Source organism: Lytechinus variegatus, chromosome 7 (assembly GCF_018143015.1).
Source record: "Lytechinus variegatus isolate NC3 chromosome 7, Lvar_3.0, whole genome shotgun sequence".
Classification (NCBI taxonomy): Eukaryota; Metazoa; Echinodermata; class Echinoidea; order Temnopleuroida; family Toxopneustidae; genus Lytechinus; species Lytechinus variegatus.
The window spans coordinates 15,435,968-15,488,852 of NC_054746.1; the positions used below are offsets into that span (position 1 = coordinate 15,435,968).

The window sequence follows — 52,885 nt, forward strand, 5'->3', positions numbered from 1 at the left end:
TTGATGGACTATAAAATACCCTCATAATGTCTTGTTTTTGCTCTTTCCACTTGTGATACCAACTCTTTCTCCATAATGCATTCTCTAAAAATCTGTATTACATGCCCTCCTATCTAAAGAATATATAATCTACTGATAGATGTGATAGAAAAAGGCAGTTAGTGTGAAATATATACAAAAGTAATGGGAAAGTTGTTCACATAAGACATCACACATCTTTCATGTCTTTGTCGCATTGCCAATGGGAGGATCTACATTACAATAATGATCTCAACTTCAAATGCTCATAAATTTCATTTATTTATTTTTTCTAAAACTTTCTTTGATCTGTTTCTGTATTGTTTTTGCACAAGCTATCTTGTTCCAAACATTTCATTGTCATTTAGGTACTGGAAGGAATGGTCCCTGTGCCAAGCCTACATCATGAGAAAAAAAAAAGATTCAGGTTTTATGCAGAGAGAAATTATGAGTGATGATGTCTGACATAGCAGTCTCTATCCTAGCACCAAGTACCAAGTACCATCTGGTAGCCATTCTTCTTCAGTGTAATTACCTCGTCCCATATTCCCTTAATCAACAAAAGATTATCTTTGATTCCGTTCACAACTACTTCTTGTCAAACGTGGAAGTGAGATGCCTAGTACAAAAAGATTGATTTCAATGAAAATAGGGGACTGTACAGAACATGCATTTGGAATGATCTTCATTTTTGGGGACCATGAAATTAATAAAAAGAAGTAAAATACAGGATAAAATTCTGCATACTTAATACAAGTATGGGGTTACATAAATGATCCTTTACCGACTAATAATACACTGTTTGATAGATTCCTCTGAATTCCACGGATATTGCCGTTCATAACTGCGCAACCATGCTGTTAAACTAGAGAGAGGCAATATTTGAGTTATATAACACACATTAGTTTTTTCTTATCCCTGAATGCTTACTAGTATCAAATGCAACCCACCAAGTTTAGGATGGGATTATAATCTGTAAATATATATTTCAGAAACAGGTATCTGCTCAAATTAAGAGAAATCTAACTGATTTATTGAACGTGTTTGGCAAATTCTGATGTAAGCAACTTCGGCCGTTATTCAACCTATGAAAGATTGGCTTTGGCAGTTTTGCCAAATCTGTTTAAAGCTTGTGATATACAAGAGAACTGTTGCCAGGCTAGCCACATGAGCGTCTATGGACAGCGTGTGCACTGCATAATTCAATGTAATTATTATCATTTGATGATGAATATTACAAATTATATTTGTAAGACTTTAAATCTTGATCCATTTGAACTTTTGAACCCATAGTCAAAGTACACAAAAATGATGCATTTAAAACAAAAGATCAAGTTTGTACCGTCGCCGAGTTAAAAGCCCTTCTCACAAAAATAGGATATCAGCTACAAACATAAACTTATATAATAAGATTACAATCTATAAATAAACCTGAGAAATAATTTGAGACAAAAGCAAAATCAAACAAATTCATGACTTTATCCCTTGTCTACAGAAAAATATTTCCATGATAATGCAGCTTTGCTCAGAAATTTGATGAAATGACTTCTCAATATAATGCTGCATGGGACATGAGTCAAATAAATCGTATTAACTGGCTTTGCATGTATCAATGATATTATTAAAAACCAACTTTTGAGTATCTTAAATTGAAGATGATGAATGGCCTGAAGCAGGACTAATAAGAAACAATTACCCTGGATGGGTAATTTTGAGTAGCTTAAATTGAAATTTGAGTAGCTTGAATTGATTATGGTGAATGGCTTGAAGCAGGACAAGTCTGAAACAGTTTCCCCGGGTGGAGGTTTCGTAATTTCTACTACTTTACGAGCAGCAGAACTTCCAGGTTACAGGAATAACATATACCACACAAGACTATACAAATTGGTGTATAAGACTAAGAGGTGTTATCTATATTGCTGGACCTTTTGATAGTTTAATAAGACCAGCTTCCATAAGGGTTTGAATGTTAGCTGCGATCTCAGGATTCTGTAAATGTCTGCAAAGTAAAGGGGAAAATACAATGAAATCATAGAAAAATCAAACAATTTATAATTAGGATAGAATATCATCTGGAAAGAAGAGAATTCCCTATAAAAATGAAAAACAACAACAAAAACTTTGGTTGAATATAAACAGGAAAGTCAGTGAAAACTTTGAGGGCAGCTATTACAGAAAAAGCTGTATTTTAGAAATACATGTAATGGCCATGGTCGCAACCTCATATTGTCTGAAAATGGTCGCCTAATTCCTGAGAGGATCTCTTTCTAGGCCAAAGAAGGTTGCTACATATGTCATAACTCTGAAACAAACTTCTTCTGAGCTGACTTAAAAATATTTACATTTTGAGAAAGAAGACATGGATGAACATATGAATGCAGAATACCAAAGTGGTGACATCAGTCTTTTGTAATAGCTTAATGGGGCCATTAATTAACAGTGCATCCAAAAATGAAGGAAAAAACATTTGAAATAAGGCCTTTTATACATAAAAAATGTGTTTTACATGGAAGAAAAATAGGTATAAAAAAGGTCACCTTACTTTTGTCTGAGAAGTGTACCCCTGCCACAACAATAGTTCAAAATTATAAATCTTTAAGTCGACGCCATGCCCCCCCCCCACAAAAAAAAAAAAAAGTGGAACGCCTCTGGCAGTCTCGCCTGCATTACACGATTCAATAAAGTAGCAGTGCAGACTTTGAATACACCTATTAAATAATTATTCACAAAAGAAAACACTTGTATGATAATAAAATACTATGTCCATTGACCCAACATGACCTTTGACCATGATCATGTGACCTTAGACATGATCAAAACAATCATTCATACCTGATTACCCTTATGTCTATGTTTCATGAACTACATGTGTAGATCCATAAACTTTCCAAGTTATGATGCCAATTCAACAATACCCCCAACATGGCCAGAGTTCATTGACCCTAAATGACCTTTGATTTTGGTCATGTGACCAGAAACAAGCACAAGATATTCAGGGATACATGGTTACTGTTATGTCTCAAGTTTCGTGAACTAGATCTATAAACTTTAAAGTTATGATGACAATTCTACAAATACCCCCTACATTATCAAAGTTTATTGACCCTAAGTGACCTTTGACCTTGGTCATGTGAACTGAATCTCAGGCAAGATATTCAGTAATACTTGATTTATGTCTAAGTTTCATGAACTAGGTCCACATACTTTTAAAGTTATGATCACATTTCAAAAACTTAACCTTGGTTAAGATTTCAATGTTGAAGACGACGCCGCCGTCGGAAAAAAGCGGCGCCTATAGTCTCACTCTGCTATGCAGGCGAGACAATTAATGAAATCTAAATAAACAAAATAAAACTTACTCTGTGACAGCCCCTGGGTTACTTTGCATCTGATCAAGAATCATTCTCATGGCAGGATCTTCCATGATCTTCTGAACCCTTGGATTATTCATAGCTCTCATCTTGATCTCCTCCTCACTCATTCCTTCTGTTGGCATGGAGTAGGTTGAGCACTTATACACCCCATCTCGGGCTTCCTGTCATAGCAACATCGGAAATGCAGGCAGGAAAAGATTTGCAATCAAGAAGTGAGGTTTAACAGAATTTTACAAAAGAAAAATCAATTTTTTTTGTATCAATTATGTGCCAAATAAGAGAAAAGGAAATAGGCAAAGTAATCTGTCATTTTTTCTCAAAGGTATTTACCGTTTATAACACACACACACACACATGCTCCTTCAAATTGATTTTAACACGACTCACTCGCTAGTTTTCATTGTTTTGCAATTGTCCTACACAAGCTATGATCAGTTATGTGGATAGACCTTTTAAGTGGCTGGCTAAGTAAGAACGGCAAAGAGTACTTAACGAACGAAGCATAAAGAGTTTCAGTTTCTTATGGACAACCATACAAAGTAAAATATATAGAAATATAGGAGGAAGAGGTGTGTAACTAGCAGGAATATATTCCTCGAATCGCGGTGTGCATAGCAACTGCTCTGCTAAAGCCAGGGTATGCTACATTATTTGTAGAGTGCTTAGAGACTTTTGATAAAGTGTTACAACACAAGCAAGTATAATTTTTTATTATCATTAAACAAAACAGGAACTTTAAAACAGACATCTGTCTTACCTTATTATTGCTATCAAGTTCCAGTGCCTGTTGAAATGCTGAGCTAGCTTTGGTATAATCATGCAAACCCATTAGAATTGTTCCTTTCCTGAGGTAACCTTTGACTGTGAAAATACAACAAAAAAAATATACTCGTAAAAAATAAAACTCATATTTTTTTTTCATTTGAATTTTTTGTAAAAAGTGAGTCGTAGCTAAAAAAAAAAAAGAAGGCTGGACCACAAGAAATTATATTGTGAACATAAACAATTACAATATTTGTATATGGAACTCGGTATCAAATGATTACTTTAAATTCTATTTCGAGAAAATCAAACACTTTAGAAGATAGATGGCACAGAAAAATATAACAATAGTTAAAAAAACAGAAATACAAAGTTCTGCTCTACATGTAGATTGCATTTCAAATTATTCAGAGCATTGAATAATTATCCAACAATCGAAATTGTGCAAACATTTAAAATTATGTTGGATTAATGCCAAGATTCAACAGAAACTTGCATGTCTGTACACTCAAAAGAGGATAAAGGGAAAACACTGTAGTTGCACAGGCAAATTTCAGTAATCTTGTCTCTGTGGGGTACTGTTCAGTGCCACATATATTCTGTTATCAGTGTCAGAAGCACTGAAACAGATAAATAGAGGCACTGATTGATTTATCTCTGTTTGTTACACAGCTTTCATCTTGTGTAAAAACACAATCATAGACATGTCTTTGAACAGAGATAACAACCATTCATCACCCAATCACTCTCACTCATACACGTAATCATTCAGAAACCCATCTTGCAATTGATAGCTTATTCAATTGAAGTAACAATTATTTGCTATAGTTACAAACGTATTCTTCATTTGCACATTTAAAAAACTTCAATTTCTGATCGATTGCAAAATATTCCTTGCTACATTGTTGATTGGTCAACAGAGCTCATCAATAGTACCCAACATTAGCAAATTCAACTATGAAGTTGACTAATCACATGTTAGATTTTGGCCTTTCATTTGATTAGGATCCATATTACCATAATGTAAACCTGAATATAGATCACATTCAACCCCTCATGCAGCATTGCCAGTCATTTGCAATCAATCGCAAGTCAATTTTGGGGTAAACAATCATTCATAAGTTTGGCAATCAATTGCAAATTTGTACTTGATTGCTGTCAGCCCTTCTTGCTATATCAAAGCAACAAAATTCAATCTCTAGTTGCGATATATATCAACTATAATTGTGCATCAGCAATGTGCAATAAATCACATATATTTCCTTGCAGCATCCTCCTTAGCAAAGAAAACAGGAACACTTACTGAATGTAGGATCCAATCTGATACATTCTTCGCAATCGTCCAGACCTAGTCTGAACTCTGCTAGCTTCGTGTAGCATGCAGCTCTGTTGCTGTAGAGTTTACTATTACTTGGATTCCTTTTGATAGCCTCGGTGTAATGTTTCCTGGCTGTCGGGTAATCACCTGCAAAGACAAAAAAAAATGTAGAATTCATTCTAATAGTGCCATTGCCTCAAACAGAAGAATTCCATCTTGATGCCAGATGTCTTTCTTAAGCAAATTAAGTTTTTCAGCACCTAAAATTCAACACTCTCTGCCTGTTAAAGTAGAGGCACCATTTGAGAAAACTACCACAGAATACACAGTATATATTATAATTCTAAGGCAGACCAAGTAGCAGAGGTAGAACTGAAAAAAAAGATCAAAGGTATTTCATTGTATTACATTGCACTGATTACGTCAAATATCTGCTATAACAGCGCTTCTCAAACAGTGGTCCGGGAAGCTCTCTCAGGTTGGCCGCGAGAAGCTCCAGAGGGATAAAAAAATAGGGGAAAAACTTAAGCATATTTAAAAGACCTATCCAAACATGATAAGTGTGATCCATCTACGTGAGTCAAACAAAACTAAAGCACACTTTGGTATGATAATCATACATGTTGCAAAGCTTGCACATGCACACTATGATAGTTTCGATCTAACTTTGATGTGAACCTCATGTGCATGCATATTGTTTATGTAGTTAATTGTCGCCCATTTAACGGATATTTGGGATGCAGATTAGTTCTCAAACTGTTACGAATGGGCTTCAGAGTTGTGCCATGAAATTTCACGAATCATTTTTTTTTTCATCAAAATGGACGTCACAAAAAAATGTGAGAGTCAAGGTGGTCCTCGAGGAAAACAAGGTTGAGAAGCACTGTGCTATAACTTCCAATAAATAAAGTTCAATAGGTATCTAGGCCCTGTCTTACAAAACATTGTGATAGATCAATTGATCTAAATTTGCATATTTAACACAACTTAAGATCAATATCAATTTTGATTTGATTTGTATTGATCGCAACTGTAAGACAGGGCCCCGTAGTGCAATGAGAGTGGACAAAGTTAGTTGTAATTCGAAGCTTTCATTTCAGGGAAAAAAATCACTGCATTTTACGCACTGAGAAATTACCTTTTTAAGTTCACCCTGACAAAAACTTTGTTGTAAAAATAGCAGAAAAAAAAATATTGGTGAAGGCGAGGAAAATCCATTAAAGATTACGAAAGTTACTAGAATTTCCAGTTTTTTTATTTGCAATGTCATAAACAAGCAGCTGTCCCATATTTTATGTAATGTAAAATGCATAAATTTAAATTTTTAATGGTTGGTGATGACTTATTTTTCATTTCCTTTTTAGGAGTGGGTGTGAAATCATTTGTGTATTGATATACTGAACGTACAATAAAAACCATTTTCAATTTTCTGAGGAAACAATATTTCATTGATTTTTACCATACGATATGTAGGAAAGCTGCTCGCTTATGATGTCACAGATCAAATAATTGAAATTTTAATAACTTTTATATTCTTTGAAGGATTTTCCACAAACCTTTGCTATTATTCTTATTATTTTTGTGCTATTTTTACAATAAACTTTTTTTCAGGGTGAACTTCCCCTTTAAATGCCACTTAGATATATGGCCACAAACCTTTTTTAAATGCAGCATTCCCTAAAGCCTTCTCTTCCTCTGATTTCTCGGGATTGATATAGGCCAATCTCTCTGCTTCCTTTAACTTCTTCTCAACCTACAAGACAAATATGATAATCATCTTGGGAACTAAAGAAGGATAACATTATTATTTCCTGAAACAGGGCCCTTACTTCTAGTCATTAAAACAGAGATAGATAGATGGAAATATTGCACTTACCACTAGTGCCTTTTATTCATTTAATATGTGAATTATACATATATATATATATATATATATATCCACTAGGTATAGTACAGGTTTAGGTTTCCAAGTTCATGAAATTGCCCATTGCGAAATAAAAATAAGGCCAAGACAGTACCGTTCGTACAAATAAGGAAAAGCAAGGTGAGTCAAGAATGACAACAGCAGGCAAAATGATTTGACTTCCATGAATTGTTGCTCTAAATCCATAAAGGGGCCATTTGCTTCTATTCTCAGATAGCAGTTACCCCCCCCCCCCACACACACACACACACACATACGCTGAAGCAATCACACTCCAACAGCACATATAGCCAATTTCAAATTACATCCATTCTAGTCTTAATTCCTCAAATTGCCATTAGCCATATACTTTTCAAGGAAGATCATTCATTTCAATGGACAACTAACCCCAAAATATATTCTGACAAAGAAAGTAAGTTCCTTGAACTAAAAATAACATACCCTGACTGAATGTGATTCTAAGCTAACAAAACTAAAATCAAGAACAAGCCTTATACAAAAAAAAATGATGAAAGAACTGTCACTTTGGTAGTTTACCTCTTGTCTCTTCTTCAGTGTATCTGGGATTCTATTCTCTGCGAGAGACTTGTCGTAATAAAGCATTGCATTTTTTAGATCATCTTCTTTGGTATATGACGATGCAATTCTTGAAAAAGCTCTGAAATGCAATGAACGGTTGAATAAATGAGTGTTATTAGGTTATTAAGAAAGTCTTAGATTTATTGCATATCTATATACAAGTAGTCATCTTAAATCATTAAAAAACTAAAAACTAAACAAATTAATATTAACAGCATCATTATCAATACCAAACTTGCAAAATGGTTGAAAGATTCTTACTTGGCAATCATTTTAAAGTCAGCTCGATTCTCCCTGCCAACTTCTACTGCTTTCAAGCAATCCTCCCTGCATAACGCATAATCTCCTTTCTCAAAATGTGCAGCTGTCGTCAAAAGAAAAATAAGGTCAATTACAACATTGTCCGCTCATCTCAATCAAGATACAAATCACCTGAAACTTGCTTGCTGGTGAAAATATGTGTGTATTAATTACAGCATAGTTGCATAGCAAACAGTCATTTCGAAATGAAATTACATTAATGCAAAATTGTAAGTAGCTCTTGAGTATATACCACTTATTCTTAAATACTTTGTATATAGCTCCTGAAATAATGTTGGGGTTACATTTTTCACTTCTTATAAGAAAGTTTGTATCATTTGCTCTAAAAACTAAATCTAGGATGTATTCTTGGAACATTTGTCAAAGTCGAAAATACTAATATTAAAAACTGAAGATTGCATAAAGCCTTATCAATTTCAAACTAACACTAGGAAAAACAGTGTCATAATTAGCAACTTAAGGGTCTCATTTTACTTACCAGCTCTGTTTGTGATAAACGAGATGTTAGTTCCATCTTTTTCAAAGGCTTGGGTATAGAGTTCAATGGCTTTATCTAAATTCTTCTTCTTGTATTCAGCATTCCCTTGCTCCTTCAGTTTCAAAGCCTGGTGATGGGAGTATCAAATACTTGTCAAGTTAAATAAAAAAAAATGTTTAATCTGAAGTCCAATTTTGGGAAGGGTTAAGCACACACGGTGCAGACATATTTGGGCCCACCTTCTACATGTATGAAGTGAAGGGAGGCAGAGCAAGAGCAAAAGTCAGGACGTAAGGAGGTGGAAGTAGATACCAATGCAACACTTAAGTTATCAAATGCACATAAATGCTTGATTTTCTGGCACAATCAGCTCCTCCTACAATTGTTCAACATATGCAGAGATGCCAACTTTTGGAATTCAGAATTAGGGAGGATTTGCAACCGCCACCAAATTATGTGCGCATAGCGCACATCTCAAGCGCGGAGCGCACTACCCTTGCGGCCAAGGTCAAGGGCCTGGCCTGGAAGCTCTGGGTTTCTAGTATGCTCTCTGGTGAAATCTGACCCTTATTTTGGGGCATTTCACATGTTTTCAAATAAACATTGTTCCCACTTTTTTAACATAAAAAATATCAAATATGCATTTTTACATGTAAAAAAAATTGAGGGGACAAAAGAAGTACCTGTTCAACAATAATAATAAGGAGGAATTATCACTATCGGCTAAAGTATAGGCAGGTTATGTTCCACTATAAATCCAGTAAAGAAAAGCTCAGCGCTGGTCCCTTGCTTGGTGAAATAAAGACAACAGGGTACTAGTGGAGCTCGAAGATCTTGTCTTCGCAATGTCCGTAGGCCTAGGCCTATGCCGTTTGCTCCCGAACGTTAAGTGCTTCCGAATTATCATCACGACCTCCGTGCTCAACTGAAATGTCCACGCTGCAAATTGCGCAAAATGCATGGTAAATTCCTCTTTCCGACTTCCGAACACACAGGTACTGGAGACTGTATTCAGTCTTATACTTCTGAGACCATTTCTTGGTCTTCTTTTGTCGATTTTCCGCCATTTCGTGTCAATATCAACCCATCAATACGCCAAAATCACACAACAATATTCCGCCGCACGACTCAACAGATCCAGTGGCCGCGAGCGCACACGCCTCGCGAAGCTAGCCGGGCCTACCGGCCTGGTGCACAGTGGATTCCCGTTGGGCATATCACATGCACCAGCTTTTCGCTGCTCCTTATTTGTCTACCTTTCACACAGAATTTAGTAGCAGCGAACGTAATGGAGTTACTACATGCTAAAGTTAGCAGACGATACATGTCCTTCCAATCCAATTTGATCAATGCAAAAAAATCGTAATTTCGGGAGGATAAGGATGGTAATCGTAAGGGCGGGAGTTGGGATGAATTTTCGGGAGCCTCCCGATGAAATCGGGAGGGTTGGCATCTCTGCATATGCCTTGGCCCAAAGCTAAATTAATTTCCTAAGGTGTATATATTCACGCTTGAATGCTATGCGCCTTCCAGTCTGTCTAAAGATTCGGAAAAGGGTCAAGAGAATTTCGATAGAGCAGAAGATTACATCTAAAGCCCTTAGAATACTCAATTGAAGTCAGTTCTGCCTTGGTGTTGACCGAGACTGGCTATATATGGCAGTGAGCCCAAACTTCGCGCGTGTCCATACTTCCGAGGACGGTCATAATCTCAAAAACTAGCCAATATCCTTAAAATCTGACACCATTGGTATAAGTTTCTTCAGGATGAGTTCAGTATTCATGAAAATATTGACAAAAGATCGGCAAATTTGTCACCGTTAGCACCCGTTCTGAAGAAATGTGATATCCTCAACAAGCATCACAATATCATTTTGCAAGCAGATATCGTAAAAAATGTGAGCACAATGTGGTACTGACTAATTCTATAGCATTTCGTTGTCAATCTTAAATAAGTATCTCAGAAATTCTCACCTTTAGAGCTTTGAGTTTTTGTTTAGATCTCTTCAAAAACTTTGTTCCGCGAAGTTAGGTCACACTTTTTCAAAACAGTTTTCCAGCACAGCGCGCATTCGTTGATCGGATTAGAATTTTGAGATCGCGATACCAGCGAAACCCCTTGACCTACTTCACATTTTTGTCAATGATTTTATAGTTTACAAATTTGCTGTCAATGTGGTAACTATTTCTTAAATTGGTTTTGCATAAATTGTGAATATTTTGTGAAAAAATTTAAGCCTGAAGAATATTTTTGAAAAGTCCGCGAAGTTTGGACACCCCATCATACTGTTAAGCATTTGTCAAAATAGAAAACCATTGATGCTTTTAACAGTCGTTTGAACTCAGCCCTGGTAAGAACATAAGGAAAAGTGGACACTACATCATCAGCCCAACTATTTCCATAGTGCATACAGTATAACTGTTCAAACAGAATATTGCTTAATTTTAAAATTCAATAATTGTTATATTTCATCACATTTCGGTGAAATTTTCAGTGTTCTGCTCAGTGAAAATTATTCTACTCAATTGGATATTTTCTTGGGCCCAAAATATCTTTTAATGGCATATTAATCAGCTCAGTGTTGGCGTTCAACCAAAGTGCAAAGATGAGGATCATCCAAGAAAACTAGGATATCCTCGCGTCGTAAACAAAAATCATGTCTTGAATTTGAAAATATTGAGATTGTTATGTGGACAGTTTACGGACGTGTGGTGTGCGTCGCGTAACATTGGGGAAGAATAATAGGAAACAAGATGGTGGCGTAAACATCGGGCAAGTCTCTTCCGTCTTTTCATATTTTTCTGATATTTTTGATGAATTCTTGTTTAAAAATAAAATCGATAGCGTAGAATTGAAATGGAGGGAACGGTCATGTCAGTCTAGATCTCTAGACGAAGCCTCCTGACTAGCCTCGCTTTTGTATGGAAATTAGCATTTATAAATGTGATATTTCAATGATTTGTTTAGTTGTGTATACTGTGTTGTATACTGCACTCTGCAGACCTATTCCCACACACAGCTCATGCAAGCGCAATTCAGCAATGTGAACAAGCTCAGTTTCAGAATGTGGAAATCTGCACTGCAATTCAATCTGCGACTGCACTGCGAAGAGCGCCAGCGAATGAACGCAGGTTCTTCTTCTTCTTCCAGTAGTGTGCATAAACCTCCACGGAGTATCGTCGCACAACAGTTGGTTGTCTATCGGCTAATTAAACGTGTTGCTCGTAGCAAAGCTCGATGAAAATAAGTCCAAAAACGAACGCATATACACTATATACAAATTGTTCTCATATTTTGAGTTAGTTTAACGACATCTCTGACTCGTGTCTTGAAGATGTCGATCGATGGTGAGATGACCACATTTTCAGGTAGACCATTCCACAAACGGATGGTGTTTGGGAAGAACGTATCCTTCAGTAGTGATGTGCGTGATCGTGGGATTAGAAATCTCTTGCTGCATGCTGTGGCCTCTGGTTGGAGTGTTGAGCGGTACCAACTGGTCGTCGGGGATGTCAATCAGATGGTTGGTGATTCGGTACATCATAGTAAGCTTCGACACTGCTCTACGATGTTGCAGGGTCTTCCACTGAAGCGCATCAATCATGGTTGTGACGCTACATCGTCTTGAGTAATTGTTCATCACATAGCGAGCTGCACTCCGTTGCACAGATTCTGCCTTGGAAATGGCTTTGCTGGTGTGGGGATCCCACACACAACTTGCGTACCGGTACTCCACGATAGGCCGAACAAGTGTGTTGTAACAGGCAGCTTTGGTTTCTCTTTATTTCACGATAATGAAATTAAATCTTATATTCAATTATTAACCATAACATCGTAAATAAATCATATACGTCTTTACTGATTCTATAAGGGTTGAAATGCCAAAATATTGCACATATATTACCTCGTCTGCCATGTTTCCCGTGTACGTTTGTTCCCAAGCTGCTCCGAAGCTTCTGGATCATTTCTCCAAACAAATTTTCACTAACCTAAGGATATATAGCTTTTCTTCAAGCTAATATGTTAAAATTAACAACATTAAAGTCACATTACTTCTTTTAAAAAAGTGGAAATTTTCTAATAAAGAAAATCAGATACATTTTTCATGCGAATAATTATTTTAATTTCAGATATGTGTTGTGTGAGTGATGGCAAGTCTTGAGCGAAAGAAAAATACCTAGCATAGGACTATTGAGCCTTGGAAAAGCCTAGAGAGCTATCGGTAAGTCTACCTATCTCTTTAGAAACTGTAAAGCAAGAAACACATGCTGCAAACTTTGGCACAGCTCGGATAAGCGATCGCGAGCGAGGGGTATGGGACACGTGTACCCCCCCCCCCCCCAAAAAAAAAAGAGAAAAAAGGCTGGCAAGGCAAAAGCCCGTGGGGGTGCAATTTGAAATCAGTGTTCGTTGGTAAACACTGATTTCATGAGAAAGTCTGTAAAACAAGCAGTGTTTCCGCTTTGAAGGAAATTACCCGAATTTTGATTGGTGAGTAATGTAGGCCCGCCTAATACCTCAATAATTATAATTTCCTCTATCTAATAAGTAAGCAATATTCTATTTAAACCACTTATATTCCCCTTTTGATGACACTCGCGATATGCGCTCTCATTAATTTGTTTAAAAAATATTAAACCATGAATCCTACTAATAATTACAAAAGTGCTTAAAATCTCAAGTTTTCAGGAATTAATATCAAAAAATTTAGAGCTGTCATTGGCTTATAAGATTAATGCAAAAATAAAATGTTTATGAATTGCTACTTAATCAAACTGTTTTTTCCTTCAGAATATCTTGCGCTTGAAAAAGAGTAATGAGAAGAAAGTAATCATTTTAATATGATGACAAAATGTCCCTCGAATGTCCAGGTCCTAGCTAGATCAAAATAAAAATAATAAAAATATCAGCATACGCTTCGCGCTCTTATCATTTATTAAGAGCGATTCATAATATCCACTTCACCATTTTTCTACATAGTGCTTACATTAGTGCTTATGAATATCAAATATTTTCAGCCCGCACTTCGCGATCACATGATTGATTTCCATGATAAAAAATAAATTTATAGAATGCCCAGACAGTACTAGATATAAATCTTAAACACACACAAACTCATATTTATTGAGATACAAAGCTTGTTCTTTATTTAAAACCTGCTTAAATTATCCAGTTTCAAAATAAAAATTTCTGCTCGCGCTTCACGCTTACATTGTTGTTGATTTTGGATTCCAAACTACCCATTCTTTTCATGATTTAGTTTAGGCCTACAAAACATGAATAGAGTGACCCGTTTTTTAGGTCTAAATCTCGGTGTTTTTCCGCTCAGGCTTCGCGCTCGCATTGTTTGATTTTGTATCGCATTTTGCCTAACTACAAACAGTCCACAACAAGTCCAGGGGCGGATCCAGGATTTTGAAATAGGGGGGGCGCCAGCGGCGAGGGAGCGAAGCGACCGAGCGGGGGGAGGGTGTGGGAGGGGGGATACCCCCCTCCCACGGCAAGGACTTTTTCAAAAAATCATGTCCAAAAGTTGTATTTTGAGAGCACCTTTAGAAGAAAAATGCACACTTAAATCACTGTAACTTCATGACTAAAAGACACTGACTCATTTAGGTGCTGGTTTCCAGTCACACACCGTATAAGCGGTCATTCAAAACATACATTTGGCAAAGGCTCTTCACTTGCTTGCACGAAAGTATTTTTATTCTCCCCCCCCCCAACCCCCACCCCCCCCCCCCCGTCACAAAATCTCCGCTCCTTACGCTGACATATAGCTGCCTATACACAGCAAACGCGGAGTGGGGTCGACTGGTGATTGAGAATATACAATTTTGCTCCTTGATAATTCGTTGGAATGATTGCTTCGGCGAAACTTAGTTGGGGGCAGGGGCGGATCCAGCCTTCGCCAATAGGGGGGCCCGGAATTTTTTTTTCAGCCATATTTTCCCCGATCGGCCACTCGAATATGATATTTGCCGGGATTTATGGTATCTTTAAAGGGGTAGTCATATTAGTCACTTCTTAGCTTTATTCTTATGAATAAACATAAATCATTATTAGCATTATTTATATAATGCGAGCGCGAAGCGCGAGCTATTTTTTTGGGGGGAATCTTATTTACTTTTTTCTAAAAGTTTTGAACATTCTGGGCAATCCTGAAAAAAGATGTGTATGCAAGTGAATAATTATTACGAACGTGAAGCGCGAGCAAAAATGAACTGATGGAAAAGGTACTGTTAAGGACTTGCTTGCAGTTAGCCATGAAGACGTTACATATTTTTAAAAATCAAATAATGCGAGCGCGAAGCGCGAGCTGAAATTTTTTGACATTTTTACCTAAGGAATGGAAATTCTAAGCACTTTTTGTAACTTAACAGAATAGGTATATAACTAAACGATTAGTGCGAGCGCGAAGCGTGAGCAAAAAATTTCGTGATTTAGACCTACTGAACGAGACACTCTATTCAAGTTTTGTAAATCATGAAAAGGATGAGGAAGTGGGGATCTTCCTTACATTAATAATGCGAGCGCAGAGCGCGAGCGGAAAATTTTTATATACGTTTTGAGCTGATCGAAAACGTATTTGTTATGGACTGCTTGAACTTAGCCATGAAGACGTTACATATTTCAACATTCAAATATTGCGAGCGCCAAGCGCGAGCTGAAATTTTTGACATTTCTACCTGAATAATGGAAATTTCAAGCACTTTTTGTAATCGTGGAAAGGATGAGACAAAAACTGAACATTATTGATGCGAGCGCGAAGCGCGAGCGGAAAAATTCTGGACACTCTATTCATGTTTTGTAAATCATGAAAAGGTTAAGATATTGGAAATTTTCATACATTAATAATGCGAGCACAAAGCGCGAGCAGACAATTTTTTATATTGTTATCTGAAACTGGATAATTATTTAAATGGAGAACAAGGTGCGTATCTGAATAAACGTGTGTTTGAGATATCGACCTAGAATTTGGGTATTCTAAATACCTTTTTTTTACCATGAAAATCAATAAAGCGAGCGCAAAGCGCGAGCTAAAAATATATAATATTCAGATCTGAAAAGGGGTCACTTTAAGCTCTGTATTGCAAGCACTTTGTGGAAATATTGTGAGGTGAAGAAGGATCACAGTTAAAACAGAGCTGATATTTTCAATTATTGTTACTTTGAGTTTTGACATAGGACCGGGATGTTCTATAAGGACATTATGTCATCATAAAAAAATGATGACTATCTGCCTATTTCTCTTCCTAAGCATGAGAGCGCAAAATCTATTAATATTATGGCCTGAAAATTGGACATTTAAGCACTTTTGTAATTATGCATAAGATGCACGAGTTTAAAATCTATCAATGCGAGCGCAAATCGCGAGCAGAAATTTATGATTAATTGTCATCAAATGGTGATTTTAAGTAGTTTGTTTTAGAATTAATATTGAGATATACATAACTCACTAATCAAAATGCAAGCGTGCAGCGCTAGCTGATACGTTTTGACAATCTGACTTAAATAGGGATATTTTGAGAACTTCATGGAATACAGGAAAATAATAGGTACCTGACAAATCAAATTTTGCGAGCGCGCAGCGCAAGCAGAAATTGTTAATATTCAGACCATAAAACAGAATTTTTACACTTTTAAAAAATCAATTTGTGAATAAAACAAAATAATGAAAGTTCAATTTCCCAGCTGAAATATGTTTTGTATATTGACTTCAGAATTTGATATTTTAAGGTCCATATTGAGCAATATATCACCTAAAAGGCAATGCGAGCGCAAAGCGCGAGCGAAAATTTTATATCCCGACATGAAAGATTAAAAAAAAACAATTTCCAAGTCTTAATTCCCCTGATCTTATTTTATTCACTCATCTTCCTCCTCTTATGCTTGCCTTCCTTCTTTTCTCCTCTCTTTTCCTTTTTTCATTTTTCCTTCCTTTTCCCCTTTTTTTTCTTTTTTTTACTCCGCCAATAGGGGGGGCCCGGGCCCCTCGGGCCCCCCCCCCTGGATCCGCCTATGGTTGGGGCGCCCTGGATAATATGCCTCTGAATCTACCAGAAAGTGTAAAAGTTAGTTTACATTAAATACAAATATGTCTGACCTATACATTTCAGTGAAAACGTACATGACCAAGGCAGAATGATAATGCTGCGCACGTGGCGCCCGATACAGGGCTTCATCTTTGAGTGAAGAATAATCTCGGGGATAGACATCATTCGCATCGTTGACACTTTCTCTCGCGATCTGTTACTTACAATTTACATGTATTTGCCATAAAGACGGACAAACGCATGTTACAAAAAACACAAAATTTCGGGAAAAAATGATATCCAATCCAACAACTTCACACTGGTCACTGCACTGCAACTCCCGATTACAAGTGGTGCAACTTTCCAACCAATCGACTTGCGCGCCCTGGAATTCCGGAATTTACATATTGCAATACAGTATGACAGAGGTGCATTTGTGCGAACACAAAGACCATGAGCGTAAGTTAAAATATAGTTTTGACTAGATCTAGCCCTTGAAATTGACTACATTGTACCAATCCAGTAAATATAACCATCCAAAAAAAATAAAAATCCGGCGAAAATAGGGGGGGGGGCGCGCGCCCGGGGCGCCCCCCTCTGGATCCGCCACTGAAGTCCCTTTTCGATAAGTGATGTTACGCACATGCCATGGGCGGAAATCCCAAGGGGACGTGTCCCCTCTACTCAAAATAGTAGGGGGGACACATTATTATACCCTACTATTTTTGGTCTTTTGTGACGTTGAAAATCGAAATAAAACATGTGTCTTGGACGAGCTGACCTTTCTTTTGGGTTGATAACCTCAGTTTTTTTTTTTTTTTTTTTTTTTGCTTGTCGATTTTCCCAGCCCCTTGTCCTCAAGTTTACCTTCTGTAGATTTCTTTGGGTATTTTTTCCCAAAGTTAATTTTTAGGGGTCATTTTCTGGCGACAACTTGTTTATGGATCAAAATGTGTAAATGATGAAGCCCGCGAAAAACTTGTTGTCACGCATGTGTACAGCAATATTTTGACCGGCCCCCGGGGGCAAAAGGGGCAAAAACTAAAAAAAAAAAGGACCAGTAAAGGGAGGGGTGGGGGAAGAAACATCAGAAAAGGAGAAGAAAAATAAACATTAAACTTCCCTATACTTCTTTTTTCACAAGTTGATTAAATCGGCTAAACATAGGCCTACGTATATTACAGTCAGGATACAGGCTTATACATGTATTTTTTTTTAATTATGTGTTTTATTGGTATTCAAAATCACATATAATCACAATATTTACAGGTAATTGAAAATTATTTAAAACAGTTCAAAAGTAGGAAAATCACAAAACAGAGTGTAACAGGTCAAAATGAACTGTTTATTGAAAATTCATATAATTTCATTACTCTTAATCATTTGTTTGTAAGTAATAGAAAGTAGAAATGTTTAACAATCTTCATGCTTTTTAAGAAGTATGATTCACTCTCTTTCTGGGTAAGAGTAATGATGCTAAATGGTCTTTGGGTCAAAACATCACATTCCAGAGCTTGAGCTTGTATGAAGTAGATCATTATGGTCAAGGCTTAGCATCTGTGAATGGAGAGTGATAACTGAATAAAAGGGAGAGAGGATTTTACTCCAATTCACTCCTGCACTGCACCCCATTCATGGGGCAGGCAGAGAGGCTTCTTCATTTTTGGGTCAGAATTATAGGTATTTGACATTACATTCGTGTAGCGGGTGAGGCTATCACAAGAGGAAATATGGTCCTCTAGGCCAGATTGCCAGGGTGAGTGGTTATCATTTATAAACCACTGTATTTCAATGCTAATTTGTTGGTATATTTTAATTGTTGTTTGGTAAATTTCACTTAATGGATGTATTTCATCTATTTGTTGGAAGAGTGATATCCGTAACGATGGAGGAACTGAATTTGTGATTAGATGAGTTGAATTCAGGCAATATTGAATAAGTTTTAATGAATGGATATAGACAACATGTTTATCATTTATTATTACGAGTCTACTTGACGTCATATTGATGAATGTTTTATCTTAGAGTCACAAGCAAATGTGTGTATATTTCTATTTTGTGCGTTTTTCAAACATATATCATCATTCTAGTTAATTGTTTTATTCTCATTGGTTTTGCAGGTTTTTTATTTCTTTATCTTTTGTTCCTGTACTTGGAAATTTTGTATATAACGACTCATCGATATTAAACGAACCGAAACACAAGGAATGGTGTCGTGTGTCATCTTTCTACATCAGTTTCCGCGTGTTACAAAGTGGCGTTGTCAGCAGGATCGATGTTCGTCGTTGGATACAACCAAGTTCAAACCCTGACAATCTGAGGAGCTCATCCGTGGACATCTTGTATGTGTAAATATGAACGTAGCTTTAAGTTTAGGATGTATTGTGTGTGTGCATAGTGAGAATGCTGTAGCCAAAATGTAGTTTGTTTGAAAATAATGTGGGGCTACATTGTATTTGATAGGGATTAATACTAGTGGGAAGGTATTTTAAGAGATACCCTGTAAGAGTTTTCGGACCAAATGGCTTTGGTCAAGGGAATGCTGAGTAGTGTTCAAGGTTCATTTTGTGTTGTAATGGTAATGCTGTGTTTTGGAACAGTCCATGCCCCCTTTCTTATTTAATTTTGGCTGGTTGGATGGGAACCACACATTGGGGTGTAGGAGGCCAGAGACACCAGTATTTTCTATGTTGATATGAGGGAGTACAGTATGTGCAGAGTAAGCTCTGTGTTTGGCATACATAATTAACTAATGAATAGTCATGGTTGAGGTGTTTCTTTGTCTGATACTTGAAGTTTGTTAACGCTTTAAGTTTAGTTTTGGGTCTTGATTAATATTTAGTTTAATTAAGCTATGGCGTGAATTAATGTTAATTGTTTGATCCAGACTGTGTATTTGATAGTTTTAGGGGCTACTTTGGAAAAAGTAGGGGAGCCCACGTGTTGATGAAAGTGTTTTACTTTTATGTGTCTGTGTGTTACAATGGTTATCATATTGTAATATGCTGATCTTTCTGATTTGTAACTGGGATTTGGCTAGGAGTACTGCTAGGTTTAGTCAGGATAAAGTATCAATGTTAATTTCGAGAACCTCAATCTGAGACCGGGATTGCATTAGAGGGATATACTGGAGTGACTATTGGGGCAGTAAGGTTTTTCTCTTTACCTTTGTTTTTCTGTTAACCTTCGAGGCCGGAAAGGACGCAATGGTAGTTGAGAGAATAAGTCAAAAGTTATGAGGTTTTTCAGTATGTTATATTGGTGAACCATTATTCCATTGGAAATTGCTAGGATTTGGGGAAACATCTAGTAATTGTTATTTGTTTATTGTCTTGTAATTCTTTAAAAGTTTGAATCAGCTTGAAGTATAAGTAGGTATATTTTGGGAGGTTTAAGGATGACATTGTAGTGATTGATTTACTGGCTATAATTATAATGGTCTGTTATTCGTTGAGATACATGGATTGTGAAGGTTTATGTCGATAACTAAACAATTGGTTGGTATAAACTCTGGAGCTGTTAAGATCAGTATAGGAAGCACTTGGAATGTTAATGCTAGGAACCTCAACATGAGACTAGTATTACATAATAAGGAGTGTACTTGAAAACTGAAACAGTTGAGTTTTTGCACTAGATATGTTTTCTGTGTTTATTCTCGTCACGAGACCAGGAAGTTCGTATTATAGCCCAGTCATTTTAGCCCAAATTTTGACCAAACTTGGAACAAATTGCAACAGAATTTTTTCTATCACAATGCATTTCTGTGAGGTCTCTAGTACAACATACTAAAAGTCCCAAACTTTCCGAATAGGGGAAAGGGATCTAATTTGCATAAATCCAAGATGGCTGCCAAAATTAATTGATATGCCTTATCCTTAATATTTTTGTACAGATAATGGAAAAATCTTGAAATGAATACGCAATTCACTATGATTAAGATATCATAAATCGATTGCAATCGCTTCCGGGACTGCCCGATTCATATTTTTCGAAAAATGTGAGAAATTATGTCAAAATTGCCATGTTTTCGGTCAAAAAATTGCATGTGCGTTGATATCTTTCTGTTTTATCATCAGCATCAACAACTAATACAAAATATCAGCATTCGACAAGAAAGGGGATATATCAACGAGAAAATTGATATGCTTCATAACAGTTACCGTGTTTACACAGGGACACGGCTCGCGGGTTCGACACGCGAGCCGTGTCGAACACGGCAATTTTATGCTGTGTAAACGCGATCACTGTGATCCGCGAGCCGTGTCGAACACGGCTTTTTTGATCCGCCAAAATCGTAGGTTTCAACCCGCGAGCCGAGTCAGACTCGGCAATTTTTTCGTGTGTAAACAGAAAGCCGTGTCGAACCCTCTTGACCTAGGTCACTGCGCGCGCTTTCACTTTTGGCATTGTTGTTGTTCGCACGGACAAGATTCGATTCCGGCGGTGAATTTCCCGCCTTTAATTTGCGACGTCATAATTCTTCTTCCGTTCGAGATCCGCGAGCCGTGTTGAACTCGCCTTTTTATATGTACGTATAAACGCGATCACAGCATGCCCTCTTCGCAGCGTTCGACCCTGCTTGAGGATTCAACACTCGAGCCGAGTCATGTGTAAACACGGTATTTATTAATGTTTTAACTTGCTTAGATTAAGCGCAAATACATCCGAATGTATTATGCGATATTGCGACCGTGTTTACACAGGGACACGGCTCGGGGGTTCGACACGCGAGCCGTGTCGAACACGGCAATTTTATGCTGTGTAAACGCGATCACTGTGATCCGCGAGCCGTGTCGAACACGGCTTTTTTGATCCGCCAAAATCGTAGGTTTCAACCCGCGAGCCGAGTCAGACTCGGCAATTTTTCCGTGTGTAAACAGAAAGCCGTGTCGAACCCTCTTGACCTAGGTCACTGCGCGCGCTTTCACTTTTGGAAATGTTGTTGTTCGCACGGACAAGATTCGATTCCGGCGGTGAATTTCCCGCCTTTAATTTGCGACGTCATAATTCTTCTTCCGTTCGAGATCCGCGAGCCGTGTTGAACTCGCCTTTTTATATGTACGTATAAACGCGATCACAGCATGCCCTCTTCGCAGCGTTCGACCCTCCTTGAGGATTCAACACTCGAGCCGAGTCATGTGTAAACACGGTAAAAGTGACACCAAAAACCAACCTCCGTGTCCCAGTCAATCTTTTATATCGACTACAACGCGATCGCTGGCATGCCTTTGAAGATAGTACAATATATTAAATCGTCTAGCCTCTCCTTTGTTGGTGTGACTAACACGCGTAAATACAATGACGTATAGCGATACAAAGGTGTATATTACTTAAATTGATGTGTGGACATAGGGCTTTTTCTGCATATTAAAGTAAATTTTATGTTAATGAAATCTCTTAGAAAAGGTTAGAGGATGCATTGCTCTGTATCCTGCATGCAATTACGTTCAAGAACACAACAGCATAGCCCCGCAATAGCTTGTCAAAGTTACCACCCTTATCCGTAGCTCAACTATTAAAAATATCGTGCTTTTTGGAGCCCCCAATGTGACAAAGCGGTGTTTTGCTACAAAGAAAAACACTTTTATTTCTTGAAATCACTTGGAGGCAAAAGAGCAGGCTTTTCTCTATCAGTTACATATAAAGAAGTGATGGCACAGCAAGTCCTACCCTTTCAGGGGTCTTCCGAAGTCACGAAACCCCTTTTTGTATTTTGCTCATTTCTTGGAAAATTCGCACAATTTTTAGCCCCATTGAGGCAAAAGGCGTTTCCCCTTTGCAGTAAACCGATTTAATTGTTGTGTAAGCACTTGGGGATGACAAAATAGATTTTCTTTTATCAGATAAGTCTGGCACAGCAATTAAATCTATCCCCTACCTTTTGCTAAAGTCAATCACTCCTTTTCCATATTTTGCCAATTTATGGAAAAATCTATAAACCCGGAGCCCTCATTGAGGCAAAAAGATGTTTCTGCTACAGTGTAAGCCACTTTTATTGTTTTAAAACCACTTGGAAACAAAAAAGTAGCCTTTCTTCTATGTGCTACGTATAAGGAAGTGCTGGCACATCAAAGCCTACATCCTTTAAGGGGCTGCTGAAATCACCCCACCTCTTTTGCGTATTTTGCCCATTTCTTGTAAAACTTTGGAGCCCCATTGAGGTAAAAGGCGTTTCCCCCTTTGCCGTAGACCACTTTTATTCTTTGGAACCACCTGGAGATAACAAAATTTGATTTTCCTCCATCAGCTACATACAAAGAAGTGCTGGCACAGCAAACCCAACCTCTTAGGGGTTTGCCAAACACACCCATCCATTTTCCATATTTTGCCTATTTATGGAAAAATCTATCAATTCGGAGCCCTCATTGATGCAAAAAAATTTGTATATACATGTATATGTATATATAGCAAACCACTTTCATTGTTTCGTAACCACTTGGAGATAAAATCCTTTATCAGCTACATATAGAGAAGTGCTGGCTCAGCAAAGCCTACCCCCTTCAGAGGTTCCCTAAGTCTCCCCACCATTTTTGCCTATTTTCCCCTCCTTATTTTATTTATAATTTATGGGGAAAATCTGCCAATTTGGAGCCCCTATTGGTGCAAAACGTTGTTTCTGCTCTATAGCAAATTTCTTTAATTGTTTTGTAACCACTTGGAGATAAAAAAGTAGATTTTCCTCTATCAACTACAATAAAGAAGTGTTGGCTCAGCAAAGCCTACCCCCCTTAGAGGTTCCGAAGTCTTTCCACCCTTTTGTGCTTATTTTTCCTCTTTCTTAAAAACAAAATTGCAGTGTTTGACCCCCCCCCCCCTATTCAGGCAAAAGGCATTTCTGCTATATGGTCACTTTTATTATTTGAAACTTAAAGATGAGTAGGTTTAGTTTATCAGCGCATCGACCCTTCCATCTTCAGGGACTCCAAATTGACAGATTTCCCCATAAACTGGCAAAATACGGCGCATCGACCCCTTCCCTCTTCAGGGGCTCAAAATTGACAGATTTTCCCATAAATTGGCAAAATACGGAAAAAGTGTGACTTCGGTATATAGTTTAATAGTAGTATGATAGGATGTGGCAGGTCTAATAGCTACATCTTATTTTTCTCTTGAACAAGCAAGCAGTAAATGTCATTATTTTGGTGTACAATGTCACGTGACTAGCATATGATAGTTTCCGTGCCTAGACCCTTTCATGTTAAACAATTGATAGAGTCCAAACAGAATCGAATTTATGCATTTAATGTTAATGGTAACAATGTTCTTGTAGTATAGATTTTTGCTTACTGATATTTATGATATAGCGATAGTTTGAGGAAGTCGATGTTTATAGTATATCGAGGCCGGAATTGATATGATTTGTAATCGGGTCTGAGTACATACTATACACTAGCGTCGTCTGCTACGTAAACTTAATGAGCGAATATGGCCAAAATTAACCATTATGTTTATGCAAATTAGAACACTTTCCCCTATTCGGATTTTCTGGGACTTTTAGTATGGTCTTCTATGGATATCAAAGAAATGTTCTGCATTGGAATAAATTCTGTTGCAATTTGTTCCAAGTGAAAAGTTAAAATGACTGGACTATTAGTGGTGTGGGTTCGCCAATACCGTGTTATTGCCAAGATTTTCATATTCTGTATTTGGTGATTATTGGCTTTATATCTTTAATGTCATGATTAAGTGTACAAGTCTCAATTTAAGATACAAAAACAAATAGAATGGAAGAGAATAGAACTACCTGTATCTAAAATAAAAATCACATATCAAATCGCCACTTCTTAAAGTGTACAGTGAGTTTGTTTCTTTTCTTGGCTAGGTGATGCTCAATTTCCTTTTGTTTCTTCACAAAACTTTTAAATAAATCCACATTTGGTAAGGTGTTCTTGAATTTATAAATATAATATTTAGCCAATAATAAAAGGTAAGTATAACAAATCTATCCGTTGATACACCAAACAATTTTTGAAAATTAGTGAGATTGAAATCTGAAATATGTTTTTTTATCGTAGTCAATAGAAGATTCCAAATTTGGGTAACCTTATCACAGTCACAGAACAGATGAATTATTGATTCCTCTTCATTATCACAAAATGTACAGTTTGGTAAATCTTTCCTTTGATTTTATACAGAAATGCATTTAGAGCTATAGTAGGCTTATACGTGTATAATTTGTATTATTGGCTATGTGTTCACGACACCTTGTATTCATAAGATTTTTTTTTTTTCGATTGATTGTTTGGTTGATGTGTTGATTGGTGGGTTGGTAGCTTTCTTTCTTGCTTTTTTTCTTTTGTATTCGTTCATTTATTTACTAATTGCATACCAGAATGAATCCAGCATAATACTTCACCATCTATTTCTCTTTATTCTGGTCATGCTCTACCTTAGTCCAAAAGCTTTGGGCTCTGTTATGTTGGTTGTTCAGCTGAACTCCGTTGGCTTCACTCACCAAATACAGAGACCGAAGTTCATCGATCTGTAAGCTCGGATAAAACGGGGAAGTGAATTTGTGCAACAGCCGAGGTAAGTCAGGTAACTTGATTTTTCTCCGTTTTTTGCAATTAATGCCAAGAGGGAATATTGATTTGCATTTTGGTCGCGTTAATTTTTATTCATTAAACTTAAAAAGACAAAAATTGAAGAGCCCCGACGGGGGGCCCTTGCCCCCCTTCCATTACAAGTCCATAATGGTGGCTGCACGATAGCGAGCCGTCTGTATACGTAGCTGTTAGCAGCTCTGTTTACACTGTTTGTAAAAGGAGAAATTAAAAAAAATGTTTAAAAACTCCTCGTTCGTAGGATGAGTGGCTCTACCTCTGCTTCAGCCCGGTGATTCAGAGATGCCAGCTCCTCCTAAATTCATGTCGAAATGTTTCTTGGTACTGGTGTTTTCGGTAGTTTTTTTTTTTTTTTAGTAATCTTTTATTCTCTTCTCTCATAAAACAAAATTGAACATAGTAAAATATAACATTCATTACAAAGTTTGATTTGAACTTACAAATATTATGGTTACATTTGACAATTCTTAACAAAAATGAATTTAAATAATGTCGTAAATAAATTCTAAATCAATTCAATTTGTTGTAAGTGTCTGATGTACATTCTTTTCTCTTACATTTTTATATATACATAATACATATGTTAATTGAAGAAAAACCAAGTGCAGCCTAAAATCGAATTATTCACCATTTATCACAAAGAAAACTCTGTAAAGAAACCTGTAAGTTTATCAAAATATAGGATTTATGAGAAAAGATTGACTATCTTCGGACCTTCCCGCACACTCACATACCGTAGTTCAAGTATGGTATCGATAGCCGCAACGGAATTTTTTTTCCGTTGCGGCTACGATACCATACTTGAACTTTGAAGAAGACCGGTGTCACACAGTGTTGCAACGAGTCTGTTTAATTGCTACAAATATACCTTATTTGCATTGACCAAATGCATATTCCGTCATTTTTTCATATTCCACTGAAAATTCTGTAACTAAAGAGATACAAAGAAGGTAAAAAATTTCTTTATTATGTTTAGATTTTTACTGTGTAAAGTGTGGCGAGTGGTGTGCGAAATTGACATGATTGACTGTGTCTGTCTGTGCACTAGTATCACTTAGACCAAAAGCTTCAGTCTCTGTATTTTGGTTGTTCCGCTGAACTGCGTTGGCTCCACTCACCATACATAGACTGAAGTGGTTGGGGGTCCGTGGCTACAGACAACGTATAGTGAACTAACGTTTTATAGATCGCGATTTAAAACTGTTTTTTGAGCGAAATTTAATGATGAAATTCAGGGAAATACAAATAATTTAAGTAATTGCATACCTTGGACCGGATTTATTGATAAAAAAATCCACTGGATGATTGGAAAATCTGTCATCGAAGCCATTTTCTCCTGACCTGACGGTTTATCTTGCAAGTTGCCATCTTGTTAAATGACGTCATTATCGTTAATGTCTCGATATATCGCGATTATAACTATTATCGTTTGTCTTCGTGAGTGTATCGTATCGTATTATTGCCTTGTAGGTGTGCTGGTGGAATGCAATATCGATATCACATTCGTACATTGTTGACGCCCTCTCCGCGTTCGTTTGTAAATATTTCATAGTTTGGCTGCCATTTTGACCTGTTTTCCAGTGTCGTACCCAACTAAACATCGGTAAAGTATAATTTTCATGCATTTTCATCTATATCGTTTAAATTTTTGTAAAATTGAATATTTAAATATTAAGAATGTTTAGTTTAAATATCCTTAGATTGTAACCTCGATGTGTAAAAGAACCTCAAACTTTGGACTCTGGTCGGACAAAGGTGCTGGGGTTATAACGAATGGGAGCCCACACAGGCACTTTACCGTCGGTGAATGGGGATTACAGTAAAATGTCAGAAATTGTTGAATAAATCCCCAGAAACGACGGTTATTCCTGTCTATCTATCACTCAGCTCTGTGTGGTGTCCGTGTCATTTGGTCTTGAAAAGGCTGAAATCGAATGTCAATGCCGTGATTGCATGAATGCAAACCCAGGGAGCTCCGGCCAAAGAAGCGGGCCGGAGCTCCCTAGGTTACGTGAATGCGTGCCGCTGATACGTGGTGTGGCTACTGGCTAGCCTGGACTGGCATGACTGGAGGCTCCTTCCTCAGGCAAAGTTCGTGCAGGCTCCACTCCACTTAACCAGAGCTACCAAGTCTCACGCATTATGCGTGAGACTCAAGCATTTTGGACTCTTGTTCATCCCCTCAAATCTCTGTCTCACGCAACTATCACAGCCTATCCCCATATACATTGTACACAATGTCTGTGATCTCACTCAGATTCACAGAAAATCTCACGCATAGCTGGTCTTTGACCTTGGCATCTCTGCTTAACTACGCTCCACCTAGATCTAGGCCTACCCGAACTTCGGGACGGGGATCGCACCCCTCTTTTTCTTGACTTTGGCTTTGCATTTAAAATATTTTGGTGATGTAGTAACTTGAAAATATATCGATGTAACGTATGACCGAACATGTGTTTTCTTTAGAAAAAAGTGAAAAATTCAAAACATCACTAGTCTCATCACTAGTCAAAGGTCTTCAACTTCAAAGGAGGGGGCCACTGGCTCAACGGAACAGTTGTGACTCATCAGGGGGGCAGTCTGCCCCCCCCCCATAGGTACGCTAGTGCCCAGGTTGTGTGGACTTTATTAAATCACTGTATTGACACACACTCATAACGGTAAAGTAAATGAAAAATGTATAGCAAACTCAAATAGATATACGAAACAATGATTTCCTTTCTTCCTCTTTGAATCCTAAAACCTAGATTATGCAGGCCCTAAATCCAGTTTATTTTTGTTTTCACTTTTGCAGCATATTATAGCAGGAGAAAATCACAGAAAAATGTGCTGCAAAATTAGAACAATGCATATAAAACAGGAAACAAAAATAATTTTCAAAAAGTATAAAGAGAACAAAAATAATAAATGAAATAAAACAAAAGAAAGAATGAAGAAAGAAAAAAACAAAAGAAAGAATGAAGAAAGAAAAAACAAAGAACAGGAAAATGATAAAAAGAAAAGAAAAATTATAGAAAAAATGAAAATGACAGAAAATGAATAAAACAAAATTAACATTAAAATGGGGAAGGGGGAAAAATAAAGAAGCCATTACAAACATTTTTTAACAGTCTATTCAGACTAGAATATAATTGAAAGCCAAGCAAATAGTTTTCACTTATCTTTTGGGAATGGCGCTTTCTACTTATATGTTTAATTTGTATTATTTTTTTGGGGTAGAAACATATTCTTTCATCAGGCATATACTATAAGAAGACAGTGGCGTACCGTGGGTCACGGCATTGGGGGGGCACCAGCAAAAATTTCAGGTCACTTAGGGAGCGCGCGAAGCGCGCTCAGTTGTCAGGTATACTGACCTAATAGAGATATTTTAAGGACATGCAGTGCCATCAAACGAATATGTATCTCACTGATTAAATAATGCGAGCGCGAAGCGCGAGCTGAAAATTTTTTATATTGAGGGCTAAAAATTGACATTATAAGCAAATTGTTTTGTAATCATGATACTTAACTGTCTCGTTAAACAAACAATGCGAGCGCGAAGCGCGAGCTAAAATTTTTGTATATACTGACCCTAAACAAGGAAATTTTAAGGATTATATTTTAGAATCCATTAAGAGTATAAATATCTCACCATAGTCATCTAATGCTAGTGCCATCCTTTGCTGATTTTGTTAGAATTACATCTAAACACAGTATGAAGCACCTTTTGTAGTCAGGTAATCATGATTATCATACGTATCTTACTAATCAAATACTGCAAGCGCAAAAACGCGAGCTGAACATTTAGGAAATAGACCCGAAGAGGGGCATTCTAAGGGTTGTTTGTAGGAATTCTCTAAGACCCTACGTATTTGACTAACCAAATGATGCGAGCGCGAAGCACGAGCTGAAATTTTTGTATAAAGGACCCCAAAACATGGATATTTTAACGACTATACTTACGAATCCATTAAGTCAGAGTATACTATACATATCTCACCATAGTCATCTAATGCGAGTGCCAAGCGCTTGCTGATTTTGTTAGAATTACATCTAAACACATGGAGCACTTTTTGAAGTCATTGTAATCATGATTATCATACGCATCTCACTAATGAAATACTGCGAGCGCGAAGCGCGAGCTGAAAATCTAGGAAATTCAGACATGAAGAGGGGCATTCCAAGGCTTGTTTGTAGGAATTCACTAAGGCCCCACGTATTTCACTAACCAAATGATGCGAGCGCGAAGCGCGAGCTAAATTTTTTTGATATTCAGATCAGAAAAATTGACATTTTAAGGACTGATTTTAGGAGTTCATGAAGAGCAGAAATCTCACCAATCCACTAATGCGAACGTTAGCACGGACAGGAAATGTTTTATATTAAGACCTTAAAATAGGGCAATAACTTTCAGTAGTCATGGAAAAGAAGAATATATCACTACTTAAAACAATAATAACTCTAATTGCGAGGAAATATATTATTTTGTTGTATATTGATTTGAAAACGGGAGGCTTTAGTACAGCAGTTTTATATGTCTCGTTAAAAAGTCTATGCGAGCACCAGGAACAATGAAGACACAATTAAGCAAATAATGTTTCATAAAGTTGTGAAAATGCTTCTTATGATATATAACATAATATAACACTATGATAAAGAACAATTTCTTCTTTCCCCCACTACGTTTCTCTTCTTTTTCCCCTCTTTTTCTCCTTTTCCCCGTTTTTTTTTTTTGGCCAGCGGATTGGGGGGGCACGTGCCCCCCATGCCCCCCCGTAGTTACGCCACTGTAAGAAGAGATATAAATGGTTTGACCACTGTAAACAAAAAATGAAAGGAAAAAAAAAAGAAAATAGCAAAAGTTATATCTGGAAAAAAAGTGTGAGAAAAGTCCTTCCCTGTATTTGCCAAAATTTTGGAAAAAATTCACATTTCATGATCAATGAAATGCCTTCCCAAAGTATCTACTTTCTCAAGAGTGGTTTAAGAAGTCATTTGTAAACAAAAAATAAAGAAACTGTCTGATTATTTTTGGCTAGAAAAGACACAGCTTCGAAAGAAACTCAAGTACCAACATACATGTACATACAAATGCACACATGGGACTGTGATGTACTCACCTATGTGTTTTATGTGTATTAATTCATTTGGATATCGGTCTTTTTGAGACAAAAGAGAGGACAAAATATCTCTTTTTAATGCTTGCAAGTAATCTGGATACACCAGATTTTAGTAATATGGACTGTAAAAGGGCATTTCATTGGTGTAAAATGAAATGTGACCGTGACTTAGATTTTCAAAGTTCTGTGGAATTTCTTAGCAGCAACATTTTGTATCACAGATCTCTCAGTCTGAATAGGCTGCTAGCGCACAGCTGTAGTGGCTTTGTTTCATGCAAAGCTCAGTTAATAGCTACTGTATGCAGAGATGCCAACCCTCCCGATTTCATCGGGAGGCTCCCGAAAATTCATCCCAACTCACGCCCTTACGATTACCATCCTTATCCTCCCGAAATTACGATTTTTTTTTGCATTGATCAAATTGGATTGGAAGGACATGTATCGTCTGCTAACTTAAGCATGTAGTAACTCCATTACGTTCGCTGCTACTAAATTCTGTGTGAAAAGTAGACAAATAAGGAGCAGCGAAAAGCTGGTGCATGTGATATGCCCAACGTGAATCCACTGTGCACCAGGCCGGTAGGCCCGGCTAGCTTTGCGAGGCGTGTGCGCTCGCGGCCACTGGATTTGTCGAGTCATGCGGTGGAATATCGGTGTGTGATTTCGGCGTATTGATGGGTTGATATTGACACGAAATGGCGGAAAATCAACAGAAGAAGACCAAGAAATGTTCTCGGAAGTATAAGACTGAATACAGTCTCCAGTACCTGTGTGTTCGGAAGTCGGAAAGAGGAATTTACCATGCATTTTGCGCAATTTGCAGCGTGGACATTTCAGTTTAGCAGGGAGGTCATGATGATTGATAATTCGGAAGCACTTTCGGTCGGGAGCAAACGGCATAGGCCTACGGACATAGCGATGTCAAGACCTTCGAGCTCCACTAGTACCCTGTTGTCTTTATTTCACCAAGCAAGGGACCAGCGCTGAGCTTTTCTTTACTGGATTTATAGTGGAACATAACCTGCCTATAGCCGATAGTGATAATTCATCCTTATTGTATTGTTGTTGAACAGGTACTTCTTTTGTCCCCTCATTTTTTATTTACATGTGAAAATGCATTTGATATTTTTAATGTTAAAAAAGTGGGAACAATGTTTATTTCAAAACATGTGAAATGCCCCAAAATAAGGGTCAGATTGCACCAGAGAGCATCTAGAAACCCAGAGCTTCCAGGGCCCGCCTTAGGGCCCTGGACCCTCTCTTAATTTGTGACTTGCCTTCGCCACTTTTTACTTTTGTAGGATTTGATCCTGTTGAACCTAATACAAGGCACATCAGTTGTCAAATCAAGCACACATTGTGAAGGGTACTAGGCACATTGTTAGGCAGGTGTTAGGGACTCTCATCTCCTACATGTAGAAGCTCAGGTGATGGTTCGTGTTTGTGACTTGTCACGGACAGTGATTTTCCATTTTACCATTAAATAAAGCGGAAATTCCGTTTAGTTCTTATACTGTTTGTGTAAAAATTTATGAAATTCACCTTTGCAAAACGGAATTCAGGGTTATGCTGTGTACATTTTCAGTGACAAAATGGAATTTTAATTTTTAGATCAAGCTGAAAAGGAAAATCACTGTCTCTATCCTTGACACTACAAAAACCATCAGATCAGGTTGAATCCATTATTACACACGTTATAAATTCACATCGCATTCGCATACTTGCAACGGTGATGTTTCATAATCAGTGAATTTACGTGTGAAGGAATGTGTATGGGTAATTTAAACCATCGATTTTGAAACTGATAAAACCATGGTTGCTTATCGCTAGATTACATGTTGTACTTATTTTTAGGAAAGGTCATACAAGTTGTAAATCAACGGTCCAGTTTTTATGGACTCGACCTAATGGTTCATGAGTGTAGCATACACAAAGCATCACCTGAGGTATCATCCCCCTAATCTCTTACTTATGCCTACATCACAGGTTTTCCTCTTTAACATAATGCCTGGACTGTTCTCACACTGAGTTTCAGTTCCCTTCCTAATATCTCCTGCATCCAGCAGGCCTGTGAAATCTCCGCTATTTACATTTTTAAGACCGATTTCAATTTCCGCTTTTTTCCTGTGTTCCATTTCCGTTTTTTCTAAGTCAAAATTCCGCTATTTTATCCAAAACGGCTGGAAAACAAGTCTAGGTAACTTTTATCAAGGCTTTCCGATTAAATTTTCGATATCTTTATTGGCCAATCAATGCGAGCGACAAGTTTCGAACGCACGCACATCAACAGGTACAAGCGCAAAGCAGCGGTACAAATCACGATAGGTAGCGACTGGTAAATGATGATGACGTCATCCAAGATGGCAACTTACGTTAACCAACGAAAGGATCAAAGATGACGATGTTTCGATCACCATTTCAAAGGAATTAGCGGTAACTGCGGTGTAAGGCACGATATTTCTGAATTTTAAACATTTTTTCGTAAATATGGATGTGATTTCTTTTTCATAATGTGACATTTATGTACAAAAAAGACAATCGGAAAATCGGGTTTCCGCTGTTAGATCTAACGTTACTGCTAAAATACGTTGTCTGTACGTACGGGCCTCCAAGCTCTTCAGTCTATGTATTGGTGAGTGAGCCAACGCAGTTCAGCGGAACAACCAAAATACAGAGACTGAAGCTTTTGGTCTAGTGTTCGGGATGTTTACGAAGTTAGTGTTTTGAACTTTCTGACTTTGGAGTTTGGACTTTGTTGTTTATATTCTTGAATCATTGGAAATATTTCTATGACTTTCAAAATGTCTGTTGAACATACTGTTTCTTCCAAAATCAAACTGAAGCTGGCGACTTTCAAAAGAGCGCATACAAACATTCAAGAGCACCATGATAAGCAAGATACCTCTAAAAAGCAAAAGACGAGAAGTAAATAGTAAGGTAAATTTTCAGCTGTTTTCAGCTATTTTTTTGAAACCCCACTCACAGGCCTGATCCAGCTTGCAGGCATCACTGGTCTTCGAACGTGGCATCTCTTGGTTTTGCCTCATGTATTCTACATTTCCTGGAAAATCACTTCCTACCAGCTGATGGTACTATCAATCTTGTTGAAATGTGATAGATCTAGGTTTATCACATTTTAATATTAGGTCTGCATCCAGCAGGCCTGTGAAATCCCCGCTATTTACATTTAGATTATGTGATATTAGGTTTATCACATATTTTTATTATTGTAATTTGGTCTGGGCTAACACATACCAAACCCATCTTAAAAAATTATGTTCCCTTCAAAATAAAATTGTGCGTATAATTTCTGTGAACGACATCATACCACCAACAGACACGAAATCTTTATTTCATTCCCAGAAACTGCTGAAATTTAACGACATCAATAAACTTCAGCAATGTAATTTTATGTACAGGTGTTTAAATTCTCAAATTCCAGAAAATTTTCGTGATTTCTTTACGCATGTATCAAATATACATCATTTTGATACCCGAACAAATAACCAAATATATATTCCTAAACACAAAAAGATCTTTCAACACAACATCCGTTATTCTGGCCCGAAAATATGGAATGATCTTCCAGACTACATAAAAAAATCCTTGTCAGCAACTAGCTTAAAATTTAAGATTAAAAAATCAATTTTATCATCCTATGCTTGAATATCCTAATACCTTACATTCCTTTTGATCTTAAGTTAACATGAATAATGTGCAAATGTTGCGGCATTATTATTTTTATCTCTCCCTCTCTCCATCATACATTGTTGTACGCTCTACTTGCTCGGTACTCGGTAACTCATGCCCGCCCGCCTTCCTGCTCACTTCTCCCTCGTTTTCTTCCCGTTTTCTTTTCTACTTCTCTTCTCCTTTCCTCGCCCTTCTTATCTTTGTATTGTATTTTGTGTATTGTATATATTTGTCCACAGGCGTATCCCGCCACAAGCATTATGCTTCTAGGGACATACGCCTTCCTCTTTACACATAAGTTGTTTATATTTATATTCTTTATAGAAATTGATTTGAAGTGTATTCTTGTGAACAATAATGAATGTAACTTTGTAAAATGGAGGAAAATAAATGTTTATTTGAATTTGAATAAGATTATTTGGGCTTACTTGCCGTCTAGCCCCACGTATAATACAGATTTTAGAAAAAATTTGCCTGTGGGGGAAAAGGGGTATCAGTTAACATTTGCAGTTATGTTATTTTTCACAGGTTATTCTGAGGAAGAGAGAAGAGATAAGATATCATCATGCCTTGTTGGTATTACGAGAAAGAGGATCTGGAGAATACGCCCTCTATCAAGGATGGGATAGATCCTGGCACCGAGGCTCGTTATCGCAGAGAGGGCTCACGCTTTATCATCGAGGCCGGAACTACACAGAAACTGTATCCTAATCGTATTACATACTTTTTTTAATTGATATATGAAATTTACAAACATACATTATCTTAAATTTCAAAGATTGCTAAGGTAAAGTTATGTTGTTGTTTTTTTTTATTGGACTTGCTTCATTTCTTAAGATTTTATCCTTCTAATAAATAGGTAATGCTGTAATCAAACTTTGAATGCATTAATTATTTAAAGCAATTGTTGATAACCTATTGATAAGGTTAAAAGTCTGCTACTGTGTGCATTTTTCCTCATCATTTTCCTTTTAAAATGTTTCAAAAATTTACATCATGTCGTTTTGGATCATGAGAAAATAATAATTTTTTTGTCTAAGTATTTGATCACATATATTTGTGTTGATAATATTGCAGCAGCTTGGATTTTAGATGCTGAGAATGAATGTATAATTACAGGTAGTTTTTTAAACAATGGCATAGTTTCTCTAGCTTATTTTCCTTAATTTTGAGATGCAGACGTTATGATACCATGGCTACTGGAGTTGTGTATTTTCATCGTTTCTACATGTTTCATTCATTCAAGGAGTTTCCTCGATATGTAAGTATAGTAATGTATGTGAAATAGTAAATTGTCGGTTGTTCATTAAAGATTTTCTATTTTTCTTCGTTATCTCTCGCTGTCATTTTGATTTGATTTGATTTAATTTATTACCACATTTCAAAGCAAAACCATTTTTTTTTCAATATTACATAATAGGCAAATATTTTTTTAAACATAATGAATAATTTATATAAATCATTATAAAATATCAGCTGTACTGTGAAAATTATATCTATATATACATTTTTCTTTAATTACTGAACATATATATCTAGAAATGTGGGAGACCTTCATCTTAAGCTTGGAGCTTGAAAGTGATGGAGGCCTTGGTAGGAAAGGGGATAGAAAACCAGACTGTATAGTGCAATAAATCTTATGTTCTCATCTCCAGATTGAATCAGACAATGAATCTAAGGAAAGCTATATCTTGCAATGCATTCTTGCTCACCAGTGCACCTTGTGTATTCCAGCATAGATGTTGAGGAGACTGCAATTAGCTACTTAGCTCTGAAATTATGGAACCAATTTCCCCTAAGTGTAGAATGACCCAATCTGTTCCTTCTTTCAAAGCGTTATTGAAGACACATCTGTTCAAGAAAGCTTTTAAGTAGATAATCATTTTTAGAATAAGCAGTAGAAGTAGAGTATATTTATATAGTGGCTGCGCTATACATATTTATCATATTATTATTATAAAATTACCATATCGTAGAAAGTGACTGTGGATATGTTGTCATTTGAATTATTGTACTAAAAAGTCATTACAAAATAATGATTGAATGTATACATTTTCACGGACGTCAACCAAACAGGTCCAATTATTTAGTGCAGCTATTACAGTCAAACCTTCCCTAATGACTGCTTGTCTATAAAGAACACAATTCTGGTTTTCTTTTGAGGAATATTCTCCATTGGCTCATGTATTATTGGAACCTGTCCATACAGACCACTTTTTTTGTGGGGGCATGGTGGTCTTGTGGTTGGGACGTGGGTTCAAATCCCAGCCATTAACGTGATTTCCTTCAGCAAGAAATTTACCAACGTTGTGCTGCAGTCAACTCTTGTGAGATGTAAATGGGTACCCAGCAGGATTAATTCCTTGAATGCACTGAGTCCTGGAAGGCAGCTTGAGCTAAAGTTGGTTTAATAATAGTAACAGCAATGCGCCTCGGGATAGATGGCGCTATGTAAATGCCTATTATAATTATTATTTTCTTGTCTCCCTGGATTGTTGTATAGACCAAATTCACTGCATATATGCATATAATCTAATGTCCTTTACATTATGTTATTTCTCTGGCTGTATCTGACTCATCATACAGTCTGTAAAACGTCAATAACGTTAACAATCGTACTGGGTAACCATTTAACTCACCTCTGGGTTAAGTAATATATATACATTTTGTGCATACTAAATTAATACCTGAAGCAACTTTCAAACCGGCTTTCTTATTGAAAGGCAAGAATCGGGACCTCTACATCATAATACTTCCATAATATGAGACTTAAAAAAAAAACTCTTCATGCTGATTATCCTTTATAGCTATGACTACTGTTTTTAATCTATTAAGTTCAGTACTATCGAAAAAAAATGGGCTGATGTGAAATGGACTAATATAACTGTTTTATCCCCGTACAGATCATGGGGGCAGCCTGCCTGTTTCTTGCTGGTAAAGTTGAAGAAACTCCCAAGAAATGCAAGGACATCATCAAGATTGCCAAGAATATCCTTTCTGAGCAACACTTTGCTGCCTTTGGTGATGACCCCAAGGTGAGATTGAGTTATACCAATAGACGATCACCAAATACACCAATAAATCAATCATCTACTTTATAGAGATTGGTGTTGTGTTTTGGTTTAATTTTACCAAAACATTAACTTTCCTTTTAAATGGTTTCATACTTGAGTCTCGCACAGGCATAGATCAATGATTCCAGTAAATAATGCTTGATGATCTTCATAATTTTCTTTGTTTATACAGGAGGAGATCATGACACATGAAAGAATCCTTCTTCAGACTATCAAGTTTGACCTTCAGGTGGAACACCCTTACAGCTATCTCCTGAAGTACGCCAAGACATTCAAAGGAGACAAGGATAAGATACAGAAGCTTGTTCAAATGGCATGGACCTTTGTAAATGACAGGTAAACATGAGATGGAATATTAGCAAGTTTATAGTTTCATTCTGTCTTGAAAGGAAGTTGCTTCTTATGCCTTAAGGCCACTGCATACAGTGTGACTGGTCTATGATCCAATTTTGGAACAAATTGCATTTTGTTTATTTCCTGAAAATATGAATCAATGTAATCTCTTTATTTGAGGTTAGAACTTACTCTAAGAATACTAATATCAAAATAATTGTAAGCATTTATTTTGGAGTAAAGGCTAAATTGGATTAAAATCGTAGCTAGATGTAATCATATGATTCCTATGACACCATCCCAGTTAAATATTGAATTAGGTTTTATTATAATAAGGAGGTAGTATAGTCATGGATTCAAACATTAGTATCTGTATGATGGTTAGAACTTTGCACAGTAAGACAAGTCATAAATATTCACATCAAATGTTACAACGTTTTCTCTGTAAAAATCGGGTCACGGTCAGTCGTAAGGTGTGCGGTTGGCATTTAGAATCAGTGTGTAGTGTGACTGCGGCAGCCACCTTGCTGTAGAATAGGGGCATTTTCGTTAAACTGCAGTGTGTAAAGTTGTGCTATGTAACATCAGTTATTGTGAAAATGCCCATAGGATCCTCACGAGACAGGTCTTGTATACAAAAGGGAAATCGTTTGTTTAATTATGTAGCATGATGGCATGCTTTTCTCCTCATGTGTTGCTTTGTTGGTATATCTAATGTGGCAAAGGTATCAGTAATATTCTCTGCCAAACGCTTGTAAGCATAAGGAATTATGTTTAAATAGTTTTGTGAGTAGTAGGTACATACCTCATGTCATAGACCAATACAGGTATCTCACACTCTTGTGGAAACATCAGGTTTAGATGATCCTTTTCATGACCAAACACATGCCCTCAAAAGAAAACATGGTGTACCGTGAAGCCTCCTTCGTGATTCATTCTTCGCCATGGAAATCTTCACAAGTTACTTCACTGTATCTATATTGTTGCTTTCTTTAGTCTGTGCACCACATTATGTCTCCAATGGGAACCTCACATCGTAGCGGTGGGATTCCTCTACTTGGCCGGTAGACTGTCCAAGAGTGACCTGATGGACTGGTCAGGGAAGGCTACCAAGAACAGATGGTGGGAGCAACTGACCGAGGACATTTCCCTGGACATCATGGAAGGTCAGTAAATTGACACCTAGTTCGTTCATTGATTCTGTCTCGTATTGATTATTGCAATGGGCTCCTTTCTACAATTCCCTCTAATCAATTAGTTCATGTTCAACGACTACAAAATTGGGCAGCATGATAAAATTTACAGGTTTCCCTTGATCATCCTTCCCAACCACTCTTTAATTCTCTTCACTTGGCTTCCTTTTAAACAGAGAATTACGTTCAAATTACTCTTGTCTACAAAACACTGAATAAACAGGCTCCACAGTATTTAAGTAACTGCTTGAATCTTTATACACCAACTAGAGCTCTTAGATCGGCCAGTGATCACCTTTGCCTCACATATTCATTAACTCGTACATTAGCTGGTGACAGAACTTTTACGGTGTCGGCTTCAAAATCCTGGAATGACATGCCACTAATAATAAGACAGTCTCCATCATTAGCAATCTAATGGGAAAAGTGCAGTACAAATAATAAGTAATAATAATAATAATTAACCTTGTTATAATAACAAATTTGCAATAACAGTCAAAAGCTACTGAAATCCTTTAATCTGATTGGCTGATGGGAAGTTTGTTACAGAAATTGTACATTTGTTATTATAATAGTCTTGATGAAACGGGACTCTGGTCTACACCCACTTTGTCTACTTTCTTTTTGGTCTCTTCCCACATAGTCTTATCCTAGTTTGTCAGCAGCCAGTTAGTCTACCCGTTTAGTCCAATATCCACTTGGTCCAACACCACCCATTTAGTTTGATATTCTATTTATGAACCATATTTCATTTAACATAAAAGTGCAAAATAATTAGTAGACGAAGTGGAAATTTGTCCGATTAGGCCTTGTACTAAATCAGAGTAAGTGGGTGTTAGACTAAGTTTAGTGTAGACCAAACAGTGATTAGATCAAATTTAGACCAAATGGGTTTAGCCCATGTGGTATTATTAGACCATCTGATAATTCCACTAAGTGGGTATTAGACCAAGTGTAGTGTGGACCACACAGAAATTAGACCAAATGGGCTTAGCCCAAGTGGTTCTAGACTATATAAGAAGTAGACCAACTGTTTGTAGACCAAGTGAATATAAACTTGATTGCAAGGCGAGGGTCGGGATTCTCTCTATATCAATATACATACATTGCAACATACTTTGTTGTGGTTGTATAGTTTCTCCTTAAAAATTTGTTTAAAGAGAAATTCCAGTAGTTGCAGTTAACACTGATTTCATGAGAAAGTCTGTAAAACAAGACTTAATTGCCAGTATATCATCGAGGATCTAGATCTGGTACAGTTATATTAACTGGACTTTGTGAAATCTTGAAATCTACGCTGAAAAATGTTCACACCGAAAATCCCCAACACAGATAAGCGCACGTGGGACAATGTATAATTATTGCTTAGGGCGTCGGGCACGACGCCCTACCCGAATCCCGTGCTTATTTGCTGATTTCTCAGCAATTACACAATTTCTTCCAGAATCCTTTGGCACATGCGTTTTATTTATACAAACAGACACTTTAGTGGTCATTTCATTGGATTCTGTACGAACTCATTTTGATATCGTTACCAAAACTAGCATTTACCTTTAAAATTTATTTTGAATTCATGATTATATTTTTCCAAATGCTTTATTTCTTATCTATTTTTATGTAGAAATTTGTCACAAGTTGCTAGACTTGTATGCTGCTGGTCAGCACAAAGGACCTGGCTCTCAGGGTACTCCTACTAAGGCTCCTCCTAAAAGACCTAAACCAGTAAGTACTCCAACTCTCAAAAGCAACGGTCACACCAACCAAAGCTACTCAAGCCCATTCAAAGCTATTTATATTATATTGACTGGTTTTGAGGGAGATGTATTTCCCAAAGTAGTCTCATATTGCCCAAATCTTAACGCGGGTATTACAGGTCTACTGATGGAAATATAATGTAGTGTCTCCCAAAAATTGAAGCCAGTCAATATCATCATTATTACTTGTAGACCTACAGCCGTATGATAAATTCAAGCTATTATTTGTAGCAATTTATATCTGTTTGCCTGTTGGTACTTCCGAATTCAGGATATTCATGAACTTGATGAAGTAATCGTGTCTAAGTAATTATGAAGTAATCGTATCTAAGTTTAAACAAATCCTGTACTTGAAATTTTGATAAATGATTATCAACCCAAGATAGTTAATCCTGTCATTTGTTTGTGTGTTTGATTATATATGTGTGTTTCTTATCTATGACTGATTTGATATTTTTTTCCTTTTATTTATTTCACAGAAACCAGCCCAAGATGGAGGCCACGGAGGTAAGACATACTAGGGATTTTAAGAAAACATTGTATCAAGAGTGCAATAATTCTTTGTTGATTGATTTTTTTTTATCCAGTAAAGATTTTGTTAGCATTTCACCATAGGTTCAAACATGAAATGTATTTATTTTAATGAGTTCTGTAATATTACACTCAGGATTTTTCATTCTTGGCATTGATATTGAATTGCTACCAACATTGTTTGTACATCCAGCCCCAAAGTTTCAACTACTACAGGCATAGTAAATTAAGAGCATTACTACTTGTCATATAAACTACATAAAAAGAGGCAAATCATTTTAGGAAAGGGGTCTGGATATACATACTTTACGGCATAACCCTTGGAATATTTGGGGGTATTTGTTATTCCGAAGGTTCGTGATTTTGAGGGTTCCAATAACTCCAAAGGTTCGTTATTCCAAACGTGCGATAGTCCAAAAATAGAAGGGTCATTCATCTAAAAAAGTCAGTACACACAAACACACCCACGCATCCACACACTGACAAGCTAATACAATCATAAAAATTATAGTGTGTTATTGATTGATATGTATGCTCCTAGCCTACTCCTCACCTTATCTGCATCTTCATCAGGATTAGCCATGTAGGACGTAGAAATAATAATTATGGTAAGAGGACACTAAAAGGCAGGAAAAAACAGCCATGCCTGTACTTGCAGTAGGGGAAGGCGGGGTAAGTTGAGCATAGGGGCAAGTTGAGCCACCAGCCCCAGGCCAATAATGAATGAGTCAGACATTGTGGTGGTGTCATGTATTGATGACCCATAGCATAACCCTTAACCCCACCACATTGTTTTCCACTGTGAAACAAAAAGTAGTTTTTTAGAGGGAAAAATATGAATTTCAGCCAAAAAAGTAAACAAGAGTGTGAAATAGATAAGTGCTTTATACACACACACGTCTTTAAATATAGTAAAGACATGATAACAACATTGTTAGTCCAGGTATGGATCTTCATTCTTGTCATAGTCTTTTATATGATGGATGCATAATAAATGTGTGGATACAAAATTATCGCACTAAGTTTGGACTGGGGTAAGTTGAGCCAAACAGCATGGGGCAAGTTGAGCCATGGTAATTCTTATGGTAATGTATCTTAAAAATCAAACAAACCATAAAAATCTATTGAAATGCAGGCTGAAAGGAGCAAATTTACATGACTGTTTTTTTCCTTTTAAAGGATGTTAGTATTTATAGAGAATTAGCAAGTGAAAAGACTTTAAACAAAAAATTGACATGCTGGTTCTTCCCCCATACATTTTGTACATAGTTTTTGTGGCTCAACTTACCCCAGACGGTGGCACAACTTACCCCATATATGGGGCAAGTTGAGCCATTTGACATCGGTTTTTTTCAAAGGTCACGATGACTTTCAGTGTGGGGGTAGAAAGTTATATGTAGGTGAAAAACATTTCCCAAGAATCAAATTTAAAGGCAAGGTACTTATTTCTACAATAGTACTAGTCATATCAAATCTAACATGCAAAATGCAAAAAGTGTCACAACTTACCCCGCCTTCCCCTACATATTAAGAAAAATAATCTCTGAAATTTAAAGTATAATATATCCTTTATTAATCTTCTCAAAACAATTGAACAAATAAAACATAAAAATATTTCATATATCTTAGTTCTAGCAGTGTGAGAAGTTAGCTAAATAAATAGCTAGTTAAGAGGAATGAGACATTGCCTCGCTAATTTGCTGAAATCCAGCCCCTGTAATTTCAGATAATGCACGATTTAGATAAAATTCGAAGCCATCCTGTCTTTTAGAGTTTGCTATATTTTTATATGTCAAACTTTAGAATTACCATTTAAAAAAAACATGTCTTCATTCAAAGAAATCCTTAAAATCCGTTTAGCAGAGTTTGCTGAAAGTAATTAACCTATTGGAGGCATAATTGTCAGTGTCCTCCATTGTGAGTAATGCTATGGTCAAGCCACTGCTCACCAACTTGTCGTCGACTACTGACATATAATCGGAATGGGTTTCAGCTCTTGAAAAAGGTTTTCTGAAGTCGGCAAATGGTTGACAGTGTTTGGCTACATGTCCTCTCGAATATTTTGATCAGCATCAGGTTTTTGCCGATCAGATTATCAGAAGTCGGCGACTGGTTTTCACTAATGTGTGGCTCTGATGTAAACAACTATCTGAAAATTCAACACCTGATGTGATGTATAAGGCAACAGCTTGTCTGATATATGTACAAAGTAATCATTTCACCACTCTTTGCTGGGGAAATGAAAATAAACAAACTATAGAAACATATAAATCGTAAATATCCTTTCATTGTGACGGAACAATATTCTAAAACACCACAGAATATTAAACTCAACAACTTGTTTGTTCTTATCTGTATGATCGTTGAGTCAGCAAAATACCAGGATTGGCACATCATGCTAACTTGAAGAGTGAGCTACGACAAACGTGTAAAGTGGCTTGAAGTATTAATTGATATTTAATTCATTTTTGAAGGAGTCTAAAGATAATGATATACTATATCTTAGAGAGTTTATTCCAGTCGAGTATGGTTGATACAAAGAAAGTGTCCTGGAAGGCACTTGCTTTGTGATGGATCTGTCTGAATTTTATTGGGTTGTGTCTTGTAGATTCACCCTTCTAAAAATTATAACAGCACTTGATGGATTAAAAAAGCTTTGTGACCAATCCTTGTCTGATCAAAGAGATTTGCATGATAGAAAGTGCTGATGTTTTTTCATGTTAAAAATGTACGTCAGGAAGTTTGATTTTGTATGTTCTGGACCAGTGGTCACACAGCTAAAAATATTTGTATCAAAATTATAACAGGAGTGATATCCAACGGTTACATCTTACAGTCTTTAGTTAATGTCAGAGATGTTTCTGAAGCTTGATGTAGACAGGGACATTTGTCTTCCATAATGAGAGCTCTTGTAATATCCTGGGTCAAATAAGCATATTCTTTTAATTCGAGTTGCTGCTGTTCATATCATGAATGCCACTTACTGAGAGTGGATCGTTTTCATTGTGTTACTGTAAGTTAGACGTAGGTTTCACATTTTCTTCTGTGTGAAAGATCGTTGGTCTATATTATGTAAGATTTGCTGAAATGAACAGCTGCATTCCACAATGAGATGAGATTTCTGTCTCCTCATTTTCAAATTCTGTACAAATTTGATTGATCTGGTGTTCCAGCTCTCTCCATTTTCTCCTTCTGGTGCTCCTATCTTTACGTTTATTATATTTTTACTTTGAGTTTCGGCTATTCATGTCCCAAATGCAAACTACTGAGAGTGGATCGTTTTCATTGTGTTCCTGTAGGTTAGACGTAGGTTTCACATTTTCTTCTGTGTGAAAGATCGTTGGTCTATATTATGTATGTTTTGCTGAAATGAACTGCTGCATTCCACGAGAGCAAATTCCTGTCTTCTTATTCAAGTTTTCTATGAACTGGAATGATCCGGCGTTCCAACTCTCTCCATTTTCTCCTTCTTCTGGGGCGCCTATCTCCTCTCTCTACCCTCTGAAGATTGTTCAGGGTTCTACCCTCCTCCACCCTGCTGCATTCCATAATGAGAGCAGATTACTGTCTCCTAATTTTCAAATTCTCTACGAATTTGATTGATCTGGTGTTCCAACTCTCCATTTTCTCCTTCTTCTGGGGCGCCTATCTCCTCGCTCTACCCTCTGAAGATTGTTCAGGGTTCTACTCTCCTCCAACATGCCTGCCCTTTGGATTTTTCTGACTTCGCCACAGATAATTTCAGTTTCGAACTTACAAAACTTATTTCAGTTTTTTATTTACAAATCTTCATTTCACGACTAGCAAAAATAATTTCATTTTTGGATTCACGAACATTCATAGTAACAAACCTTATTTCATTGTCAGATTAAAGAACCTTTGAAATAATGAACTTTTATTTTGGATTGAGGAACCTTTATAATAATAAACTTTTTTTCATTTTTTTACTAACGAAATTCGAGGTATATCTTACATGTATTTTTTATATTTTACAATCTACATGTTTGGGAATAACGAACCTTCAGGATGACAGGCTGTAACCGAATATTCAATATTTCTGGGAATATGGAGATAGGTAATAATCATCTAGGAAGAACTTATTTCAGTTTTGATCATGTACTGAAGAAATTGTCCATAAAAAGCATATTGCCCCTAGTTCCCAGTCTGGTTGTTTCCCTTGATTCATATGTTTTGATGTATCATGTATTTTTCATTTTGTAGATCCAAAAGCAAAGATGATCAAACAAGAACACCCGAGAGAGAAACAGAGACCACCACCTCCTCCTCCCCCATCAAGTGGATCGGCTCCCCCATCTCATCCTGCTCATGCTGCTGTTAAACATGAAAGGCGCCAAGCATCACCGGCACCACCTCCTCCTCCCCGTGCGCATACCAGTGGATATCCATCATCTAGTACTCACCACCCCCATCAGGGTCCTTCAGCCCCACCACCACCACAGCAACCTGCTCACCAGCAGGCACCACCTCATCAAGCACCGCCAATCCAGGCACCTCCTCACCAAGCACCTCCACAGCAGGTACCTCCTCCACAGGCACCACATGTCCCTCATCAGGTACCACACCCAGCCCCACATTTACCAGCACACCCAGTATCTACACCAGTCCCCCCTCCTGGGGCACCGCTGCACCAGCCCCCTCCAACCCAGCACCATCAACCCCCAGTTGGGCATCATCAACCACCCCAACAAACTGTACCAACCCCTGCACCACAGGTCCCACCACCACCGGCTACAGTGGCGCACCCAAATCCTTATCAGCAGGTACCAGCCTACACACCCCAGAATCCCCCTGCATCTACATTTGCAGCACCTCAATACAGTAATCCGCACTATTCCACTGGATCTGTACAGCCACCCACTTTTCCACCAGCCACAAAACCTCAACCAGTGATTCCCCCTCCAGTACCCATTCCAGCCCCTGCTCCAGCACCTGTTCGAGCTCCACCTCCTGCTCCAGGTCCTCCTCCCGTCTCAAGTTCAGGCCATCAGCCATCTTCTCAGCCACCATATCAGATACCAGGGCAGTTTATGAATCACCCTCCACCTCCAACTTTACCACACACCTACACCAGGCCGCCACCAGTGACGACACCAGCCCAACAGTACCAACAGCCGCCGCCTGCACCTTCAGCTGTACCCCAGCAACCACCCATGTACCGGCCACCTCCACCACCTGCAAGACCGCCAGCACCAGGAATACCCCAAACGACACCTAGCATGCCACCACAGTTTCCTCCTCGGCAATTACCTCCAGTGCAGCTGCCTCCAAATCAAGCACCACCCAGCTTACCCAATCAGTATCAACCTCCTACACCTCCTATTCCTACTCCTCCTACCAGTCAGTATCGGCCTCACACGCCACCAGTGTCCCATCCAGCAGCGCAACCCCAGTACAGCTTCTCAAGATCCCAGTCAGGGGAGACACCCACAGCAACTCCTCCTGCCCCTCCTCCTCCCGGCATAGCACCACCCAACTACAGACCGCCACCCAGCGGCCAGCCAGCACCCGGTCAGCCCCCTGTTGATGAGTCCATGATGAGTATTGCCCAGGAATATGCTGCCAAGCAGCTCCAGAGTATGGGGGTGCCTCGCAGTGTGGCCATGCAACCGGTTACCCGATTTGGTGGGCCACAGTCACAGCAGAGTTCCAGCAATCAACCGCCTGGGACAGTAGGTAAACAGCAGCAGCAGCAAGGAAACTTCAATTCTGGCCTTGCTACTGTTCGTATCACTGGTCGTGAAATGATGGGCAGGAGGCCATCACATGGTGGTGGCAGTGGCGGCGGCGCAGGTGGTGCAGGTAGTTCCTACAGATGAAGCTCATGAGTTCAACTGAACTTCCGTTATTGTTTTAGGTCAAGGTAAAATTTTTGGTTCATTGTATATCATATAATTGCTGTAATATATGAAGCCTCTTTTAGAGAGGGAGGAAAAACATAAGTTGTATGCAGTATAACTTCCAGCTAAAAACTCACGATAACAAATCTACTTGTTTACACAATTTAAAAGGGCAGGTCCAAACTTTAAAATAATCTAAAATGATAAATTATAACTACCGGTATGCATTCTACACATCATTTATGTTGAAAATCGTAGCCGTTTGTAAAATAAAGAAAAAAACTTTTCGAATATTTCATCAGAAGATTTTTCTTAATGTGAGTTTTGAAGTGTCATGACCGCCTTCATTGACTACAGAAAACCTTGCCTTGCAACTTCAATCTAGTGCTGCACACTATGCGACGCGATTGCACAAATATCCGATTACCATAAGTTGCCAATCGTATCTCCGTGCAATCACATTGCATGCCAGCACACATATTGCAACAGCTCTGCAACGAGCTGCATATCCATCGTGCCTCTTAAACAGTTTAAGTGTGATTTTAAGTCAAACTCCCCAATAGCGTATCCAGCATCAACTATGACTAAGAAATGTGTAGGCCTAGACACAGGCATAATACTATTGTCCCCAGACAATTTGGCCTTTGTAATTGGTAGGATCTGATGCGGGATACGCGCCTGCTATCAGCTTAAAATCCCATTTACTTTTGGTAGATGATGCATCACTACATTGGTCAGATCATGATTAGATGATGCACACTATTAATGAGGTTACACATTAGATACCAAGTGCATATTGGTGTTTAATTGCAGCTTAGTCACACTTAACTCATTGTGAAAACCTGTCCTGGTGCATCATATCAATATCTGCTTTTTTTTAATAGCTTGTGTGTCTTGAGGTGAAAGGTCACTCAATTATGATTATCCCCCAATTCATTATGTACATGTTTTATTTGACATGTGTGTTGTATTGAAAATAATGGTTTAGTTTGTTACACATTTAACACACGTTTCTCTAATAATTTATTACACATTAATTTACCTTTCTTTTTAGACCAAGTAAATGTGGAGGTTAAGTTCTATCATGTACATGTAGAAATTGTATACATAATTATATAGAATGGCAATGATTTCACTGAATGAGAAGGGCGGTGTGCATTTCAGATTTCAAATGAAATAACAAAAATTCAGATGGATGGAGGCCTCTCTTCATATTGTTTTTAGTCTATCATGTGTGAAGTATAAATATTGAAATTTCACATGCTAAAAGAAGAAGAGCTTAACTTTTTATTTTATGAAATCTATAGTGATTTAGCTCTGATAAAAGATTGATTCTTGGATTTGTTTTTTATCTGGAATGCACAGAATAAGAAGGTAATTTCGTGAACATACATACCTACATGCTTTCATAAATTTTATGGTCTGGACAAGTTGCATGATCATTGGATAACAGCCAATGTAGATGGGATTTGGATATTGCTTGTGTATATTGTCCTAAATATTTTACCAACGTACCAATGATTATGAGAAGTTTGTTGGATGTGAATAAATAATTTATTCACTTCATAGACAATCCTGCTTCTTAGATAATAAGAGAAAGCAACAAAATGTATATATTATTTGTTATGATCCCTTATTTTTCACATGCAAATGAAAATTTTAGAGCATTTTTTTATTTGAGATATTCTCAAATCTTTGTAAAACCCCACTTTGATTTGTCTCTTACCTGTATGCAAAGGAGGTTGGACCTGCCCGACATGTACTTTATATTAGGGACAGTGATTTTCCTGGTAAATCAAAACAGAAATTATTTTTGGTTGTCTACTTTTTTACTTTTCATATCATATTTCATGGAATTTACCTTTGCAAACAGAATTCATGCTATTGCCGTGTACAAAACAGGATCTCCATTTAAGATCCAGATTGAAACAGAATTGTAGGTTTTCAGAGATGGAAATGACCATGTTTTGAATGGACAATCTCTGTCCCTGCCTAAGGTCTTTGATTGTACTATATGGTTTACTTTGTTTTCATGATTGTTTTATTTCTTGAAAAAAGAATGTAAGACCAGCAGCTGAGAAGATTCATTCAAGTTACAGGACCATAGCAGTTGACCTCATTTATTGATGGTGGTAGGCCCTGAACCTCACAAACATGGCTTCCTGTCTGGTTTGAGCTGGGATTTTCTTGACAGAATCACACAATCAGTTACATCACTACCAAGAGATCTATTTTTCAGTGTACAGCGAAGGGCACTGGACACAGGTGTGCATGGTATACAACTTACCACAATGTAAGTGCTCTAAGAATGATGTTAATGATATTTGTGTAGCCTAAAGTATGTGAGACAATGCAATCGGTTTTCCAGAAATTATGGACTGAGGGCTGTAACCTTTGTGAAAATATTGGGTGGCAATTTTCTCCATATCAGGATTTTCTCTCCTTTTTCTTTCAATGACTGTAATCCTTTATCTTTACTGGTAATTATACCCATTTCTGTATCGTTTTTGTTGGCTATGTGTTAATCCATTGACAATAGTCTTCTTTATATATCTCCAAGTACTATTGTTCTAGCTATTGCTCAAACTTTATCTCTGTTTCACATTGTTGCAACATGATAGTTGCCATGGCTGATTTAATAATGTGCTAAGAAGATAAACAATTTTTACAACAAATTTATATATACAGACATAATTATATATTGATATAATTATTTTTAATGCAGCGCAATGATAGAGCAATGTGAATTCTTTTGCAATATATATTCTCCTTTTCTGTATGTGTTATTTTTTGGTCAGACTAATTTGAAATTAATATTTCAAACTTTATCGCGTTCATTTCACCATGAACCTACATGAACCTCATGTTTGTGCCGAGTTTGTATCCATCATGAAATCACAGAATGTGAAGAGATAATGTGGACTGCACGGATGTTAAGATATGTGATGATCAAGGTAGAGTCGCAACATAGGTTTGTCTGCCCAAATCTTCAAATTCGGATAAAGAATTTCACTCATTTTTATGAGGGTTGTGCACTTTAATGGTTTTTCCACAATGTGTTAAAAAAATGCTTCTTCAATCAGAGCAATATATTTAAGTCTGGAATCTTGATTCAGAAGTGCAATGTCAAATTTTGATTTTCTGGAGCCTTGCCAGTGTAGTGTTTCAAGTTGACCCATATTGATATTTGAAATATTGATGGAGCGGTTTAGACAATATGGGTTTGGAGCTCAGTGGCATTAATCAAGATTGATTAAAAAACTGGTTTGCACTCCCAAATCGACACAGGTAACCATTTGTTCCACGCAAAGAGAAGAGAGAGCAACGTATTTTAACAGAAATTTGTTTTTTACAGTTGCATATGATATCTTAATATTTTAATAATGTTTGGAATCTGGTAATGTTGCGATATTCTTCAGGTAGGACAAGGAATGGTGTTCCGTTCAGCTTACGCATGATATCCAGAGCTCTTCAAAACCTCATGCAAGTCACACACTTTTGGGGCTCACAAATGCTGATATCTTGTGAGAGTGTTGGCCCCATCATGGTGACATTAGAGGAATCCTCATGGATCTAGTTCCAGTTGGTCTTTTTTGTCTTTTCCAGCCATTTGATATTTCTCTGTGTTAATTGGATGTTCGCGGAGTTATTTGACTCAGATGAAATGAAAGGCATGTCTTGGTTTTACAGAGTCAATAAAGGCTATTTTCTGCTCCTCATGCATGCCAGTATTGTCACCAAGAGGGAAACTATATACATTTCATGCATTTTCTGGCGTAGTCTATAACTCTACTTATTAAACCACAATGCACTTGTTTGAATTCTAATAAGGCAGATTGTTGAATTCTTTGTCAACATGTGTCCAGGAAGAAAATTCTCTTTGGAATGAAATTTGAATAGATTTCCTGTTCAGAGGATACTTCATCATGTTCAGGTATTCAGAAATGTTATCCCTTGAAGTGAGGCGAAGTTACTTTGTTTAACCCTATATAGCCCAGGCTACTTTGAAATTACAAAGATAGGAGCTTTTAGCCCCCCCCCCCGATCTCAGTTGTTGATCTTCACACTATCTCTCGGCTTCTCATCATCTCTTTTTTTATTAATTTCACATGTTCTCTTGAAAACTGATTGAATTGAATTCCCAAGTGAAGGCAGGATGTGTCCTTGTTGACTTGTCAATCAAAGCACTGCATCACAGATAGAAACTACGATGAGTGCATGATAATTGTGTCACCTCCGTAGTAGAATTTGAATCCGTGATTGTGATTAGCGTTCGTGGTTCTAATCATGTTCTAGTTTTGTTTCACACGTGGTAGAAATTCATGATTAGCCTTATTTTTCACTGGAATCATCAACGGGTGTCTTCTGGCAGTCTTTACAGATTTATCTCAACAAATTCTGTTGGGGGCTAAAAAAGCCTACCTCCCCCCCTCGGGCTAAAGAGGGTTAAGGTATGCATGAACCTGCTTACCATTTATATTTGGAGAAGGGCCTCCATTCTAGGATTCAATTTGCTTATGATCTTGTGCCATCTAAAAATATTTCATGCAAACTTTCACTTCTTTGCAATGATCGTACAATGCACAATTTTGCAGACCATCATAGAATTATTTCCTTCCTGCTTGTAGTTCCTTTGATCATGTCCGAGAAGTTTCTCAGCCACGTCCTGAAGCTTGATATGAAGTGATGCTAGGTTGTTCATTCATCCATCTTCCGGTCTGTGAATAGGGCAATGATTGGTAGATTTTTCCAACAGCATCCATTTGGTTGAAGAAATGATTTCCTGATATCCAGTGTGAAACATGTTTAGATTTTATTGGGTGCTGTTTGACAGATTTGACATTGCATGTTTTGGTAGATTGTTCCAACTCCCCATGACCCTTTGGCTAAAGAAGTGGTTTCCTCTATCGTTCCTTTGATCATGTCACAGACATTTCTCAGCCAGGTCCTCAAGCTTGATATGAAGTGATGCTAGGTTGTTTATTCATCCATCTTCCGGTCTGTGGGTAGGGCAGTGATTGGTAGATTTTTCCAACAATGTCCATTTGGCTGAAGAAATGGTTTCCTGATATCCAGTGTGGAAGATCTTTGGGAGATTTTGTTGGGTGCCGTCTGTCAGATTTGACATTGCATGATTTGGTAGATTGTACCAACACTCCATGACCCTTTGGCTAAAGAAGTGGTTTCCTCCATCTAGTCTGGAACAAGAAATTTTATTGGGTGTTGTCTGTGAGAGTTGTCATTGGTTCTTGATGACCATTCGGCTGAAGAAATGGTTTCTTTTATTTGAAATTGAAATTTTATTGGGTGTCGTTTCTGAAATTTGACATTATGCTTCACTACTAGTTCATGCATTGTATTGCAATGATTGATGGGGTATTATAAAACATTGTGGGATATGAAGTGTACTCACTCAAGACAAGCCTATGTTGAGGTCCTAACTTATTAGATCTATCTTTCATTGTCGGTGCCTCGCCTGATCTCTCAGAGTTCATGGTTATGTGATGGATGCAGTATGCAAGCAAACATTGGTTCTTGTATGATGGTGGTTTCGATTTTGATCAAAATGCAGTGTTCATTGAAATTCATAGAAACACAATTGCATCATGTACAGAAAAGGGGATATTGATTTGTAAAATTGTAACATATTCCATTTGCTCTTTTGAAAAATTAACCCCCCCCCCACAAAAAATAATGATAATAAACAATTTTTTTGATGTGATATTATGAATTGAATTGTTTTCATATGTGAAAATGATTAGAAATAATACTAAAGAATATCAATTTGAAAATTAAACCATTGCAGTGTCAGTCATGGATAGTTAATGTTGAAAGGATGTGAAATGATTGAAAATGGGCCGATACAGGGAGCATTTCATGACAAGTTTTTGTTAATGATTATCACCAGTTTGCTCTAAGCCAATCAGATGCAATGATTTGTCTGTGAAAATCGCTAACAAAAATCTTAATGAAATG

At 37.3% G+C, this 52,885-nt stretch overlaps 2 protein-coding genes and 1 long non-coding RNA gene across 3 annotated transcripts; 2 read left to right on the forward strand and 1 right to left on the reverse strand.

The window, feature by feature from the left end:
* Positions 1-317: 317 nt before the first annotated feature.
* On the reverse strand, positions 318-12,775 carry LOC121418538 (stress-induced-phosphoprotein 1-like). Its single transcript, XM_041612460.1, has 9 exons — positions 12,679-12,775; positions 8,775-8,901; positions 8,237-8,339; positions 7,934-8,054; positions 7,129-7,225; positions 5,458-5,619; positions 4,150-4,253; positions 3,378-3,553; positions 318-2,017 (listed from the first exon to the last, which is right to left on the reverse strand). Exons 1-9 carry the CDS (start codon positions 12,688-12,690, stop codon positions 1,930-1,932), a joined length of 990 nt encoding a protein of 329 aa, XP_041468394.1. The 5' UTR covers positions 12,691-12,775; the 3' UTR covers positions 318-1,929.
* Positions 12,776-18,136: 5,361 nt separating this feature from the next.
* LOC121418539 lies at positions 18,137-19,009 on the forward strand. The gene is made up of 2 exons (XR_005970472.1): positions 18,137-18,563; positions 18,928-19,009. It is a non-coding gene; the product is annotated as an uncharacterized LOC121418539 (long non-coding RNA).
* Positions 19,010-26,158: 7,149 nt separating this feature from the next.
* LOC121418540 (cyclin-K-like) lies at positions 26,159-47,034 on the forward strand. Its single transcript, XM_041612462.1, has 9 exons — positions 26,159-26,321; positions 34,695-34,868; positions 35,346-35,427; positions 37,070-37,201; positions 37,413-37,576; positions 38,570-38,739; positions 40,388-40,488; positions 41,000-41,027; positions 45,273-47,034. The coding sequence occupies exons 2-9, from the start codon at positions 34,732-34,734 to the stop codon at positions 46,886-46,888; spliced, it is 2,430 nt and encodes an 809-aa protein (XP_041468396.1). The 5' UTR covers positions 26,159-26,321; positions 34,695-34,731; the 3' UTR covers positions 46,889-47,034.
* Positions 47,035-52,885: the final 5,851 nt, after the last annotated feature.

Bases quoted from the DNA above. Each gene is read 5' to 3' on its own strand.
- LOC121418540 (XM_041612462.1), top strand. From the start codon at position 34,732: ATGCCTTGTTGGTATTACGAGAAAGAGGATCTGGAGAATACGCCCTCT. The intron at 37,202-37,412 runs GTGAGATTGAGT...TTGTTTATACAG, and splicing joins CCTTTGGTGATGACCCCAAG to GAGGAGATCATGACACATGA. The intron at 41,028-45,272 runs GTAAGACATACT...TTCATTTTGTAG, and splicing joins CCAAGATGGAGGCCACGGAG to ATCCAAAAGCAAAGATGATC.
- LOC121418538 (XM_041612460.1), bottom strand. The intron at 8,055-8,236 runs GTAAGAATCTTT...ATTGCATTTCAG, and splicing joins GACTTTAAAATGATTGCCAA to AGCTTTTTCAAGAATTGCAT. The intron at 5,620-7,128 runs GTTTGTGGCCAT...TTGTCTTTGCAG, and splicing joins GAATGCTGCATTTAAAAAAG to GTGATTACCCGACAGCCAGG.